This window comes from Ammospiza nelsoni, chromosome 28 (assembly GCF_027579445.1).
Source record: "Ammospiza nelsoni isolate bAmmNel1 chromosome 28, bAmmNel1.pri, whole genome shotgun sequence".
NCBI lineage: Eukaryota > Metazoa > Chordata > Aves > Passeriformes > Passerellidae > Ammospiza > Ammospiza nelsoni.
This window is the reverse complement of record NC_080660.1, coordinates 3,690,346-3,751,293: the sequence shown is the minus strand read 5'-3', so window position 1 is coordinate 3,751,293 and position 60,948 is coordinate 3,690,346. Positions and strand designations below refer to the sequence as shown.

Here is a 60,948-nt window from a genome sequence, read left to right as displayed (position 1 = left end):
AACAAGAGAATCCAGAGCCTCCTGAAGGCCACTTTGGCCCTCAGAGCAAGGAAGGTCCAGGCCATGCTGAGGGAAATATCTGGGGTTTGTTCCTTGTTGTGGCTTTCCCTGGAAATCGTTCCTTGTGTGACCATTTGGACTCTGAACCTTGTTGCTGTTGCTGTTGGTTTTATTCTCTCTTGTTTCTGTTTCATGAAATTGTTCTTCTCTCAGCCCTTTGGGATCCTTGTGCTTCCACAAGGAGGGAGAGGAACAGTTTTGGTGACAGCACACAGATGAGTGGGTGCCCATGGGTGGGGACCCCCAGTGCCCCCCGTTACCCCCAGTGTCACAGCACATTCCCGTAGATGTCACGGGGTTCCTGCAGTCGCCCCTGGGGTCCCCGCAGCTCTGCGTAGGTCACCTGGGGATCCTGGAGGGTGGTGGCACGGGGGGACGCTGCGAGAGACACGGGCTGTGGGATTCGGGTGGGGTGACACTCGTGGGTGACGTGTCCCTCTGTGTGTGTCCCCCCTGTACTCACCCCCTGCCCTCTTGGTGACCACGACGTGGGTGTACAGCACCTCCCCCTCCTCTGGGGGGGCCAGGGGATCCGGGGGGGCCCTGAGGGAATAAATGGAATGTGGGGGAGGGAATGACAGTCTTGGGGATTGGGGTAAAATGGAAGACTGTGGTTTGAGCTTCCCACTCACCTTTCTTGGTTCTTCCTGGCAGCTTCAAAGGAAGGAGTGGACAGGTGACTGTGGGGTCTCAGGACCCTGAACCCTCTCAGGATTCCTGAACTCCCATGGGACTCGCAATCATCCCCAAAGCCCCCCAGAAATTATAAACCTCTCCAAACCCCCCAACCAAGTCAGCCTCAAGAACACAAGGCTGTTCAGGGACAGGAAAACCCATCACCCTCAGGGCCCCTGAAAGAACCCCAACATCCATGCAGGACTCTCCAGCACCGAACCATACTCTACAGGATGCCCAGACAAGGTCACAATTTTTAGGCTGTGCGTGCTTCCCTATCGCTCCCCAACTCTGGGGGCCTCTACTGCTCCCTGGGACCCCCTGTCCCCCCATTGTCACCCACCCACACGGTGCCTCCGGTGCCAGGTCACAATGACAGCCACGAGCAGGAGCAGGAACAAAAGGGCCCCGCCGACCCCTGCAGCCACTGCAAGAAACAGAGGGGGTCACATCAGGATCACCCATCACCCCAGGGGTCCTGGACTCCCTGGTGACCCTGTGTGAACCCACCTGTGACCCAGGGTGAGCCAGGTGTCACCTCCAGGGCCAGCTCAGGGCTGAAGGCCTGGAACACGCGGTGCCCGTCCTGTCCCAGCTGGTTGGTGGCCACACACTGGTAGGTGCCTGAATGTCCCACATCGATTTCCCTGAGCTCCAGGAGGGGACCCCAGGCCACATCCTGCCCGTTGTGCAGCCAGGTGAAGGTGACAGGGGCTGAGCCCACCTGCACTGAGCAGTGCAGGGTCACATTGTCACCTGCATGTATCTGGTGTGACAGGTGACCAGGGGTGATGGTGGCATTGGCCACGGGCACTGCAGGGACAAAGACAGGGCTAAGGCCACAGGGAGGGTCTGGCACCTGGTATGGGGGGATACAGACAAGGGGATGGGGGATGTTGGGGATGGGGTCACATCAGGGAGGGGTGAAGGACAGGAGAGAGGTGGGAGGAGCCAAGAAAGGTGTCAGGGAGACCTGGAGGTCTCCAACCAAGGCACTCGGGGCGTCTCCGGGGGCTCCCTGTGCCCATCCCCACACTCACTGTGCACCGTGATGTGGATCCAGGCACTGCTCTTTCGCACAGCCCCACCCTCGGAGCGCACCTGGCAGCTGAAATTCCCCGAGTGGGAGCCCCCCACGGTGGGCACCAGCAGCTGTGGGGACCCCTGAGGGCCCCCCACCACCTGCCCGTCTTTGTAGAACACGTGCAGGAGGGGGGCTCGGGGCCACAGGGGGCTGGGGGTGCTGAGGCAGCTGAGAGTCAGGGGGGACCCCACGATGGGCTCGAGGGGACCCTCCAGCACAGGCACTGAGAAGAGCTCTGGATGGGAGAGGGAAGGTGAGGACTGTGACTCTGAGTGTGCTGGGAAGTGGCTTTTTGGGTGTCAGGATATTGGAGTTCCAGCCATGGGGATTCTCACCATGCACTGTCACTGTCACTGGTGCTGACTGTGCCCACGATGACATTTCGGAATCCACCAAGCCCCTGCAGCTGTAGTTTCCACTGTGGTGCAGCTGCAGAGGGGACAACAACAGCTCGGTCCCACTACGGGACCCCTCCACCTCCTTGTCTCCATGGAAGAATCGCACCTTGGTGACAGGATAGTCCCGCCAGCGCTGGCAGCGCAGTGTCACCGTGTCCCCCTCCAGCAGTTCCCGTGCTGACACCTGCAACTCTAACCGGGCTGCAGGACAGGGGGGTCCTGTCACAACAGGGTCCCGTTTGCATGGGGATCACCCTATTGGGTCACACCCAGTGTACAAGGGGTCCCCAATTCCAACACGGGTTTCCCCACACTGAGATGCTCTGGGATGCTCACCTTGCACTGTCACTGTCACCTTCAGTGACTCCTGCAGCCCCCAGAATCCCACCCAGCCCCTGCAGCTGTACTTGCCGCTTTGGCTCAGCTGCAGGGGGGACAGGGACAGCTTTATACTATCACGGAGTCCCCCCAGTTTCTTCCCTTTGCGGTAGAAGGACACCGAGGTGACCGTGTTGTTCCACCGGCCCCGGCAGCGCAGTGTCAGTGTGTCCCCCTCCAGCAGCACCCACGCCGGCACCTGCAGCACCAGCCAGTCTGGGGGACAGAGGGGTCCTGTCACACCCAATGGATCCAGGATCCCCCCATTATGTCACACCCAGAGCACCAGGCGTCCCCGTTTCCAACATGGGGGTCCCTCTACACTGGGATGCTCTGGGATTTCCCAAGAGCAGAGGACGGGCTCTGGTCACACAGCAGGTGACCCATGGAGCAGAGACCACTCAGAGCCCTCAGACAGCCCGTGGGTGCCAGGCTGGAGACACCCAAATCCCCCTCACCGTCTGAGACTCTCACGGGAGAACTGAGCCCGGTGCCGGGTCTTTCACACGTGTAGGTGCCAATCTCAGTGACAGTGAAGTGATCACGCCTTTCCTGCCCCCACCGCTGCCCATCCTTGTACCAGATGGTGGCACCAGCAGTCCCTGAGCCCTGGCAGGTCAGTGTCACCCGGTCCCACAGCACCGCTGGGCTCCAGGGGGGCTCCACCAGGAGCTGGGTGGTCTGGGCACCTGTGGGTGACAGGGGACACCAGCCTGCCAGGGCCACCAGGTAGCTGGGGACAGCGGGGTGGGGCCATGGCATCCCCCGAGGACTCACCAGCGAGGCCGAGGGTCTGGGCTGGAAGGGAGAAGGGACAGGGCTGGGTGGGGGTGGCACTGCAGGGACAGAGGCACAGAGGCATGGGGTTTAGGGGCTGTTGCCAAACAGTCTGTGTGGGGGCACTGGCATGGCACAGATGTCTCAAGGACAGGGACACAGCAGTCAAGCCATGCTCATGCATGGGGCGCCATTCTGGCACAGGTTACCCCTGCCAGCCCCATCCCCACATCCCCATGGCCCTGTGCCCATCGTCGCATTCCAATGGCACCTGGACTCATGGCCCAAGCACATGGTACCGGTCCTGTTGTCCCTGTCCCAACATCTTTGTGTCCCTGTCCCCACAGCTGCTCAAGCTCCAAGGTTCCTTCTGCCACATCCTTGTCCCCACATTCCATCCCCCTGTCCCCACATCTGAGTTCTTTGTTCCTGTTCTGTGTTCCTGTCCCCAAAGCCACCCCACAACTCTGGTCACACTGGGCTCTGCGCTCTGCTGGCATTGGGGACGTCAGGGGACCTCACAGCCCCCTGTGCCCCCTCCCCATCCCCAGGGTGTCAGGCCCATGCCTGGGGCACTCACCCCACAGGAGCAGCACCACCTTCCCGGCCATCCCGGTGTCCCCAGCCATGTGCACTGGCTGTCACTCGCTGCTGTGGCCACCGCTCCCCTGGCTGGCGGCTCTTCGGATGAAGGGGAAGGAAGCGAGGTCATGTCCGTCCCCATGTGTAGGTGGCCCTTGGTGGGGGCAGGGTGGCCACAAGCTGGGGACAGGATGGGGACAAGGCTGGGTGGGGCAAGGTGCGATATGGGTTCCCAGGAGTGGGGGGCTTGGTGGGTTTGAGGACGTGGGGATGGGTGTCCTGGGGAATGGAGGTCCTGAGGAGGGGGAATCACTGGGGATGGGGGGGCCAAGGGAATGGGTTGCCCAGGGCTGGGGGGACTCAGGGATGGGAGTCCTGGGGGAACGTGAGCTCCAGGGGTTTGGGGCCATGAGACGGGGACGCTGGGGAATGGAAGTCCCGTGGGAATGGGCGTCCTGGGAGAATCAAGGTCCTGGAGGACAGAGGATTTCGGGGAATGGAAAGAAGTGGAGATGGTTCCTTGGAAATGGGGTGCTGGGCCATGGAGATCCTGGGGAATATCAGTACTGGGATGGGGGTCCCAGTCAAGGTGGGACTTAAGGAATGGGGCGCCCATGGTTGGTTTCTAGGACAATGGGGGCTGCCAGGGATGAGCAGTTTCTGGATGGCCACAGGGGTCTCAGCTCCTTCCCTGAATCCCTCAGATTTTGGGGTGACCGAGGGCCCAGCACTGCCCCTCCTGGGGTACTCCTTTTCTGGGCAGGCATCACATGGGGGTCTTAGGTACCTCTGCTTCTGCGCCCTCCCCTGCCTTTGAATTTTCCTCTCTTTATTTCTCTTTTTTCCTTTTTTTCTTCACTTTTGTGCCATGTCCCCTCAGCCCAGGTTCCTGGCTCAGCAATCCCGGGGAGCACCTGAGCAAGGAAGGGGTTGGGGGCACCCAGGGGAGAGCGAAAATGCGGAGCAGTGGCTTCAGGGAGGGAGGGGGAGATTTTGGGGATGGAGGTGTTGGGCTGTGTCCTCTCTACACTTTCTTTTTCCTGGACAAGAAGGAAGAGGCCATTTGTGCTAAGAGTCAGATGGGAAAAGGGGGAATTTCTGTCCTGGGGGGCACATCCAGGAGGGTCCTGTCCTGGGGAGATCCTGTCCCAGGGGGTGACACATCCTGGCATGGGGGGGTCCTGTCCCAGGTGGTGGCAGTTCCAGAAATGTCCCTGCACATTCCTGGCCGGGTGCCTGTCCCAGGGGTGGCACATCCTGGGAACCCCTGCAAGGGTGGGGCCCAGCCATGGCCCAGCCCCACTGCACAGGGATGGCCATTGCCCAGCCCTGCTCTGCCCAGCCCCAGGTGGCAGCCAGCACCTGAGGGTCCCCCCTGCCCCCTTGGCTTTGATTCTGGCAGCTTTAGAGCTGCTGCAGAGGTGAGAATTCTGCGTGGGCGGAAAGGGCCTGCCTGCGGTTTCCTCTGCCCTTACAGCAGCACAAAAACCCAAAAGGAGCCCAATTGTTGTTGTCTTTGCAGTAGTTATGGGACTCTCTCAGTCCCTTGGGCAAAGGCATGAAATGATCAATTGTTGCATTTCCAGACTGGTTGCGTCACAGCTGCCCCTGCAGAGGGCGGTTTCCAGCCAGCCCTGCTCTGAAAACCATCAAAAACCCTCACAGAGCCACTGCTTGGGCTCTCTTTGTGGTTTGTGCTTCTTGCAGGGCTGAGCAAACCACAGGCAGGCCTTTTCTGCCAACACAGAATTCTCAGCTCTGCTGCAGCTCTAAAGCTGCCAGAATCAAAGCCAAGGGGGCAGGGGGGACCCTCAGGTGCTGGCTGCCCCCTGGGGCTGGCCAAAGCAGGGCTGGGCAATGGCCATCCCTGTGCAGTGGGGCTGGGCCATGGCTGGGCCCCACCCTTGGATGGCCACTGGCTTCAAGGAGCAGGAGTTTGGGAGCTCCTTCCTGCCCGGGGCTCCATTCCCCAGCTGCTCTTGCCGGCTCAGATCCAGCAGGGGACGAGCAAGGATGGAGAAGTCTGGACCCCTCAGAAGCTGCCAAGCTCCAGGACAGGAACCTCTTCCCCAGCATGTGTCCCCCCTGGGACAGGATCCCCCCGGGACAGGAGCCCCCTGGATGTGCTCCCTAAGGACAGAACCCTCCCCCCCCATGTGAGAAAGGTGTCAAATGGCCTTTTCCTTCTTCTGCGGGAGACAGAAAGTGAAAGTGTTGGGGGGTGAAAGCTGCACTCCCCCACCCCCCACAGCCTCCCCAGCCCTCCCTGCAGACCCCTCACCCCTGCTTCCCCCACTCTGGGCTTCCCCCAGCCTGGGCTTCCCCCAGCCTGTTCCCTGCTCCAGGTGCCCCCAAGGACCATCAAGGCACGAACTGGGGGGCTGTGAAATTGAGGGGTAAAATGATGGAAATGGAATAAAGAGAGGGAAAAATCACTGGAGGCAGGGGGACACAGACCCAGAGCAGCTCAGAATCTCTCTGGGGTGACCCCCTGGACACCGGCACCGAGTGGTGGTGGTTCTGGCTCTGGGTCACCCCAAAATCTGAAGCACCCAGGGAAGGAGCTGCAACCCATGGGCTCACCCAGCCACTGCCCATCCCTGGCAACAACATTCCCCCAGGGATGGAAACATGGGACCTCCATTCCTTATGTCCCACTCTCTCTGCAGCCCCCATCCTGGTACTGACATTCCCCAGGATCTCCATGGCCCAGTACCCCATTCCCAAGGAACCCCTTCCCGTTCATTCCATCCCCTGAAATCTTCCTAGAACCCTCCATTCTCCCATCCCATGAACTCAAATCCTTGGAGCCCACATTCCCCTGGGACTCCCATCCCTCAGTCCCTCCAGATATGGAGACGCTCATTCCAATGGCACCCCCATTGCCGGATATTCCCCCTCCTCAGGACCCCATTTACCAGTGACCCCATTCCTGCCTCCCCCAAAACCACCAAGTTCCCCACTCCTGGGAACCCCACGTCCCATTTTGTCCCACCCACCCGTGTCCCCAGCCTCTCCCCAGCCTGCCCCCACCAAGGGCCACCAACGCATGAGGGTGAGACGTGACCTCGCTTCCTTCCCCTTCATCCGAAGAGCCGCCAGCCAGGGGAGCGGTGGCCACAGCAGCGAGTGACAGCCAGTGCACATGGCTGGGGACACCGGGATGGCCGGGAAGGTGGCGCTGCTCCTGTGGGGTGAGTGCCCCAGGCACGGGCATGAAACCCCAGGGATGGGGAGGGGAGGGGGCACAGGGGGGCTGTGGGGTCTCCTGACGTCCTCAATGCCAGCAGAGCCAGTCCATGTTACCCACAGTGGACCTGGGTAGGGCTGGGGATGTAGGGTGGCTTTGGAGACAGGAGGAGGGGCAGGAATTTGGGGATGGGGATGTGGGGACAGGAATGTGGGGACTGGTACCTTTGGGCTCAGGGAGCTCTGGGGATAGGGACAAGGGAACTGGGATGCAGGGACAAGAACTGTGAGGATATGGCCATGGGGATGGGATCACGTGGAGGGGATCATGAGCTGGTGGAGGTCCCCTGGGTCAGCATGGGCTGTGTCTTTGGTGTCATTGTGCCCGGGGTGTCCACAGTGTCCCCATGTTCTGCCTCAGCCCAGGGTGGCCTCCATGTCCCTGTTCCCAAGGTGTCTGTGCCACAGGGATGTGGTACACGGGTGGCTGTGACAAAGACATATCCCCTTGCCTGTCCTTACATTTGGGACCACCCACACACTTTCCCACAAGAGCATCTCTCCCCATGAGGACAGTTTGGGGACAGCCACCACACCCTGTACCCCATGTGCCTCTGTCCCAATGGTGACACCCCCACTAAGCCCTGTCCCTTCTCCCTTCCAGCCCAGACCCTCGGCCTCACTGGTGAGTCCTCGGGGGATGCCATGGCCCCATCCCGCTGTCCCCAGCCCCACACTGGCCCTGGCAGGCTGGTGTCCCCTGTCACCCACAGGTGCCCAGACCACCCAGCTCCTGGTGCAGCCCCCCTGGAGGCCAGCGGTGCTGTGGGACCGGGTGACACTGACCTGCCAGGGCTCGGGGACTGCCGGTGCCACCACCTGGTACAAGGTCGGGCAGCGTTGGTGGCAGGAGGGACACAACCGCCTCATTGTCACCGAGAGTGGCACCTACACGTGACAGACTCGGCACTGGGCGCAGCCCCACCTTGACAGTCTTAGATGGTGAGGGGAGACCTTGAATGATCATGGGGGCCCCAGAGCAGTCAGGGTGGGCTCCAGTCCGTGGATGGCCTCACACCCCTCGTGTGACAAGAGCCTGTGCCCTGCACACAGGGACATCCCAGTGCACCCCGGAGCACCCCAGAGCACCCGCATGTCCCCATGCTATGGGCACCCACCCCAGAACAGTCTCATCAGTGAGATGTGACCTTCCTGTCCCACAGGCCAGCTGGTGCTGCAGGTGCCAGCGTGGGCACTGCTGGAGGGGGACACCTTGACACTGCGCTGCCGGTGCCGGCAGGAAAACCATCTCACCAGGGTGCAATTTTACCGTGAGGAGAACGATGTCAGGGGGTCCCTCAGGAGGACTGCGCTGTTCCTGTCCCCCTGCAGCTGCACCACCTCACCTGCAGCGGCCACTACCGATGTGAGGGCTTGGTGGGGTCCTGGCAGTCACGGTCAGCACCAGTGACAGTGCATGGTGAGCACCCACACGGCTGGAACTCCAATATCTTGACAACCCCAAAGCCACTTCCCAGTGCACTCAGACTCTCCTCTCCTTCCCAAAGCTCTTTTCTCTGCCGGTGCTGGAGGGTCCCTGTGAGCTCACTGAGGGGTCCCCCCTGACTCTCAGGTGCCTCAGCACCCCCAGCCCCTGCGGCCCCGAGCCCCCCTCCTGCACGTGTTCTACCGGGATGGGCAGGTGGTGGGGGGCCCCCAGGGGTCCCCGCAGCTGCTGCTGCCCACTGTGGGGGTCTCCCACTCAGGGAATTATGGCTGTGAGGTGCACTCCCAGGGGGGTTCCATGCAGAAGAGCAGCAACTGCCTCCTTGTCATGGTGTGCAGTGAGTGTGGGGATTGGCACGGGGAGCCCCCACAGATGCCTCCGGTCCCCCACACTGCCTGGCACTCCCCAGACTTTCCTGACGCCTGCTCTGGGGTACCCAACCTTTTCCAGATCCCCCCCAGGCTCCCCCCATCCTCTCTCGGGTGTCTCCCCGGGACCCCCAGCCCGTACATGGGTACCCTCATCCTTCCCTGGTGCATTTTCTGTGTCCTGCCATCGCTGCCCCGGGTTGCTCCTTAGGTTCCCCCATTCCTGGCTTGTGTTTCCCTCCATCCTTCATTGGGTCCCCTCCCCCATCCCTGGGTACCTCCACCCCTCTCTCAGGTCTCTGCACATTGCCCAAGTCTCACCATCCCCTCCCATGGTCCCCGTACCCTTCCTGGTGTTGCCCACCTCCCTCTCCAGTTGTTCCCTCCCTGACCCCCTTATCATCTCTCGGGGTTCCTAAGTCCCCCTCCCCAATCTCTGCACCCCCTCTCCCTCACTGGAATTCCCCTGCCCCTCCTTGACACCCCCCCCGGGTTCCTCACTGTCCCCTGCTGTCCCACTCTCCCGCGGGGGTCCCGCCCTCGGGGGTGTCCCTGTCAGTGCAGCCCCCCGGGGGACAGGTGGCACTCGGGGACCGCCTGGTGCTGAACTGCACAGTGCCTGTGGGGACAGGTCCCCTGTCCTTCTCCTGGCACCGGGAGGGCTCGGGGGCACTGCTAGGCACCAGCTCCCGCCTGGAGCTGCGCCACGTTGGGGACAATGACAGCGGCCAGTACCGGTGCCGGGTCAGTGTTGGGAACGGCGTGGCCGAGAGTGACCCCCTGAATGTCACCGTCCTGGGTGAGCAGGACCCTCGGGCTGGGGATGACCCCACCCACGGCTCCCCCATCCCACCTCGCCTGGTGCCAGCCCTATCTGTGTCCCCACAGTGCCCGTGGCCAATGCCACCATCAGCCATCATCCCCTGTCAGACCAGGTGCGTGCAGGTGACAACGTGACCCTGTGCTGCTCAGTGCAGGTGGGCTCAACCCCTGTCACCTTCACCTGGCTGCACAACAGGCAGGAGGTGGCCCGGAGTCCCCTCCTGGAGCTCGGGGACATCAATGTGGAACATTCGGGCACCTACCAGTGCATGGCCACCAACCAGCTGGGACAGGACGGGCACCGCGTGTTCCAGGCACTCAGCCCTGAGCTGGCCCTGGAGGTGACACCTGGCTCGTCCTGGGAGGAATCAGGAATTACAGGTGGGGTCACACAGGGTCACCAGGGGTTCAGGACCCCCAGGGTTTAGGTGACTCCGATGTGTCCCCTCTGTCCCCAGCAGTTGCTGTGAATGTCGGCAGGACCCTCCTGTTCCTCCACCTGCTCATGGCTGTCATCGGGGGCTGTCACTGGTGGCACAACAGGGGTGGGTGACAATGGGGGGGGATGGGGGTCCTGGAGTGAGGGGGAGACCCCAGAGTGGGGTCAGAGATCAGCTCCCAGGGCCCCTGAGCTGGGGGACACTGAGCCTGCAGTGACCTCAGCTGGAGGTCCTGAGGGATTTGGGGGGAATTTGGAGGGTCTTGGTTGGGCTCCAGGGCCTTCCCTGAGTGGGCTTTAAGGAACATTAGCATGGCACAGGGAGATCCTGGAGGGTTTGTGGAGGTCCTGGAGGGATGTGCAGGAATGTTGGGGGATCTTTCTGGGGATGTGGGGGAGTTTGGGGGTGCCCCTCCCTGCCAGACTTGGGGTTCTGGGGACTCAGAGGGTTGGGGGCACCAGGGGAGTTGGGGGCACTGTGGTGGTGCAGAAGTTCTGGGGGGGTTCAGGGGTGCTCAGAGTGTCTGGGGGGAATCAGGGGTCCATTGGGATTCGGGGATGCAGTGGGGATTTAGGGGTCCAGTCGGTGGTTGGAGCTGCCAAGGTCCCAGGAAGGTTCAGGGGTCCTGGGGTCCCCATGGTCACCCCTTCCCCTTTCCCTTCCAGCTGCCAGGAAGCTCCAGGACAGGTGAGTGGAGAGCTCAGGCTGGGACTCCCCTTTCCCCCTCCCCCGACACCACCCAGACCCCCCTTATCCCCACAGGAACCCCCCATAGAGGAGGGGGCTGTGCTCAACACCCACATCATGGGCACTGAGTGGGCAGAGGGTGAGTACAGGGGGGGACAGGGACACATCACCAACATGTGTTACCCCCACCCAGGTCCCCACAACCGGTGTCACTCTCAGGGTACCAATGGGTGTCCCCCAGCCCTGCCCCACCTCGAGATCCACAAGTGACCAACACAGAGCTGTCGGGACCCCACGGGGGACAGCGGGACCCCCGTGACTACGATGATGTGCTGTGACTCTGGGGTGCATGGGGGTACTCGGGGGCATTGATTCCCCTCAGGGGTCTCTTCTTCTGCTTCACAGCACCCCACAGGGCTCCTCATTCCCCCTACCAGTGCTGGAGGAGAACACGACATTTTTCCCTCTTATTGTACTCAAAATTCATTTTTTTGGTCAAACTGCGTGAGAAACAAGGCTCACTATTTAAAATTTGTAAATGTTTAATAAGGGATAAAAGGAACAGTAAACAGCCTGCTGGGTGCTTGGAAACTGCCAGAGGACCATGGATAACTATAGCAATTCTCTTTACATAGCTTTGCAATGTATTGGTGAAATACATACTCAGGAGGATTACACAAATTCAAATTCCTTCCAGTTCAAATGTTCTGTGAATTCTTTTGCTTGGTTTGACCCTTGATTCATTTTCATAAAGTACATGTCATCCTGCAGATTAAATTTATATATTTTATGTCTTCACAAGGCCCCCCTGTTCTGTGGTTTGACAGTTCTTGATAACTGAACGGTCAGTGGTAAATTCCTCTTTACATTCTCTCTTTTGATGTTTATTTACCTGCTACTTTTCAACGTGTTCCTATCATACAGATGAGATACTCCACCAGTACATTAAATCACCATTAGCTATTTCACAAAATTATTTTACTTATTCTCATCATTGTCACTTAGTTACGCAAATAAAGGCTTTAGCTACTTCTGCAACAGTTAATGTTGTAATACACAGCTCATTGTCTCTATCTTGATCTTTTGGGAGAGCCTAAATTATGATATGTTTATCACACTAAAAAATATGTTCTACACAGGGATTACAGTAAAAAGGCAAACAAACTGTAGTGTATCAAAAGCAGTTAAGAACTGATTACAAACTATATTACATTAAAATATTTTGGAAAAACCAATATAATAGTGAAAGCCAATGACTACAAAGTTATTCATAATAGGGGGAAGGAGTATTGAAGGGTTTATTTGACCTATCCTTATCTTGCTCTGATTCTGTCAGCAATAAATTCAATTCATATCTCTAAATCATAAGCAGTTTTAACTGTGACAGGATCTGATGAGTGATCTCTCCTGGTCCTTGTTTCAACCCAGGAACCCTTTGCTCAATTTTCTCTCCCCACCCAGGTGTGGAGGGCAGTGAGAGAGTGGCTGTGGTGGGTGCAGGGCATGCGGCCCCTGTCCATGCATGGCAAGGCAGGGAGGAGGAGGAGGGTCCAGGTCAGGTTGTTGAGCAGATTGATGTGGCATTTGCAGTAGTTCTGGGGCTCTCTCAGTCCCTTGGGCACAGGCACAAAATGATCAATTGCTGCATTTCCAGACTGGTTCCCTTTCAGCTGCCCCTGCAGGGGGAGTTTCCAGCCAGCCCGGCTCTGAAAACCATCAAAGGCCCTCACAGAGCCACTGCTTGGGCTCCCTTTGGGTTTTGTGCTTCTTGCAGGGCTGTGCGAACCACAGGCAGGCCTTTTCCCCCCACAGAATTCTCACCTCTGCAGCAGCTCTAAAGCTGCAGAATCACAGCCAAGGGGGCAGGGGGGACCCTCAGGTGCTGGCTGCCCCCTGGGGCTGGGCAGAGCAGGGCTGGGCAATGGCCATCCCTGTGCAGTGGGGCTGGGCCATGGCTGGGCCCCAGCCTTGCATTGACAGGGGTCCCCAGGATGTGCCACCCCTGGGACAGGCACTCAGCCAGGAATGTGCAGGGACATTTCTAGAAGTGCCACCCATGGGGACAGGACACCCCATGCCAGGATGTGTCACCCCTGGGTCAGGATCCTCCCAGGAAAGGAGCCCCTGGATGTGCTACCCTAGGACAGAACCCCCCACTTTCACATCTGAAATTGAGCACCAACGGCCTCTTCTTTCTTGGCCAGGAAAAGGAAAGTGAAAGTGTTGAGGAGGCATTGCCCAACACCTCCATCACCCACAGCCTCCCCACCCATCCCTGCATTCCCCACTCCCCATTTTACGTCCCCCCTGGTCCCTCCAACCCCTTCCCTGCTCAGGTGCTCCCTCAGATTGCTAAGTCAGGAATGGGGGTGAGGAGACATGGTACAAAAGTGAGGAAAATAAGCAACAAAGAGAAATAAAGAGAGGAAAAATTCAAGGATGGGGGAGGGCACAGAGGTAGAGCTATCCAGGACCCCCATGTGTTTCTGACCAGGGAATGAGCACCCCAGGCTGGCTTTGCTAGGCTGTTGGTCACCCAAAATCTGAAGTACCCAGGGAAGGAGCTGAGATCCCTGTGTCCATTGCACCACTGCCCATCCCTGGTACCCCCATTCACCTGGGAACCCAACCATGGGACCCCCATGGCCTTGGTCTCTCCTCCCTGGGGACCCCCATCCCAGGACTGCCCTTGCCCAGCACCACCATTGCCTTGATCCCATCCCATGGGCTGCTTCTTCCCCTAGAACCCCTGTTCCTGAGGGTCCCCATTTTCCCCCAGCACCCCCAACCCTGCAACGCACATGCCATTACCCCAAATCCCTGGGGACCATGTTCTTACAGCACCCCCATCCCTGAATCCCCCCAGGCATGGAGACCCCAATTCCCCTGGACCCCCATTCTCCTGGACACCCATCCTTGGTTCCCCACATCCCCTGAGCCCCCCACTCCTGGAAGCACCATCCCCCACCATGGCCCCATCCTGTCCTCATCCTGCCCACAGCCTGTGCCCGGCTTGTGGCCACCCTGCCCCCACCAAGGGCCACCTACACGTGGGGACAGACGTGACCTCGCTTCCTTCCCCTTCATCCGAAGAGCCGCCAGCCAGGGGAGCGGTGGCCACAGCAGCGAGTGACAGCCAGTGCACATGGGTGGGGACACCGGGATGGCCGGGAAGGAGCGCTGCTCCTGTGGGGTGAGTGCCCTGGGCACGGGCCTGACACCCCAGGGATGGGGAGGGGAGGGGGCACAGGGGGTCTGTAAGGTCCCCTGAGGTCCCCAATGCCAGCAGAGCCAGTCCATGTTACCCACAGTGGACCTTGGTGGGACTGGGGATGTAGGATGGCTTTGGGGACAGGAAGAGGGGGCAGGAATTTGGGGATGGGGATGTGAGGACAGGAATGTGGGGACTGGCACCTTTGGGCACAGGTAGCTCTGGACATAGGGACAAGGGAATTCGGGGATGCAGGGACAGAAGGGGACAAGAACAGTGAGGATGTGGCCATGGGGATGAGATCATGGGGATGGGATCATGAGCTGGTGGGGGTGACCTGGGCCAGCATGGGCTGTGTCTGTGGTGTCCTCATGCCCGGGGTGTTCTCAGTGTCCCCATGTTCTGCCTCAGCCCAGGGTGGCCTCCATGTCCCTGTTCCCAAGGTGTCTGTGCCACATGGATGTGGTGCACGGGTGGCTGTGACACAGACATGTCCCCCTGCCTGTCCAGACTTTTGGAGACCACCCACACACTTTCCCACAAGAGCATCTGTCCCCATGAGGACAGTTTGGGGACAGCCACCACACCCTGTACCCCATGTGCCTCTGTCCCCATGGTGACACCCCCACTGAGCCCTGTCCCTTCTCCCTTCCAGCCCAGACCCTCGGCCTCGCTGGTGAGTCCTTGGGGGATGCCATGGCCCCACCCTGCTGTGCCCAGCTCCATCGTCGCCCGGGCAGGCTGGTGTCCCCTGTCACCCGTAGGTGTCCAGACCACCCAGCTCGTGGTGGAGCCCCCCTGGAGGCCAGCAGTGCTGTGGGACCGGGTGACACTGACCTGCCAGGGCTCGGGGACTGCTGGTGCCACCACCTGGTACAAGGACAGGCAGCGCTGGTGGCAGGAGGGACAGGACCGCCTCACTGTCGCCGAGAGTGGCACCTACTGGTGTGACAGACCCGGCACTGGGCGCAGCCCCACCTTGACAGTCTTAGATGGTGAGGGGAGACCTTGAATGATCATGGGGGCCCCAGAGCGGTCAGGGTTGGCTCCACTCCGTAGGTGGCCTCACACCCCTCGTGTGACAAGAGCCTGTGCCCTGCACACAGGGACATCCCAGTGCATCCCAGAGCACCCCAGTGCACCCACATATCCCCGGTGCTATGGGCACCCACCTCAGACCAGTCTCATCAGTGAGATGTGACCTTCCTGTCCCACAGACCCACTGGTGCTGCAGGTGCCAGCGCGGGCACTGCTGGAGGGGGACACCTTGACACTGCGCTGCCGGTGCCGGCAGGAAAACCATCTCACCAGGGTGCGATTTTACCGGAAGGAGAAGGATCTCGGGAGTTCCCTCAGGAGGACCAAGGTGTCCCTTTCACCTCTGCAGCTGCACCACAGCGGCTGCTACCAATGTGATGGCGTGGTAGGGTCTTGGCAGTCACGGTCAGCACCAGTGACAGTGCATGGTGAGCACCCACACGGCTGGAACCCCAATATCTTGAAAACCCCAAAGCCACTTCCCAGTGCACTCAGACTCACATTCCTCACCTCTCCTCTCCTGCCCTGAGCTCTTCTCGGTTGCTTGAGGTCCCCGTGAGCTCACTGAGGGCTCGCCCCTGACTCTCAGGTGCCTCAGCAGCCCCAGTCCCCTGCGGCCCCGAGCCCCCCTCCTGCACGTGTTCTACCGGGATGGGCAGGTGGTGGGGGTCCACAGGGGTCCCTGCAGCTGCTGGTGCCCTCCGTGGGGGTCTCCCCCTCGGGGAATTATGGCTGTGAGGTGCACTCCCAGAAGGGGTCAGTGCAGAAGAGCAGCAACCGGCTCCTCATCATGGTGAGCAGTGAGTGTGGGGATGGGCACGGAGAACCCCACAGATGCCTTGGGTCCCCCACAGTGCCTGGCATCTCCCAGCCCTCCCTGACGCCTGCTCTGGGGCACCCAACCTTTTCCAGATCCCTCTCTGCCCCCCCCATCCTTTCTTGGGTGTCTCCCTGGGACCCTTAGCCCGTACATGGGTACCCTCATCCTTCCCTGGTGCATTTTCTGTGTTTGCCATCGCTGCCCCGGGTTGCTCCTTAGGTTCCCCCATTCCTGGCTTGTGTTTCCCTCCATCCTTCGTTGGGTCCCCTTCCTCATCCCCGGGTCCTTCCACCCCTCTCTCAGGTCTCTGCACATTGCCCAAGTCTCACCATCCCCTCCCATGGTCCCCGTACCCTTCCTGGTGTTGCCCACCTCCCTCTCCAGGTGTTCCCTCCCTGACCCCCTTATCATCTCTCGGGGTTCCTTTCTATGCACCCCCTCCCCCTCACTGGAATTCCCCTGCCCCTCCTTGACACCCCCCCGGGTCCCTCACTGTCCCCTGGTGTCCCACTCTCCTGCAGGGGTCCCGCCCTCGGGGGTGTCCCTGTCAGCGCAGCCCCCTGGGGGACAGGTGGCACTTGGGGACCACCTGGTGCTGAGCTGTGCGGTGGCCGTGGGGACAGGTCCTCTGACCTTCTCCTGGCACCGGGAGGGCTCAGGGGCACTGCTGGGAACCGGCCCCCGCCTGGAGCTGCACCACGTTGGGGACAATGACAGCGGCCGGTACAGGTGCCGGGTCAGTGATGGGAACAGCGTGGCCGAGAGTGACACCCTGAATGTCACCGTCCTGGGTGAGTGGGACCCTCGGGCTGGGGGTGACCCCACCCACAGCAACCCCATTCCACCTCACCAGGTGCCAGCACCGTCTCTTTCCCCGCAGTGCCCGCGGCCAATGCCACCATCAGCCCCGGTCCCCTGTCACACCAGATGCGTGCGGGTGACAATATGACCCTGCGCTGCTCAGTGCAGGTGGGCTTAGCCCCTGTCACCTTCACCTGGCTGCACAATGGGCAGGAGGTGGCCCGGGGTCCCCTCCTGGAGCTCAGGGACAACGATGTGGGACGTTCGGGCACATACCAGTGCGTGGCCACCAACCAGCTGGGACAGGACGGGCACCGCGTGTTCCGGGCCCTCAGTCCAGAGTTGGCCCTGGAGGTGACGTCTGGCTCCCCCTGGGTCACAGGTGGGGTCACACAGGGTCACCGGGGTGTTCTGGACCCCCATGTTTCAGGGTCACTTCAGTGTGTCCCCCTCTGTCCCCAGTAGTGCCTGTGAATGTCGGGAGGACCCTCCTGTTCCTGCTCCTGCTCCTGGTTGTCATCGGGGGCTGTCACTGGTGGCACCGCCGGGGTGGGTGACAATGGGGGACGAGGGTCCTGGATTGAGGGGAATCCCCCAGAGTGGGGACAGAGATCAGCAGCACCCAGGGCCCCTGAGCTGGGGGACACTGAGCCTGCAGTGACCTCGGCTGGGGGTCCTGGGGGATTTGGGGGGAACTTGGCGGGTCTTTGTTGGGTTCCAGGGCCATCCCCAGATGGACTTTGAGGAACATAGAAACATTGTGGTGCATTGGGAGATCCTGGACTGTTTGGGGAGGTGCTGGAGGGCTGTGCACGGTTGTTGGAGGATCTTTTTGGGTCCTGGTGGTGTTTTGGGGGTCCTCCTCCCTGCCAGGCTTGGGGTACTCGGGACACAGAGGGTTGTGGGCAACAGGGGTACTGGGGGCACTGCAGTGATGCAGAAGTTCTGGGAGATTCAGAAGTGATCAGCGTGTTCAGGGGGAATCGGGGGTCCATTGGGAATTGGGGCTGCAGTGGGGATTTGGGGGTCCCGTGGGTGGTTGGAGCTGCTGAGGTCCCAGGAAGGTTCAGGGATCTTGGGCTCCCCCTGGTCACCTCCTGCCCTTTCCCTTGCAGCCACCAGGAAGCTCCAGGACAGGTGAGTGGGGGGCTCGGGCTGGGACTCCGCCTTTCCCCCTCCCCATCCCCCTTAGACCACCCCCCCCGGGGGAGGGGGCTGTGAACCGAGTGGGCAGAGGATGGGTACAGGGGGGGACAGGGACATGTCACCTACGAGTGTCACTCCCACCCAAGTCTGCACCGGTGTCACTCTCAGGGTCCCCACGGGTGTCCCCCAGCCCTGCCCCACCTCAGGATCCACAAGTGACCAACACGGAGCTGTCGGGACCCCACGAGGGACAACGGGACCCCGGGACTACGATGATGTGCTGTGACACTGAGGGCACTGGGGGGCACTGGGGGCATCGATTCCCCTCAGGGGTCTCTTCTTCCTCTTCACAGCACCCCACAGGGCTCCTCATTTACCCTTCCAGTGCTGAGGGAGCACACAACGTTTTTCCCTCCCATTGTACCCAAATACAATTTTTTGGTCAAACTGTGTGAGAAACAAGGCTCACTCTTTCAAATTTCTAAATGTTTAATAAGGGATAAAAGGGACAGTAAACAGCCTGCTGGGTGCTCGGCAAATGCCAGAGGCACCCGGTTAACTACAACAATTCTCCTTACATACCTTTTTATTGTATTGGTGAAATACATACTCAGGAGGGTTATACATATTCAAACATTCCTTCCAGTTCACATGTTCCAGGAATCCTTTTACTTGGTTTGACCCTTGATTCATTTTCATAAAGTACATGCCATAGTGCAGATTAAAGTTACAGATTTTATGTCCTCACAAGGTCCCCCTGTTCTGTGGTTTGATAGTTCTTGATAATGGAAGAGTCAGGGGTAAATTCCTCTTTGCACTCTCTATTTTGATGTTTTTCCACTTGCTACTGTTAAATGTGTTCTTCTCATAAAGATGAGATACTCCACCAGTACATTAAATCAACATTAGCTATTTCACAAAATTATCTGAGTTATTCTTATCATTGTCACTTAGTTACACAAATAAAGGCATTAGCTACTTCTGCAACAGTTAATGTTATATTACACAGCACATTGTCTCTATCTTGATCTTTTATCACACTAAAATATATGTTCTACACAGGGATTAGGGTAAAAGGGCAGACAAATTGTGGTGTTATCAAAAGCAGTTAAAAAGTGATTACAAACTGTATTGTACCAAAACCTTTTGAAAAAAAAACAATATAATAGAGAAAGCCAATGACTACATAGTTATTCTTAAGAGGGGGAAGGTGTATTGAAGGGTTTATTTGTCTTATCCTCATCCTGCTCTGATATTGTCAGCAATAAATTCAATTCATATCTCTAAATGATAAGCAGTTTTACCCATGACAGGATTTGATGAGTGATCTCTCCTGGTCCTTGTCTCAACCCAGGAACCCTTTGCTCAATTTTCTCTCCCCATCCAGGTGCGGAGGGCAGTGAGAGAGCAGCTGTGGTGGGTGCGGGGCATGCGGCCACTGTCCATCCACAGCAAGGCAGGGAGGAGGAGGAGGGTCCAGGTCAGGTTGTTGAGCAGATTGATGTGGCATTTGCAGTAGTTCTGGGGCTCTCCCAGTCCCTAGGGCAAAGGCACAAAATGATCAATTGCTGCATTTCCAGACTGGTTCCCCCACAGCTGTCCCTACAGGGGGAGTTTCCAGCCAGCCCTGCTCTGAAAACCATCAAAGGCCCTCACAGAGCCACTGCTTGGGCTCCCTTTGGGTTTTGTGCTTCTTACAGAGTTGAGCAAACCACAGGCAGGCCTTTTTCCACCCACAGAATTCTCACCTCTGCAGCCCCTCTAAAGCTGCCAGAATCAAAGCCAAGGGGGCACGGGGGACCCTCAGGTGCTGGCTGCCACCTGGGGCTGGCCAGAGCAGGGCTGGGCAATGGCCATCCCTGTGCAGTGGGGCTGGGCCATGGCTGGGCCCCACCCTTGCATTGACAGGGGTCCCCAGGATGTGCCACCCCTGGGACAGGCACCCGGCCAGGAATGTGCAGGGACATTTCTGGGACTGACACCCCTGGGGCAGGACACCCCCCATGCCAGGATGTGTCACCCACTGGGACAGGATCCTCCTAGGACAAGACCCTCCTGGATGTGCCCCCCCAGGACAGAACCCCATCCCTTTCCCATCTGACTCTCAGCACGAACGGCCGCTTCCTTCTTTTCCAAGGAAAAGAAAGTGAAACTGTTGAGAGGGCACAGCCCAACACCTGCATCACTCACAGCCTCCCCATCCTTCCTGGCATGCCCTAAACCAAATTTTTCCCCTCCCCTATCTCCCCCCAACCAACTCCCTGCTCAGGTGCTCCCTGGGATTGCTGAGCCAGGAACTGGGGATGATGGCCCCTGCCACAAAGGTGAGGCAAATAAGGAAATAAGAGAAATAAAGAGAGGAAAAATTCAAGGGCGGGGGAGGGCACAGAGGCAGAGCTATCCAGGACCCCCCATGTGATGGCTGCACAGGAAACAAGCACCCCAGGTTGGCTTTGCTAGGCTGTGGGTCACCCCAAAATCTGAGGCACCCTGGAAACGAGCTGTGACCCCTGTGCCCATCCAGCTACTGTCCATCCCTGAAACCCCCATTCCCCTGGCAACCCAACCATGGGACCCCCATTGCCTTGGTTTCTCTCCTCCCTGGGGACCCCCATCCCATAACTGCCATTGCCCAGCACCACCATTGCCTTGATCCCATCCCATGGGCTGCTTCTTCCCCCAGAACCCCTATTCCCAAGGGTCCCCTTTTTCCCCCTGCACCCCCAACCCTGACACCCACATGCCATGACCCCAAATCCCTGAGGACCATGTTCCCACAACACGCCCATCCCTGAATCCCTGCAGGCATGGAGAACACAATTCCCCTGGACCCCCATTCTGCTGGACATCCATCCTTGGTTCCCCACATCCCCTGAGCCCCCCACTCCTGGCAACACCATCCCCCACCATGGCCCCAGACTGTGCAGCCTTGTCCCCAGCCTGTGCCCAGCTTGTGGCCACTCTACCCCCACCAAGGGCCACCTACACGTGGGGACGGACGTGACCTCGCTTCCCTCCCCTTCATCCGAAGAGCTGCCAGCCAGGGCGCTGCTCCTGTGGGGTGAGTGCCCCGGACACGGGCCTGACACCCCTGGGATGGGGAGGGGAGGAGGCACAGAGGGGCTGTGGGGTCCCCTGAGGTCCCCAATGCCAGCATTGCCTGTACATGTTACCCACAGTGGACCTTGGTGGGACTGGGGATGTAGGGTGGCTTTGGGGACAGGAAGAGGGAGAAGGAATTTGGGGATGGGGGGACAGGACTGTGGGGACTGGCACCTTTGGGCTCAGGTAGCTCTGGGCATAGGGACAAGGGAACTGGGATTCAGGGAAAGAAGGGGACAAGAACAGTGAGGATGTGGCCATGGCGATGGGATCATGGGGATGGGATCATGAGCTGGCGGGGGTGACCTGGGCCAGCATGGGCTGTGTCTAAGGTGTCCTCATGCCCAGGGTGTCCAAACTGTCCCCATGTTCTGCCTCAGCCCAGGGTGTCCTCAGTGTCCATGGTCCCAAGGTGTCTGTGCCACAGGGAGTGGTGCACAGGTGGCTGTGACAGAGACATGTCCCCCTGCCTCTCCAAATCTTTTGGGGACCACTCTGACACACTTTCCTACAAGAACTGCTGTCCCCAGAGGGACAGTTTGGGGACAGCCCCCACACCCCTTGCTCCTGTGCTGTTTTTCCTGCAGTGCCACCCCCACTGAGCCCTGTCCCTTCTCCCTTCCAGCCCAGACCCTCAGCCTTGCTGGTGAGTCCTCGGGGGATGCCATGGCCCCACCCCGCTGTCCCCAGCCCCACGCCAGCCCTGGCAGTCTGGTGTCCCCTGACACCCTCAGGTGCCCAGACCACCCAGCTCCTGGTGGAGCCCCCCTGGAGGCCGGCAGTGTGGTGGGACCGGGTGACACTGACCTGCCAGGGCTTTTGGACCGCCAGTGCCACCACCTGGTACAAGGACGGATGGCGCTGGGGGCAGGAGGGACCTGACTGCCTCACTGTCACCGAGAGTGGCACCTACACCTGTGACAGACCTGGCACCGGGTGTAGCCCTGCTGTGAGAGTCTTAGATGGTGATGGGGGCGTCAGGTGTCCCCAGGCTGGCGCCTGCAGGGACCCCAAGGGCTCTGGGTGGGCTCCGCTCCATGGGTCACCTCCTGTGTGGCCAGAGCCTGTCCCCTGCTCTGGGGACATCCCAGAGCATCCCACTGTGGGGGAACCCTGTTGGAATTGAGGACCCCTGGTGCACCCAATGGGGGGATCCCAGTGCCATCAGGTACGACAGGACCCTTTGTCCCCTGGAGGGGCTGGTGCTGCAGGTGCCAGCACGGACGGTGGTGGAGGGGGACACGGTGACACTGCACTGCCGGAGCTGGCAGAACAACACGGTCACCTTTGTGTCATTTTACCATGAGGGGAAGAAACTGGAGGAGCTCCATGATGGCACCGAGCTGTCCCTGTCCCCTCTGCAGCAGCACCACAGCAGCAACTACCACTGTGAGGGCTGGGTGAGCAAAGTGGTGTCAAAGTGGAGGGTGTTGAAGACGATGACAGTGACAGTACACAGTGAGTGCAATGATGGGGACAGGGAAGCCCAACATCCTTCAAGGGTTTCCTATCACTGCCTGAATCCTTCATCCCTCCCTTTACTCCTCCCCGGGTCATACAAAATTTCCCAAGTCCCTCTTGGTTTCCCCCATGACTGCCCAGTTCCCCCTCCTGATCCCTCATCCCTCTCTTTGTCCTCCCCATCCCTCCCTGGATTCCCCACCCTTTCCAAGGTCTCTGCTCCACCCTCTGGTCTCCCTTCTTTCCATGGGTCCTCCAGCCTATCTATAAACCCCAAATCATTCCCTGAGTCTCCTCAGTCTCTCTTGTGGTTCCCCATCCCTGCCTGCTTCTCTGCACCTTTCCATGGGGTCTCACCATTGTCCCTGGGTCCCAACCTGCCTCCCAGGGTCCCCTTCTGCTCACTGGGACCCTGTCTGTGCCCCTCCAATCCCTTCCTTTCCCTCCCATGTCCCCCATCCTTCCTGGGTCCCCAATCCCTTCTGGGTCCACCCACAGGGGTCCCACTCTCAGGGGTGTCCCTGTCTGTGCAGCCCCCCGGGGGACAGGTGGCACTCGGGGACAGCCTCCTGCTGAGCTGTGAGGTGGCCATGAGGACAGGTCCTGTGTCCTTCTCCTGGCACCGGGAGGGCTCAGGGGCACTGCTGGGCACTGGCTCCCACCTGAAGCTGGGACACATTGGGGACAATGACAGCGGCCAGTGCTGGTGCCGGGTCAGTGACAGGGACAGCGTGGCCGAGAGTGACCCCCTGAATGTCACTGTCCTCGGTGAGCGGGACCCTCGGGCTGGGGGTGACCCTACTCACGGCACCCCCATCCCACTTCGCCAGGTGCCAACGCCCAGTCTGTGTCCCCACATTGCCCGTGGCCAATGCCATCCTCACCCTAAGTCCCCTGACACACCAGGTGTGTTCAGGTGACAACATGACCCTGTGCTGCTCAGTGCAGGTGGGCTCAGCCCCTGTCACCTTCACCTGGCTGCATCACGGGCAGGAGGTGGCCCGGGGTCCCCTCCTGGAGCTCAGGGACATCGATGTGGGACATTCGGGCACCTACCAGTGCGTGGCCACTGTCGCAGACATTTCTCCACAGAAATCCTTTTCTTTCATATTTCTGTGTCTTCGGGAGCCAGAGGCCCCCGAAGAGAAGGTAAACAATTATTATCAGCTGCTGTGGAATGCAATAGGATTCACCTTGATTGGCTCATTTTCTATGTTTATAATTAAGGGCCAATCATCAGTGCAAGCCAGGGGACTGAGTCCCTGGACACAACTTTGTTGTGGATTCTTTTCTATCTATTCTTAGCTTAGCTAGCAGCTCTGCAAACCTCTCTCTATATTCTTTTTAGTATAATTATAATGTATTATATCATATATTAATAAATTCAGCCTTCTGATCAAGATACAAGATTCACCGTCTCTCTCTCACCAGCAGCGACCCACTCAGGCCGCTGTAATATCTGGTGACCCCTCGTGTCAGAGCAAAAATTAATCTGATAAGACCAGAGGAGCAAAATTGCTGCACTGGGTAAAAATCCTGTATGTGTAGCATTTGAGGGTTGCTTTGAAGTGACCTCAGAAATGGATTCAAGCCAGGAGCTAAAGAACCGAAGATCCTGATTTGGACAGAGTTCACAGCCAAGGCTGACCACAAAGAGAATCTTTCTTCTGGAAAACCATCAGGAAAGATGATGGAAAAGAGCAGCAGACCTGTGGAGCTGGCCAGAGCAAGCTGGACTCTTTCAGAAGGTACTGTTCACTTTTCTATCCCTGATGAACCAGCCCTTCGTAGCTTGTGGCTGTTTGTATGGCAGACCCATGCCTTGCCAGAAGAGATTCAATTCTCCCCTTCAGAGGAGAAAATAATAGCCCTCTGGAAACATTGGTGCAGAGAAGATGGTTGCTTTTTGTCAAAAACAGATATCTATGAATTCTTTCGATGGGCAAAGCTTTTTGGGTTCTTTGCTGATGTCTTATATGCTTTAGATGTTTTTGTCTGGGAGTGCATGGACTCCATTATCCAGCGCGTCTTCAGTAAGGGACGCGTGTTGCCTTCTATCTACCCAGCATTTATAAAGCTTTTCCCAGTCCTGAAGCGCAGAGCAGCTTGTTTTCAATGGATATCTAACTGTTATGGCCAAGCTCCGTTTCCACCGCCCTTGGCAGAAGATCCGGTGGGGGACGACTTTGGGTTTTTTTCCCCCCCCTGCTTCGCGGCGGGGGGGCGCGAAGAAGTTTTTTTTACTCTTGCTCCGGAGCATGCTCAGATGGAGCCTCCTCCTTCCCCCCCTTCTCTCTCTCCGGGGGGATGGGAGCGGCCGCTCAAGCCAGCGCCGGCCTCTCAGACTCCGCCTTCAGAAACGGGGGCGGCATCAGTCTCCGAGGTTTCCTCCACGGCCCTGCTAGAGCCGTCACTCCAGGAGATCCCGTCTCCGCCTCTCCAGGAGGTCCCGCCCGCGGTTGCACCGGCCTCCCTGCCCCCGCCAGAGCCTGCGTCGGAGAAGGCCGAAGAGACAGCACTTCCGCCGATTGACCTGTTGCTAAGCAACGGCGACGCTTCGCCGCTCCTCCCAGCTCCGCTGGTGCCCGTGCCGTGCCCGCCGCCGTTTTCAGAGCCCAAGGACGCAGCACCAGCGTGTTCCCGCGTGTCCCCACCGCCTCCACAGCAGACCCCAGAGTCAGCAGCAGAAAACGGAGTTGAGCCCGCGGGACCCTCGGAGCAGCCCGCGGCGGATCCCACGCTCAGCGCAGTTCCCCCCCCGGTTCCGGCTCCCTCCCCGATGCTTCCACCGGACGTCCCAGCAGTCGCTCCGGCGGGGGGTCTCTCCTTCCGTGGAGCTGGGGCTGCCCGCCAGCTCACTGTTGTGGCAGTCCGGCTGCCGGCTTTCAAGCTCGGCGGTTTGGGGGGTGGTTTTTCGGGGATTGTCCCATGGAGGCCGCCGCCTCTCTTGTGCCCTAGCGGCGAGGGGGAGGGGGCTCCCGAAAGTTTTGCCTTTGGTCCCCTGCCCAGTGGGGGTGGTGCCGTGATGCTGTGGGAAACAAACATTCCCAGACCCGAGATGAAGATTCTCGGGGCAGCTTCTATTTCCCTGCTGCTGGCATGCCTCAGTGGTTTAGGGGAAAGGAAGCGTCTCACTGCCCGTGCTGCCATTTTGCTGGCAGAAAGGTTCAGGCCTGCAGCAGGAATGCAGAGCCTTCCTTATGGGTTTGGCCTGGGATGCTGGGCTCAGGAAATTCCTGGGCCGGGCCCACTGCGAGGCCTCTTGATGTTTTTGGGGATTCTGGTTTGTCCTACCGGTCCGGGTCCCCCTGTGTGAGCCAGTTTTGGGGTTCCTGGTCCAGTATGGGCCAGGGCCCCCAGGGCGTTTCCTTCTCTGGCATTGCTCTGCCCGGTTGCTGCTCTTTTGCTTTTCGATAAAAAAAAAAAAAAAAAAAAAAAAAAAAAAAAAAAAAAAAAAAATTTAAAAATTAAATAAAAAAGATTGAAAATAGGCGGGCAGCAGCTCTGAAGTGCTGAAGCACTGAAGGGCCAGAAAAGGACATTTTAAAAATTGTTCAAATTGTTTAAATTGTTTAAAATTGTGTTATGCTGTTTCAGGACCAAAAAGGACTCTCAGATGTCCAAAAGAAACAACTTCAGCTGATGGACTGTTCCTGAAACTCAGCTGCATGGACTTGAATTCTCTTTGCATTGTTTCTTGCAATTTTCTTATACTGTAGGATTGTTTTAGTGAATTATTAGTATTCTATATTTTATAGGTGAAGGAATTTCCTGTTCATTCCACATCAGCATTTTTCTTTTATTTTTATACAATTTAGAAAGGTGAGATGTCGCAGACATTTCTCCACAGAAATCCTTTTCTTTCATATTTCTGTGTCTTCGGGAGCCAGAGGCCCCCGAAGAGAAGGTAAACAATTATTATCAGCTGCTGTGGAATGCAATAGGATTCACCTTGATTGGCTCATTTTCTATGTTTATAATTAAGGGCCAATCATCAGTGCAAGCCAGGGGACTGAGTCCCTGGACACAACTTTGTTGTGGATTCTTTTCTATCTATTCTTAGCTTAGCTAGCAGCTCTGCAAACCTCTCTCTATATTCTTTTTAGTATAATTATAATGTATTATATCATATATTAATAAATTCAGCCTTCTGATCAAGATACAAGATTCACCGTCTCTCTCTCACCAGCAGCGACCCACTCAGGCCGCTGTAATAGGCCACCAACCAGCTGGGACAGGACAGGCACCGCGTGTTCCAGGCACTCAGCCCTGAGCTGGCCCTGGGTCACAGGTAGGGTCACACAGGGTTGCTGGGGGGGTTCTGGGCCCCTGTATTTCAGGGTGACCCCAATGTGTCCCCTCTGTCACCAGCAATGGCTGTGAATGTTGGGAGGACCCTCCTGTTCCTGTTCCTGCTCCTGGCTGTCATCGGGGGCTGTCACTTGTGGTACCACCAGGGTGGGTGACAATGGAGTAAGATGAGGTCCTACAGGAACTGGGGGGAAGCCCCACACACTGGGGGGGCTGTTGGGGCATCACTCAAAGCCCCTGACCTAGAGGAAGTTGAGCCCCCAGTGACCTTTGCTTAAGGTGCTCACAGCTTTGGGGGCCTTTTGGAAGGTCCTGGGCCAGGAAGGGCCTTGAGGAATATTGGGGTGTCACTAGGATCTCCTGGGGGCTTTTAGGCAGGTGTTGGAGAGTTGTGCAGGGATGTTGAGAGCTCTTCAGGGATTCTTGAGCAGTTTGGAGGCTTCCCTGCATTCCATTCTTGGGGTTCCTTGAGGCTTGAGGGGTGCTCAGGGGTTCAGGGTTCCTGGGGAGGGGGTTGGAGTACCTCGGTGGCTCAGGTGTCCTGGGGCTCCTCAGGGGTGCTTTGGGGTGCCAAGACCTGGCAGTCCAGTAGAAATCAGTGTCTGGTGGAGGCTCAGGGCTCCAGTGGGCATTTAAAGGTCCCCGGTGGGGTTGGGGCCCAGGGGACACCCCATGATCACCCCATCCACATTTTCTTGCAGCTTTCAGGAAATCCCAGGACAGGTGAGTGGGGAGTTCCAGCCATGACTCTGCCTGATCCCCTCCCCAGACACCCCTCAGACCCCCCTATCCCCATAGGGCCCACCAGAACCCCCTTATCCCCTGCAGGTGGGGGAGGGGCTGGACATGAGGGGGCAGGGGGTGAGTATGGGGGATGGGTGGGGACATGGACATGTCACCCATGGGTGTCACCCCAAGCCAGGTGTCTCTTACTGTCCCCCACCAAGGACCCCAAGGTGACCAACGCAGAGCTGCCAGGACCACATGGGCGACTGCAGGACACCAGTGACACCCATGGGAACGTGCTGTGACACTGGGGGACACTGGGAGTCCCTGTCCCATGGCTCCCATGGTGGCCCATCCTGCCTGGGGTGATGACCATGAGTCAGGGGGGGCTGCACAGGGCACCCAGTGCTCCCCTTTCCTCCTCCCAGTGCTCCCAGTACACCCATGGCTCCCAGGCTCCTCCCAGTGCCAGGGGACACAGGACCCATTTCCTTTGTATTTGGTCCAAAATGCAGCTGTTTGGTTAAACTGGCAGAGATGGTGTTTGTTCAGCTTTGTGGGGCTTTAGGAATGGGATTCTCCAGTTCTGCGCTGCCACTAAAACCAAGGGCTGCTGCCCCTTTCCCTCCCCATGGAGGCACAAAGATCCCAAAGGGCTGAGAGAAGAACAATTTCCTGAAACAGCAACCAGAGAACAAAACCAACAGCAACAAGGTTCAGAGTCCAAAGGGTCACACAAGGAGTGATTTCCTGGCAAAGCCCCCAATGAGTTCCTGCTGGGGCTGGGCCTAGGAGGGGGCTCTGCTGGCTCGGCTCCGCGCCCTGCGCTCCACCTGGGCAAAATATTTGTCAGGAATTCCGGAGGCTCTGCAGAGGAAAGAATCCATCAGGCTGTAGTATATGGTAAAGATAATTCATGCTATTAATGTATAAAATATTGTAAAATCCAAGCTATGTCTTTTGACCACCCCAGCTGGGAGCAGAGTCTTATTTTCATTCAGTTAGTTCCCGGACTAGGTAAAGAAAATATTGAGTTTGTAAACGTAAAATGGAACCTTCCTGGGCCATGATCACTGACTTCCCTGGAATGTCTGGGCTACTCAAGAGTGATCTGCACCTTGAAGATAGTATCTACTACCAGCACCTCCTTGTTACTTGTGAATGTGGAGTGCTCTGACAACATCTAGACACCTGGAACCAGACTTTTGTCTAACCCTGCACATGTATAGCCCCGATTCTGCATGTGAAGGGACACAAAGGAACATTCGGTCATCTCTGCCTCAGGTGGAATAAACTGTATAAGAGCTCGCTTCGCGCTTCGTGTGAACCGGGGAGACTCTGACACCCAGAGGTCAGATCTGTGTTCACCCAGCACCAAACCCCAGCTTGACACTGCCTTGGCTGTGGTGGATTTTTTTCCCTGATCGAAATTCTGCTTCGCTGACAATTTAATAAATCATTGCTAAATTTTCTTTTCAATTTGGCTCTCGGTTTGATCATTTATAACAAGGCTCCCAATGGATCTGGGACCGTGGCCCCACAGGATGGTCCCGTTTGCTGAGGATGCAGAAGGAGCTGGGTGGTCCAGCTGGGACACCAGGAAGGAGCCCTGAAAGCAGCACTGACCTGAACTCCAGCAGCTTCTGCTGTCTGAAATGAGCGAGGCGCTGACTGCGCTGCCGGACCTCCTGCTGCAGCCGCCGGCCCTCCTCAATGCCGGCCGCCCGCTCCCTCTGCCGCTGCTGCTGCAGCTCCTGGATCTGCCGCCGGAGATCTTCGGCATGGGCACGCTGCCGGAGCTCCCTCTGCTCCTGCTCCAGCTTCTCCCGCTCCAGCTGCTCCTGATGGGCCCTGTGGGAGAGCCGGGCTGGCTCAGGGACCCTGCCACAGCCCCTCACACCTGGCACAGCACCTGGGCTGGCACTGGAGCCCCTAGAGCAACTAGCTGGAACTGGGAGCCCCCTGGCCACCACCTCAGCCATCCCTCAGTCCCATGTGCCTCACCTGAGCACCCTCTGGAATTCCCGGTGGTCCTGCTGCACCTGCATGGCCAGGTACTGCTCCTTCTGGGCCACCTGCTCCAGCTGGTCCTGCTTCAGCTGCTGCTCCAGCTCGGCCTTCTTCCGCGCCTTCTCCAGCTCCCGCCGCCGCCATTCCCAGTCTGCGACCTCTTGGTTCCTCTTGGCTTTCAGAGCATCCTGCCCAAATAGGGGACAGTGCTGAGCTTCCCTCAGGGGCACCTATGGAAGCCCTTGGCCGTGGCTTTGGCTCTGCTCCAGGATGTACCCTGGTTCCAGGGGCTGGTCCTAGAGACCCCCCACATCCAGGGGCGCTGCCCCTTCACCAGTCTGGGGACAGGGGCGGTGGCAGGGGAGCACATCACCTGTTCCTGGGCCACTCACCTGCTCTGCCTGCCAGGCCTGGGCCCGCTCCTGTGTGGCCCTGAGCCGGGCCAGCTCCTTCTCCTTCTCCAGACGCAGTTGTTGCTGCTCCGCCTCCAAGGCAGCCTCACGCTCCTACGGGGGACAGAGCCCCAGGGTGGGACAGAGCCCTGGGATGGGACAGAGCCCCACGGTGTAGGACAGAGACCCAGGGCGGGACAGAGCTCCATGGTGTGGGGCAGAGTCCTGGGGTGGGACAGAGCTCCAAGATGGGACAGAGCCGTGGGATGGGACAGAGCCCCAGGGTGGGACAGAGCCCCAGGGTGTAGGAGAGAGCTCCGGGGTGGGACAGAGCCCTGGGGTGGGACAGAGCCTCAGGATGGGACAGAGCCCCAGGATGGGACAGAGCCCCAGGGTGTAGGACAGAACCCTAGGGTGGGACAGAGCCCCGGGATGGGACAGAGCCCCATGGTGTGGGACAGAGCCCAGGATGGGACAGAGCCCCAGGGTGGGACAGAGCCCAAGGACAGCTCCTGCAGCCCCTGCCCACCCCACCAGGAGCCCACTGCTCTTACAGCCTTCTGCCGCTGCTGCTCCAGCACCCGCTCATCCTCCAACCTCTCCTGCTCCCGCTGTTGATCCTTCAGCCTCTGGCTCTCCATGTTGAAACGTTTAATATCAGCATGGATTTGCTTTAGTCGCTCCTGTTTCTGCTCCCAGGCCTGGAAATGCCATGCAGGGTTGGAGACCACCAAGCTGAGTGCTCCTTCCTCCTCCTCCTCACCCAGGGCAGGGAGGCTTTGGGCCACCTCCCTGGGATTTCACAACATTCCCAAGGGACCAGAGCTCTGATCCTGCTGGCTGCTGTCCCCACTCCCTGAGTGTGGCTGATCCAGCTCTGCCAATCCATTTCCAGCCAGGTGGAAACCTCCCTGCACCCCCTATTCCCTGCTCCCACCTTCTGATCCTCTCTTTTCATCTGCTCCAGTCGCTCCAGCTGCCTCTGGCCCTCCTGGTACAGCTCCTCAGCCCTCAATGCCCGCTCCTCTGCATTCTGCTCCATCTGTTTCACAATGCCCTGCCAGGCTCTGGGAATACAAGAGCAGAAGGGTTTCCTATGGCTTCATCCTGCTCCCCATCATGGGCATGCTGGCATGGACAGGGCTGGTGTGGTTGGAATGGGCCAGATGCCTCCATGGGGAAGAGGGAGCCTCCTGCTCACCTCATCAGCTCCTGCTTCCTCTGGCGCTCCAGCTCCTCCTGGACCTCCATGCCCTTCTCCTGCTCCATTTCCATCATCTTGTCCAGGCGCTTCTCTTCCTCTGCCAGTTCCTTGAGGATCATCTGCTTCTCCAGGACTTGCTTGTCCCGGATCATGTTGCACTTGGCATTGAGGAACAGCTGTGGGGACAAGAGGTGTCTGTGGACACAGGGAGCAGGGAGGGCCAGGGAAGGAGAGGAAGAGCCTGGGAGCACAAGGAGCAGGGGAGACTCAGCAATGCCAGGTGATAGAGGGGAGCTCCGGCCCTACCGCGTTCAGTTCCCGCACATCTTCCTCCTCCTCCAGCTTCATCCTCATCGCTCGCTGCAGCAGCTTCTGCTCCTCCTGCTGCAGCTCCTCCTCCATGTCTCTCCAGCGGTTCCTCTTGTCCTCCAGCTCTGCCTTTCTCTGCTCCTCGATCTGGGCGTTTTTTAGGGCTTCCTATGGGTACAGAGAGCACTGCCCAATCCTGGGCACCTTCCCAAGGGCTCACAGGGGTCACACTTCAGGTGCTGCACTCCCAACACTGAGTGGGAACATGTCAGGCTCCTGGCATATCCACGGGCACCCCTCCCCACACCTCTGGGCAGACACCCCGTGCCCTTGGAAGGCTGGAAGTGCTGGGCACAATTTCAGGGATGCTGCCCAGCTCTCAGAGGAGCCATGAGCCCTGCAGCCTCCCCTGCGCCCCAAAACATTAGGGACAAAAGGGATCCCCTTGTTGAAGTCACCACCCCTAGAGCCTGCCAGTGAGCAGGAAAAGGGAGAAGCAGAAAGGGAAATGCCTACAAAAGCAGCGTCCTGTCTGGCTCTCAGGGTCTTCAGCCTGTCCCAACGCTCCACCTCAGTCAGGGCTCGAGCTGATTCCTTAAGTTTCTCATATTCCTTTTCCCCAATGATGAGACACGGCTGGGGCTTCTCCTGGGGAATGCTGGGGAGCACAGAGAGAGAGCTCAGAGGCACAGAGACCCCAACAGGTCCCTGTGCTCCCTGAGCTGCCCACTCAGCCAACAAACCAGGCCAGATCAATGTGGGAAATGCTGGGGAAGCCGTGGGGACCCGGCTCTCTTGTTTTGGGGCGAGGCAGGAAGGGAAGGTGTGGTGAAAGTGGCACCAGGCTGGGATGCAGGGGGCAGGATCCCCGGGGGTGGTCAGAGCACACTGCCAGTCTCTGCGCCCCAGAGATTTTGAGATGCTGCACTGACACCTGCTGGGCCCCAAAAACCCCTCAGGGCTGGGGCACAGCCTTACATGAGCTCCCGGATCAGGTCCTTGGTGATCACTTGGATGGTCTTGAGCTTGGGCTTGAAGGAGAGCAGCTCTCGAGGATGTTTTGGCACATCCTTAGAGATCACCACAGGGTCGCTGGAGCCCGTCACCTGCAGAATAGAAAAGTTTGAGGGATCCGAACCCCTTCCCTCTCCTGGCGCTCCCCGGACACCGAGGGATCCCAGCGGGAGCTCTGGGCCCTCTGCCGGGATCGGCCGCGGGGTGTCGGGGGCACGTCCGGAGGGGACAGAGGGGCCGGGGGTCAGCGGGAGGAGCTGGACATCCTGCGGGGTGTGGGGGTCTGGGGGAGCCATCGGGACGGACGGACTGAAATCCCGGCGGTGAAAGCTGGAGACGGCGGGCGAGGAGGGACCTCCGGGACGAGCCCCGGGCGCGGAGGGACCGGGATCCTGTGGCGGCAGTCACGGCTGCCATCCCGCTGCCACTGCCGGGGCTGTCGGTGGTATTTTTCCTGTTGTCCTGGAGCCGACCGCCACAATGTGGTGGAACCGACGGCTGGGATGTGTCTGAACCGAGGGTGACAGCGTCTCCAAAGCCACTGTCGCGATGTGTCGGGACGGACTGTTGCCATGGCAACGCCCCAACAGCTCGCAGGGCGTGACGGGCAGGGGTGGGGAATTGGGGGTGGTGCCTCAGGCAGGAGGGGCGGGGCTTACGCTGAAATAGGCGGGGCTTGGCAGAGCTGTGTCCGTCCCCCCCTCCCTGGGGACGTCGGAGCGTCACCGGTGACGGCCCCGCCCCTCCTCATAAGCCCCCCACCCCTTATCTTTGCCCCGCCCTCTCAAGCCCCGCCCCTCAGCTCAGTTCTGCCCCTCCACCCCAGCCCCGCCCCTCTCACTGCCCCGCCCAGTCCCTCCTGACTCCGCCCAAACCACGCCCCCCGTTGTGGCCCCGCCCCTCCACGCGGTCGTGGGGTCTCTGCACCCCCAGTCAGGGGTCTCCCCCTTGTAACCCATCAGGAGCCCCCTGCCCTCCCCCAGCCCCAAATCATGACTATCTAACCCTGGAAAGAAAAGGATCCGTTTATTGGGGCGGTGGGGTGGGCGCAGCGGCACCGCACCCACCCAGCCAAATAATATTAATAAAAATTACTTTGGTCCTGACAAAACTGGGGCCGGGGCACACCCGGCTGGTCCACGGCGGGGGTTAAGGCAGGCAGAGCCCCGGAGGGGCTTAGAGGATCCGGCGGTCCCGAGCGCGGCCGACACGGTCGGACAGGCGGGGCCGCCTCACCCTCCGTCCTTCCGCTGGGCTCCTGCAGGGCGGGCTGGGCGAGACCACCCTGCTGAGCGAGGGGGGCTCACTCAGCTCTGTCTCTACGAGTCGAGTTCGCCCGTGACATCTCGCACCCGCTGCCTTCCGCATGCAACGGGGAGGCAGCAGCGAAACGTCCACTCCGCGCCCAGCCCCGCGGGACCCGCCGCTTCTCCTCCTGGGCTGTGCAGGGTTCCGTTCCTCCCCTCCGCACGGCATTGGGTGCGGCGGGCTCTCCGCCCCCTGCATTCAGCGTCACTTCCCAGCCGAGCGCGCCATTGACGGCGGTGGCGGGGGGGGGCGGTGTGGCGGCTCCGCGAGGCTCCAGAAGGTTCCGCCGCGATGATGGGCCCGCGCCCCGTCTTGGTTCTCAGTAAGTTCCGATCGGTTTGTCGTGCGCAGAGAGCGCTGGTTATTAGTGCACCTCATAGCTAGGGTGGTGAAGGGGTAGTGGAGGTTATTTGATGCTGGGTTTATTAGGATAGTGATTCGTATGATGCCGTAGCCTCCGAGCTTTAGGAGAGGGGCAGCTAGTAGCATGGAGCCGGCAATGGGGGCTTCTCCGTGGGCTTTCGGGAGTCATAGGTGTAAATCGTATAGGGGGCTTTAACTATGAAGGCTAGGAGTAGGGCTGGGCTTGCCACTAGGCTCGATCAAAAGGTTTAATGTGCGATATGAGAGTTTAAATATTGGGAACTGTAATGCACCGATTTGGTTGTGTAGGTAGAGGATGGCAATTAGCAACGGGAGTTAGCTGGCGTGCTTGTAGAATAGAAGGTAAATGCCGCGTTTAGACGCTCTAACAATAGAGCGGGCCCGGCCCGCGCTGCCGGGCGGAGGGCGCGGGGATGGCCGGTCCGGACCCCCGCCCCGCCGTGCCGCCATGTTGCGGCTCCTCATGGCCGGGCTCCCTTTCACGGCCCGTTCCGGCCGGGCCCGCCTGTCCTGCCGGGGATCCAGCTCTTGGGTCTCCGGAGCTGCTGGAGCGGGTCTAGAGGAGGCCACGGAGAGGCTCCAAGGGCTGCAGCTCCTCCGGGAATCGCTGCCGCTCGGCGCGGCCCGAGCTCCCCCTGGCAGCTCCCTGCCCACGGCCGCTGGGATCCTGTGCCGGCAGGAGCAGGATCCCGGAGCCCCGCTGCCCTCGGACATTTTCTGGCAGCGTTCCGTGCTCTCGGCTGTCCTCGCGTCTTTCTCAGCGCGTTGCTTTGTGTTGCCCCGTCTGAACCCCATGTGACCCCCAATTCTTGAGAGCTGCTGGAGCGGGTCTAGAGGAGGCCACAGAGATGCTCCAAGGGCTGCAGCCCCTCCGGGAATCGCTGCCGTCCCCGGCGTGGCCCGAGCTCCCCCTCACTGCTCCCTGCCCACAGCCCAGAGCCCGCTGCCCTCAGACATTTTCTGGCAGCGTTCCGTGCTTCCCGCTGTCCTCACATCTTTCTCAGCACGTTGCTTTATCCTGCCCCGTCTGAGCCCCATGTGAACCCCAGTTCTTGGGGAGTCAGCCCAGAGGAGGCCACAGAGATGATCCAGGGGCTGCAGCCCCTCTGCTCTGGACACCGGCTGGGAGAGCTGGGGGTGTTGAGCCTGCAGAACTAAAAGCTCCAGGGAGACCTCAGAGCCCCTTCCAGGGCGTAAAGCGGCTCCGAGGGGGCTGGAAAGGTACTTGAGGCAAGGGCAGGTAGTGATAGGGTAAGGTGAGACAGTGGGAAGAAATTCTTCCTCCTTGTGACAGTGGTAGGGCCTTGGCACACATTGCTCAGAGAATATGTGGCTTCCCCATGCCTGGAAGTGTCCAAGGCCAGGTTGGACAGAGCTTGGAGCTTTACTCTAGTAGGCGTCCCTGCCCATGAAAGGGTTTTGGAATGAGATAGTCTTTAAGGTCCACTCCAGCCACTCAGACCATTCTGTGATTCTCTCACCATCCACCAACATAAGGTATTCCCAGAGTTTTGGGGTTTTTTTTTCTGTTTGGGTATCTCATTCTCTACTGCATCTACTGTTCTCTGTTAACCCAATAGGCAGCAATAGGCAGACTGTCGTAGCCCACCACTCCTTTTCTGAGCCTGCTTGCCTGAGATGTGGTGCTGCTCTTGCTGCTGTTTCCTTTTGTTCTGTCTTACACCTCCCTGTGCATGTGCATCTGCTCCTGAATAAATCTGGGTGTGCTCGGGCCAGGCTTGCAGTAGCAGAAAAGCCCAAATATGCCCCAGGGCTGAGTTTGTTGATAGCTGCTCTCCAGCTGAGGTTGTGAACTCCAGCTGCTGCTCACCCTCATGTGCCAAAGTAACATTGATGGATTAACTTTAGATCACTCAGTTCTGCTTACTGTACATGAACCTTTCTTGACTGAGCACTATTGTACAACAGCAGCTCCTCAGCTTTGTGAGAGCTGGCAGATCCTAGGGAGTCACTGCAGTTTGATTTTCTGGGGTAATAGGTTCTGTTTTGGGGGTGCAAAGCTTTGTCTCAGGATGCTGACAGGGAGTTCTGTTATAGGGAATGTTAGTTTTCACTGACAGTTTTCTATCAATGTAATTCTCATCGTGACTGCAGTATTTGTATTGTAAACTCTGAATTTCAATCTGGTCACTTCTTGAATGTGTGACTGAGAGGCGACTGCATCCTTGATGTTTTGTACTCGATTAATATTATTTTTTCTGTATTCTTTAGGTCAGAATACAAAACGTGAGTCTGGAAGAAAAGTCCAGACAGGAAACATCACTGCTGCAAAGGTACCAAATTCTCAGTCTGTTCTTGTGTGTATTCATATACTTCAGAGGGAAAACTGAATGTGTAACATATTTTCTCTATTTGATATGAATGTAGAGTAGAAGAAGAAGCAACATAGAAAATCATTTTCTATGTTAGCAGAAGATTTCTGTACTATTACATAAAAATTCTGTATCTAAACCAAAATATCTGCATTGTTCATGTAATGGGTTACCCTATAAATAACCATGGAGGGATTTAGCCAACCAAACCCCTTTTCTCTGCAAAGTCTGAAAGTCTCTCAGTTTTGACATCTGACTGAGAGAATAATTTAGAGTGGTTCCAGTGTCTTGATAATCCCCATATTCTCATTTCCATACAATTCTTAACCTGCATCTCAACAACTCAATCAACTCCACAGCAGAGTTGTTGGATGACTTCAGTTTTGCAGGGGCAGCTGATTTCACTGTGGGGTTTTTTTAGACTTTTTGCTGCCCTCCTGTATTTTACCTCATTTCTTTGATTCCTCCCAGACTATTGCTGACATTATCCGAACATGTTTGGGACCGAGAGCAATGATGAAGGTAAGAACTTGTCCTGCAGCTGATTAGAAGTGACACACACATGGGACAGAGCAGTCAAGTGTTGATTCTCTTGTGGTTACAGATGCTTTTGGACCCCATGGGTGGAATTGTGATGACCAATGATGGCAATGCTATTCTTAGAGAAGTAAGTTTCTCCTAAAGGATTTTCTTGCTTAACCTTAAGTCAGTGTGTGCCTGAATCTTGGGGTGACAATGGAACTGTGTGATCTCCCCACCTCTCCTGAGAGCCAGCAAGTGCTAACCAGCTGCTCCAGGAAAGGTTCTCATTGGGGAGAAATGAAATATCCAGCAAGTATTCTTGCTCTACAGAAATGTAGGTTTGATCCTAGAGTGGGAAATTTTTATGGAGTGTTTACAAGACTGATGCAAATTCTTTGGTAATTTGAGCTATTATGAACTGCATTGAGACTTTTTGAGTAGATGGTGTTCACAATACCACATGAGGAGAGCTAGAAATCATTATTGTGTGTCTGTTCAAAGAACATCCTGAAAACTGAAATGCCTGAAAAACAGTGAAGAGACACAATCCTGTCAAATACAAGGGCTTGGTTTTGGTCTCGAAAAGGAAGAAAAAGCCTTGCTGTTGTTGGACAGAATGCCTTTGATTGTATTAAAGGTGTGGTATTTGTTCCATTGAGTGACATGAGCCATTTCTGCTTTAATATTCTGAGACAAATCCATGCCCATCCTTGCTCCTACCTAGATTCAAGTCCAGCATCCAGCTGCAAAATCAATGATAGAGATCAGCCGCACTCAGGATGAAGAAGTTGGAGATGGGACCACATCTGTCATTATTCTTGGTAAGGAGACAGACTCAAACACTGCATAAAGGCTAAAGTTCACTCTTTTTTGTAAGCAGAGCCCATGATGAGACACATCCTAATTATTTACTAATCTTGAAATGGAGAGGGGTTTTTACTGTGCAAGAGCATGCTAGGTTGATGACACCCTAATGTGATCAGCTCCACACTTTGGAAAGTTGTTCTTTCCTCATGATAACCACAGTTAAGTGTAAAGAAAGGTATAGGTGATGTTAAAGCTCTCTCTGTGGATAGAAGAGATTTTTTTTTTTCTGGTATGTGCTCTCATTTCTTGACTGTTGATTGTCCTACTAACTTGGAGAATTTTGACTTATTTTTATTTTGTTTTTTAGCTGGAGAGATGCTCTCTGTTGCTGAACACTTTCTTGAGCAGCAGATGCACCCAACTGTGATCATCTGGGCTTATCGTAAGGCTCTGGATGACATGATCAGTATTCTGAAGAAAATTGGGTGAGTGTGGGCTGGTGGAAGTTAGAGAGGAGGGATGTGAACTTCCTGTACTGCTTTGAGCTGCTCCTTCAGGCACTTGTGCCAGTCAAACACAACTTAGCAAAACTGAAGAGGGAGTCAGAAGGGTTAGATTGTTGCTTGGAATTAACACTCAAGTTTGCTCTTTGGTTTTTCCTTTATCTCAGCACTCCAGTGGACGTGAACAATAAAGAGATGATGCTTAAAATAATTAAGAGTGCAATAAACACCAAGGCAATAAACCGCTGGTCTGACTTGGCCTGCAGCATTGCTCTTGATGCTGTTAAGACTGTGGAGTTTGAAGAAAATGGCAGAAAAGAAATTGATATTAAAAAATATGCAAAAGTAGAAAAGGTGAGTTTGTCCTGAACTGTTTCTTATCCTCGTGCTCCTTTCTTGTTCTAGACTAGTTTATTGTAGGGTGTGTTGGGAAGAATTTTGTGTTACTTCTCTGCAGTCTGCAGACATAATCCTTGAAGACATTTCAGTCAGTGTTGTCAGCCATGCTCATTTACAATGCCAACAGGGGCTGCTATTTCAACTCTTTTAAAAAGAGTACCTGTCAAAAATAAAATTTCAGTTGGATTTGGAAGATGGAAAATGAAACATGTTGTCAGCAGAATGTTTAAAAATTCTTAAGTTCTTTTGTGGCTTCCCACTTAAAATCTAAATCCGTTTGTGCTTAAAATTAAACTTGTGTAGTGATCTGGATGCACTGGGGTTACTTGGGAGATGTTTTTGTAAACTAAACAGACTCACCAGATTTTCTGCCTTGTGTCTGTCAGATCCCAGGTGGGTTTAGTGAAGACTCGTGTGTTTTGCGTGGAATTATGGTGAATAAAGACGTGACCCATCCCAGAATGCGTCGCCTTATTAAGAATCCGCGCATCGTCCTTCTGGATTGCTCACTGGAGTACAAGAAAGGAGAGAGCCAGGTAAGAGACATCTGCAGGTCTTGATGTAGGATGAGTAAAACAAACAAACGCAGATGGATTTTTAAAACTGCAGGTGGAGAAAGGCTTTCTGTATTCTACCTTTCAGAGGTCTGTTGAATGTGGGGGCTAATTCTGCTGTGGGCTCTAGAAAAATAGAAGTGAGGCTACAGCATTTTGACTCGTTGAAGCAGCTACAGTGATTTATGTATCTAAGTGCTGGTCAAGAGCAAAAGAAATATTTCTGAGCTTGAAATAAGCTTAATGCTCAACTGGCACAGTGTCATAATTTATTTGATCCGTGGTTTTCATCCCTGACTCTTTCCCTGGTTGTACTGGAGGAGTTGAGCTGCTTGAAGCTGGGGAAGGTGTGTCTAAAACTGAAGGTTGGAATGAACACCTCAGCTGTTTACACCTCTTTTGTACAGACTGACATTGAAATTACTCGGGAGGAAGACTTTGCCCGAATCCTGCAGATGGAGGAAGAGTACATTCAGCAGATGTGTGAGGATCTGATAAGAGTCAAGCCAGATCTGGTCATCACAGAAAAAGGAGTTTCTGGTAATGGCACACGTGATCCTTGGTGTTGAATTCATCTCAGTGAGGTTCACTGTGTTAAATGTACTGCTCAGGAACTTAGAAAAAACCCAACCGAAACTAAAAACACAACAAACTAATACAACTCCTCCCAAACCTGGTGTACACCAGCAGACAGAGCATTGAAGTTCATCCTTGATGTTGCTTTTTGAAATTAGGCTCCTACAGTAATATTTTGCTTTTCCAGCATTTGGGAAAGATACCAAAATACAAGTGAAGCTGAGTCTTAACCCCTGGAGAGCTGTGCTACCATTTTGCCTTGCAGCTGGTTTAAAAAGCTACATTTAGGTGCTTTTCTCGTGTATAACCCTTTTTGTTTCAAAGACTGGAATTAAAATAGCTGAGTTGATAACTGAGATGATATTTGACATGATATTGCTGGTTCATTACTGAAATTCCACAAACCTGGTTTCAGACCTGGCCCAGCACTACCTGATGAGAGCCAACATCACCGCCATCCGCAGGGTGCGGAAGACTGACAACAACCGGATTGCCAGGTGGGTGTTGGCTCCTGTCTGGAGCCCATTCCCACTGTGCCTGACACGGAATTGTTGTGCTCTTGCTCTCTCAGCTCTGATTTTGAGTGTCTGGTGCTGTGCTTTGCTGTGCCAGGGCCTGTGGGGCTCGCATCGTCAGTCGCACCGATGAGCTCCGGGAGGAGGATGTGGGAACTGGTGCCAGGCTCTTTGAAGTGAAAAAAATAGGAGATGAGTATTTTGCTTTCATCACTGATTGCAAAGATCCTAAAGCTTGCACCATCATCCTGAGGGGAGCCAGCAAGGAAATCCTAGCGGTGAGTGAGTGAGTGCATGGGCTGCTTCACCTCCTGTGCCAGCCACCTTTGTGGTGAGTCGTGGCCAGCAGACTGTGGGCTGGGCTTTCAGCTGGTGTGGTGCTGCAGGTAATAATGAGAAGGGCAGTGGAGTGAGGAAGGGTCTGGAGCACAAGGAGGAGCTGGGGGGATTCAGCAAGGACCTTACTGCTCCCTGTTTAGTACTACCTCACAGAAGGGTCTAGCCCACTGGGGGTCAGGCTTTTCATCCTAGAAACAGGGCAAGAGGTTTAGATTGGATATTAGGAGAAATTTCCTCATGGAAAGTGTGGTCAGACCCTGGCACAGGATACTCAGGGCAGTAGTGGAGTCACCATCCCTGGATGGATTTAGCAAATGTATGGATGTGGCACCTTGGGACTTGGGTTAGTGGCAGCCTTGGCAGTGCTGGGGGAATGTTTGGACCTGATTATGTTAGGAGAGCTTTCCAGCCTCAAAAATGTTGTGATTGTGTCCCTGTTGCAGGAGGTGGAGCGCAACCTGCAGGACGCCATGCAGGTGTGCCGCAACGTGCTCATGGATCCGCAGCTGGTGCCTGGCGGGGGAGCCACTGAGATGGCCGTGGCCCATGCACTGACAGAGAAGTCCAAGGGCATGACAGGAGTGGAGCAGTGGCCCTACCGTGCAGTGGCCCAGGCCCTGGAGGTCATTCCCCGCACGCTGATCCAGAACTGTGGCGCCAGTACAATCCGTGTTCTGACTTCACTCAGGGTAAGGAATGTGCCACCAGGAGAGACTCAGCCCTTTTCTGCTTCACCAGCTCCACCTGGGATCAGGCACCATTCAGAACAGTGCCCTTGTTGTGCTGTCAGTAACATGTTGTATAAACTCCAAAAGCAAGAATGTTCTCGTGACCTGTTACAGTTTCCTCAGGCCGTAGTTGTGGTGGGGTTCACAGGGGTCCCAAGACCAGGGAAGAGATGAGAATCTTGATTCCATGTTTCAGAAGGCTGATTTATTATTTTATGATATGTATTATATTAAAACTATACTAAAAGAATAGAAGAAAGGATTTCATCAGAAGGCTTGAAAGGAAAAGTAATGGAATGATAATAAAATCCTGTGACTGTGATTGGCCATTAATTAAAAACAACCACATGAGACCAATCACAGATCCACCTGTTGCATTCCACAGCAGCAGATAACCATTGTTTACATTTTGTTTCTAAGGCCTCTCAGCTTCTCAGGAGAAAAAATCTTAAGGAAAGGCTTTTTCATAAAACATGTCTGTGACACGTAGTCAGTTTGAGACTCCAGAGGGAAAATTGCCATCTCACCCACCCTGTCCTTCTGCTTCCAGGCCAAGCACACTCAGGAAGGCAGCCAGACATGGGGGGTGAATGGGGAGACTGGAGCCCTGGTTGACATGAAGGAGCTGGGGATCTGGGAGCCCTTGGCTGTCAAACTTCAGACCTACAAAACAGCTGTGGAGGTAAGGAGAGATGGAAACTTGAGTCTCTGTGGGTATCATCTGGGACAGGAGGGCATCCTTGCCTGCATGCTGAGGTGTTTGGGTAGGCATCACACCCAGTGCAGGGCATGCTGGTGTCTGAACTCATTGCTGGAGGTTGGATAATGAGGGAAGTGGGAGCCCAGACTCAGGCTTTCCCAGGGCTCTTGATCCTGCAGCTGAATTTCATCATAGTACATCCCACCTTTTCCTGTAAACAGTGCAGAGTGCTCTCACTGCTTCCAGTGCCAGACAGAGCTGTGCCTGAGCAATCCTGTGCCAGCAACATGCTGGAATCATCAGTGGTTGTTGGAGCTTTGTCCCTCTGGCTGGCTGGGGCTGCCATGTCTCTGCTGCCCTTCTCACTTTGATCCTGCCCTTACCTTGCTGGTGTTGGATCAAAGGCTGTTCCTCTAGGGATACTGTGTCCCTTCTGTATCAGTCAATAAGAAAAAAGGGTGTCCTTGTTTCCATGGTGGTGGGAGAGCAGTCCCTTGCTGCTCCCACAAGCCTGTGAGACACCTTCCCCTTTCCTGTGCTGAAAGAGCCATTTCAGCCCAGGCTGATGATTGTGTGGTGTGAAAGCTGCGCAGGTTGGGTTTTGTTTTTTGTCATGAGCTCTAAATGAGCTCTGGGTTTGGGGTTTCTCTGCAGACTGCAGTCCTCCTCCTCCGTATTGACGACATCGTTTCGGGGCACAAAAAAAAGGGTGACAACCAAAGCAAGCAGTCTGCAGCACCAGAGACAGCCCAGGAGTGAGAGGTTGAGTCTTCCCAGGGGAGAACCAACTGCCTTGACCTTGGCATGGAGAGGAGCTCAATGCAGTGGCCTCAAGGCTGAGCCTGGAAAAGTTTATTTCAAGTCCAGGAGGGATGGAAAATACCCTGGGCATGGGGAAAAGGCAGTGACAACACTGCACTGCTTGTGGGGTGAGGGTTACTGACTGAGAATTCTCTTCACCTCAAAATAAATACGTTGTTTCAGGCTGTTTCTGTCTTCAATCCTTGTGCTGGGATGGGCTGGGCAGGGGGTCTGTGCCAAGCCCGGGAGGTTCAGCCAGGCCAAGGGCAGGTGCTGCACCTGCATTGGGGCACCCCAAAATACAGGCTGGGGAGGATGGATGGAGAGCAGCCCTGGGAAGGATTGGGGGGATGGGACATTGACAAGAAGCTCAGCACGCAGTGGCACCGGGCACTGAGAGCTCTGAAAGCCAAAACTGTCCTGGGCTCATCTCCAACAGCATGGGCAGCGTGTGAGGGGGAGATTTCTGCCCCTCTGCTCTGTCCCCTCTGGAGACACTGCCTTGTTAGAGCTTCCTCCAGCTCCGGGGTAGGGCCAGAGAATGAGATACTGGGGAGGAACTCCCTGTGAAGATGGTGAGGCACTGACACAGGCTGAGAGAAGCTGGGGCTGCCCCATTTTAAGGCCTGCTTGGGAGAAGACTTAGAGCAACCTGGGCTAGTGGGAGGGGGTTAGAACTGGACAGTCTTTAAGGTCCCTTCCAAACAAAAGCAGTCTGTTATCCTCTTATTCCATTATCACTTTACTCTGATTCTACAAGAGGAAGAGGAAATCCCCCGTTGTGAGCCTGGCTGAAGAGATTTACTCTCACTGCACTCTGCAGATAACCTGGCTTTGAGAGCACAGTGGTGCAAGCAGCGTGTCACAGGGTGATTTTATGATGATGCTTTATTCCCTTATCTCAGCTTTATGCCCAGAAAACCAATGCTGCAGCTTTAAGATGGAGCCAGAGGTGAGGTGGGCAGCCCTGAGCTCCTGGGCAGGCTCTGTTCAAGCTCCTCTCTGGTTTCTCGGGGCGGACCGGGACATTGTTCCTTTTCTTGGATTGGGTTGGTGTTTTCTGCTACTAAAGTGAAGCAAAAGGGTTTTTTCCCTTCCCGTCCCCTGCCTGGAGGCTGTACCGGGAATCCTCTCGGTGCTTTGTTATTTTTCTCTGAGCTATTCCCGCTTGCTTTTTTCTTTTTCGGCCACTCGGGGGAGCCGGCGGGACCGGGACCGCCCCGAACCCGAGGCCTCGAAGGAGCTGAACCGACACAAGAAAGGAAATTAAAATTAAATCTTCAGCCGCTGCAAGAAGACCCTCGCCAGAAATCCAACAGGTTCCAGCTCCTATGAACACTTTTCTGCTCTGTCCTCATAGACAAAAAGGGCAGACACGACCTCTGCCTCCCAGTCACACAGCAAGGTGGGATGTAAGTTTCAAAGTGTTTTTCCCTTTTTTTCCTTGTATTTTTTTTGTTGTAGTTTCTGTTTTTTAATGTTAATAAATACAGGTCTTTTCACTTTCATCCCCTGGTATCCATTTCTCTCACTGGCAGAAGAAAGAGGACTTACTGAAGCCCTCTCTCTTTTGACAAAAACAATCATTTTAAAGCATATTTCTTCTAGAATTTTCTCCAAACCAAGACACAAAGTTTGGGACGGGCTGGGCAAGCCCAGGATGTTCAGTGAGGCCAAGGGCAGGTGCAATGCACACTGTCATGGTGTTCCTTTTATATTATTACAAAATCCTCAAACCCTCCACACACCAAACTGTGTGCAGAACAAAAAAGAACAGCAAGAACACAATCCTCTGCTCAACAAAACACATCATGGGCACCCAGAGAACACCAACAACCTCCCTCAGTGCTCCTTTTGGGCAAAGCAGCAGCTGTGACCTCCTCTGTCAAATCAGGTCTGTGATGTCACCAGAGCCATCTCGGTCCCACAGGGTGGCAGCACCTGCAGGCAACCCTGAGATATGATACTGTTATAGATACATATTATAATATTGGCTTTTTGCAAATATTTTAATGGATTCTATATGTGTAATGTTAAAGTAACTTTGTTATAAAGATGTAGGTTTTATTTCTGTTATTAAGCTTAGACATAATAGTGAAATAGCTGATATAAGGATGCTTGTGTTAAAATGCCTGCTGGGATGGGATAACATCCAATGAACACAGGATGAGGACACCTGTACAGATCAGCCAATTATCAGCACCCACTGTCTGAAGAAAATATGGACCAAGGCCCAAAAAAACTGGAAGTGATAAAGGAGCCAAAACTACAGCCAAGAAACAGGCAAGCTCTAAAAAGGCAGACCCAAGGAGGAGACATGTAAAATAGTCTCTGGAATATGTAAACTAGTTTATGGAGATGCATAAGGGTCTATGAATATGCTGATGTAAGGGAAAATGCATTTAAGGGGTTTCCCCAAAGGTGACAGGGTGCTCTTGGCTCAGTGTCAAGATGCACCCAGCCATAATAACCTTTGCTCCAAGGTCGTTATTTCCTACTGTCCTTTATTAAAAGTTTTAAATTTTCACAGAACAGGGAAGGTGTTTCAGAAAGCTGCAGCAGGCAGAGGAGAGCAGGAGGCTGCACAGGGGACAGAGCCCCACAGACAGGCCCCTCTGGGCACCAACACACTGCACTGCTCGGATTGCTGCAGCTGCACACGAGAGAGGGGCTGGACAAGGCAGTTTGGGACTTCTGCTTGTTCTGTTTGCTTGTTTCTCCATTAGAACACAGAGGACACCTCACAGCTGCTGCTGCAGCCACCGAATCCTTTGCCCAGAGGGCTGAAGCACCAGGCAGGCAGCACCTGGCAGGGGATGGATCCCGACCCAGCTGCTCTTCTTGGGGGTTTGGGGGTGTCCTTTCCCGAGCTCTGGGCTGCTGCTGCTGCTGCTGCTGGCATTGGGCTCTGCTCAGTTCTTTTTGCTCTTGGGGGTGTCATACTTCCTCTTGCTCGAGTACCAGAGCAGCAGAGGGATCCCGATGGAGGGCAGGGTCATCACGCCAAACGCTGCCCAGTCCAGCTAGAGGGAGAAATTAAAGAGAAAAGTCAAAACAAGCCAGGCCAGGGGAGTCTTAGAGCAATGAGGTCAGAGGAGGAGAGGCAGGAGAGACCTCACACTGTCTGCAGCTTCCTCACATGGGGAAGCAGAGGGGCAGGCGCTGACCACTGCCCTCAGTGACCATGACAGGACCCAAGGGAGCGCCCACAGCTGTGTCAGGACAGGCAGCATTAAAGGCTGGATATTCAGAAAAGGCTCTTTCTCCCACAGGATGCTCCCCCAGGCACTGCAAGAGGCTCCCCAGGAAAGTGGCCACAGCACTGAGCTTGACACGAGCCCAAGCAGTTTGGATAGGGCTGACAGGCACATGGTTGGCATTCCTGGGGTTGTCTCTGCAGGGCCAAGAGTTGGACTCCACAATCCTTGTGGGTCCCTTCCAGCCTAGGAGCTTCTAAGATTCTGCTCTCAGATTTTCTGCCTCAAATGCCACAGTGCAGCTCCTTCACACAGGGAGCTGGGATGGAAACTCAGCTGCTGAGTGTGACAGTTCTCTGGAGAACTGACAGGAACCAACTCCAGCTCCCTCTGGAGCTCTCCAGGTGACTGCAGGGCAAGCCACACACCCCATGTGCAAGCAGGAACCACCACACTGGGCTGCAGCTGCCTGCTGCACTTTTCCATTGTCCATGGAAAGGTACTCACAAAGTGAGGGGAGAACCTCCTGTCGAAGTCACGCTGAGCCAGGATTCCTCCCTGCCCAGGAGCACTGGTGAAGCCAACCTGGAAAAGGCAGGGGAAAGACTTTGCCACCTTTCTTCTCACTCCAGAACTGAGTGAGGCTGAGAGCAACACAGACATGCATCACCTCGACCATGCAGCTCTGGGAGCACAGTCAGGTGTGTCTGCAGGTGTCACAAACACGTTTTATGAAAAATCCTTTCCTTAGGATTTTCCTCCTGAGTAGCTGGGAGGCCTCAGGAACAAAATGTAAACAATGATTATCTGCTGCTGTGGAATGCAACAGGTGCATCTGTGATTGGTCTCATGTGGTTGTTTCTAATTAATGGTCAATCACAGCCCAGCTGGCTCAGACTCTCTGTCCAAGACACAAGCCTTTGTTATTCATTCCTTCTTTTTCTATTCTTAGCCAGCTTTCTGATGAAATCCTTCCTTCTATTCTTTTAGTATAGTTATAATATAATATGTATCATAAAATAATAAATCAAGCCTTCTGAAACATGGAGTCAGATGCTCATCTCTTCCCTCATCCCCAGACCCCTGTGAACACCCCCACATGCAGGGATCCCACAAATCAGGCACTTACCACCACCTGGGCACCCTCCTGTGCCAGGTACGTGATGGTGGCAGAGGTGAAGTTGAAGTACCCAGCCTTGAGAGGCCGCAGAACCACGGTGTGGGACACGTTGCTGGCTCTGGGAGTTGGATGTTAAGGAACACTGCTGCATTGCAGGAAGAAAAGGGAGGAGATGGGAAAGAGCAGGCAGGAGCCAGGTGAAAAAGTCAGTGCTGCTGACAGATCTGAGTGCTCGTGGTCACAGACAGCCAGAGCCAGCCAAGCCTGACCCAGCTGCTCCTCCACAGGCACAGGAACCACCCCAGCCCCTGCTCCTGTCTGCAAGGAACTTTGTTTCTACACTGCACCATCCAGAAGAGCAGGGCTTTGGATCTGGCACCCTGTCCAGGCTCTGGAAGGAATTTCAGGGACAGCAGATGAAGACAGGTTGAAGCTGCAGGATGCTCAGGGGCAAGAAAGTTGGAGAAATTTCCAAACATGAAAAGATACGGAGCAATTCTGTCCCACTTGACGTTGAGCATGCCGGAGACAATGCCAAAATCTTCTGGGGGGAAGGAATCATCCGACAGCTCCACGTCTAGGGCAGCACTGAACACAACAAAGAGATGGATGAGACAGGAATCTTAAGCTTTGCCATCTGCCCACAGGCTCTGCAGCAAAGTGCACTCACACTTCCATCTTGACCAAATCAAAGAATTGGTTTTTCAGAGATAAAATGTCACCAGTAGAAGGTGAGGAGGAGAGTTGAGGTATCTTACAGGGAGACTGCAGAGGGAGGAAGGCAAAGCTGAGAGAAACAAACACAAGGACAGGAAAAACACCATTTTTTCCACAATACAATTTGGCAGTTTGCTGAACTTAGATACCATCCCATGGATACACATGCTGGCCTAAATAACAACCAAATCCCACATATAAAATTACAGGATCTCATTAGTGTTGTATCAATTCAACATCACAGCACCATATATTCTTCTGTTAGCAGTACTGCACTCAGTATGCATTATTCTGCCTTTAAAAATAAAATATCTAAAAAAAACCAAAATCTCAAAGCCCATTAATAGTGTCCTGCATTTGTTCAATCAGCTTTTCATTCTGCAAATGACGCTTTTTACCAGCATGGTGGAAGTTCTGTTTTACCTTTGTCAGATCTTTAGTTAATCCTGACAGCAAGAATGAATTTTCAGAAAGCCAGAAAGGGAGCTGCATGCGTGGGGAACAGAGTGTCACAGGACAGGGCTTACCTGGAGCCAACATTGTAGATGTTGTACTGCAAAGTCAAGTCCTTGCCCTCCACTGCATATCTGTTTAACAGGGATTTGGAGGCCAGGAGCCTGGCACCATCCTCACAGTGAGCCACAGACACCAGAGCAAGCAGGGCAAGGAGAGGGAGCTTCATCTAGAAACACAAAGAAATGGAATTGATCATCTGAAATCTCTGAACTTGCCTGTGAGGGTGTAAGAATTGGCACAGCACTGTCCCAAATCTGCAGCCATGGAAGAAAAGCTCGTGATCTTCTCCCCTTTCAAAGCCCTGGCCAGTACAATTCCCTTTTACAGAATTATGGAACATCCTGAGTTGAAAGGGACCCAAAAGCATCATCAAGTCCAAGCCCTGGCCCTGCACACCTCAATAATGGGCAAAGCTTTCACATCACTAAGCCTCTTCTAGAAACTTCCAGAGCAAAAGCTTTGGTAATTAACAACTTCATCAGTTTTAGCAACTGATGGTTAATTGCCCTTGCAAAGCCTGGCCACTTTCAGCGCTGTTTTAGACAACAGAATTAGTCCTTAGAAAGCACATTACTACTACTATTAGTATCATGATTATTACAACATTAAGATGGAAGGAAGGAAGGAGAAAAGAAAGGAAAGAAAGAAAGGAAAGAAAGAAAGGAAAGAAAGAAAGGAAAGAAAGGAAAGAAAGGAAAGAAAGGAAAGAAAGGAAAGAAAGGAAAGAAAGGAAAGAAAGGAAAGAAAGGAAAGAAAGGAAAGAAAGGAAAGAAAGGAAAGAAAGGAAAGAAAGGAAAGAAAGGAAAGAAAGGAAAGAAAGGAAAGAAAGAAAGAAAGAAAGAAAGAAAGAAAGAAAGAAAGAAAGAAAGAAAGAAAGAAAGAAAGAAAGAAAGAAAGAAAAGAAAAGAAAGAAAAGAAAGAAAAGAAAGAATTCCAACATTATTATTCCCCATTTCCAGCCACTGAGAACCACCAACTCCCTCCAGTGGCTTTTATGATCCTCTGCACAAGTCCCTGCTTCAGGCCACGTGTTCTGACTGATCCAAACCCAGCGCTGAGAGGACCAGGGGACAACAGGAACGCCACAGATGTGACCAGTGAGGACACCTGATGGTGTTAAATGCAAAACCTGCTTCAATGTCAGGGCCTCTGCCCTCCACAGTCACAGGGAGGTGGTTGGGGTTGGACAGGGCAGTAAAGAAAATGCAATTGTACCCCCCTGTCATGGGCAAGGACAGCTTCCACTAGCCCAAGGCTGCTCCAAGCCCCATCCAACCTGGCCTTCCAGGGATGGGGCAGCCTCAGCTTCTCTGGACAACCCGTGCCAGGGCCTCACCTCCCTCACAGGCACCAATTTCTTCCCAATATCCCATCTAACCCTGCCCTCTGGCAGCGGGAAGCCTTGTTTTGTCACTCCAGGCCCTTGTCAGAGTCCCTCCCCAGCTCTCTTGGAGCCTCTTTAGGCCCTGGAAGGGGCTCTGAGGTCTCCCTGGAGCTTTTACTTCTCTAAGCTGAGCACCCCCATTCTCCCAGCCTGTGCCGAGAGCAGAGGAGCTCCAGAGCCCTCAGATCATCTCTGTGGCCTCCCCTGGGCTCACTGCAGCAGCTCCTTGTCCTCCCTGTGCTGGGGAGCCCAGAGCTGGAGGCAGCTCTGCAGGGCAGGGTCTCAGCAGAGCAGAGGGGCAGAATCCCCCCCTCACACGCTGCCCACGCTGTTGGGGATGTGCCCAGACCAGCGTTGGCATTCTGGGCTCCCAATGCACGTTGCCACAGCGTGCTGAGCTTCTTGTCAGTGTGCCATGCCCCCACATCCTTCCCAGGGCTGCTCTCCATCCATTCTCCCCCAGCCTGTGTTTGTGTTTTGGGGTGCCCCAGTGGAGGTGCAGCACCTGCCCTTGGCCTCGCTGAACCTCCCGGGCTTGGAAGCCCCTTCCTTCCCCCCAGCCGTGCCCTGCTGCAGCCCAGGCTGCTCCTGCCCCCTCACGAAACCTCCCAACAGGGAACCGCCCGCTTTAACCACGCTGCCCGCGGAAATCCCGGCCCTGACGCTCCAGCCGGTCCTTCCTGGCCCCTCAGAGCCGATCCTCTCCTACAGACCCGTCCCGAGAGGCGAGGACGCGCACTCCAGCGGCCCCGAGCCTCCCGTCCCTCACCGTCCTTCCCGCCCCTCACCGTCTCTGCCGCCGCCAACGCCGCAAAGACGAGTCAGCGCCACCGAGGCGGAAGTGACGCACACGAACCACGCCTCAGGAAAACCCTATGCCCCCTGGGAAATGGAGTCCTGTGGGCGCCCAGGGGCTCCGCGCCTGCGCAGAGCGCGTTTCCTGCGCTGCCCATTGCCCACGGGGGCGGAAGCAGGGGCGGGCGCTGCTCTTAGTTATAGATGGGACTTTTAGTTGTACTGGGGACTTCATTTGTAGTTGGTGCTTTTAGTTATCGTTGAGACTTTTAGTTATAGTCGATGCTTTTAGTTATAGTTGGTGCTTTTAGTTATAGTTGGGACTTTTATTGTTGGGACTTATAGTTGGTGCTTTTAGTTATAGTTGAGACTTTTAGTTGTAGTTGGTGCTTTTAGTTATAGTTGGGACTTTTAATTATAATTGGTGCTTTTAGTTATTGTTGAGACTTTTAGTTGTAGTTGGTGCTTTTAGTTATAGTTGGGACTTTTAATTATAATTGGTGCTTTTAGTTATTGTTGAGACTTTTAGTTGTAGTTGGTGCTTTTAGTTATAGTTGGGACTTTTAGTTATTGTTGGGATTTTTAGTTTTAGTTGGTGCTTTTAGTTATAGTTGGGACTTTTAGTTATAATTGGGACTTTTAGTTGTAGTTGGGACTTTTAGTTACTGCTGCCCCATCCAGACTAGATCCTGTAATTAGAGCATGAGCCATCCCCATCTCCTGCAGGAAACGAAAACCTTCTGTGAAATACAAAGCTGTGTTTGGTGTCAGGTACAAACAGGCGACTTGTGTATTTGTGATTGCAATATGTGTGGAGACCGACAATGGGACAGTTGCGAATTCTAATAATAACTGAGGAAAGTAAAGCATGGAAAAAGGCCTCTGAACCTATCTTTTGTTTGCAATTAACCTTGGTTGATTTGGGAGCATTGGAATTAAAGTGTTAAAGATGTTGCTCTTTGCTTGTAGTTAATCCTTACAGAGTTCTGCAATAATAACCTTTTGAAGAACAATTTTAGAATATTGCTTGTATCCTTGAAACTATAGCTTTAGAATACAGATAAAGGAAATATGCTTATCTCACACCTTAATAAAGCAGAGAAAAACAGCTTGAGAAAGGAAGATGAACATCACCTCAAGGGTTTATGGTTTTGACCAAGGGAAGCTGGACATCACTGTTATGAGATTTATAGTCCTTGCAATTAAAAGGGGGACATGCATCTGGGGAGCTGGACCCCACCAGAGGGGATACATCCTGAGAAAAATTAAATCACAATGGTGTATAGAATTGCGATGTAAAAATCAGGAATAGAAACTGCTGATGAGTAAAAAAATTGGAATAGAAATTGCTGAGGAAGCTCATGAGTACCCCTATAAATACCTGTAAGCCTCAACTATCGGTGTGCAGAGGGAAAACTTCCCCCACTGTACCCAGCACTGGATTGCTCATACTTTACCATATTAATTAATAAATTGATTGCTGCTTGAACATTGGCCTAGTCAAGCTTCTTACTGATAACACTTCTGCCTGGAACGTAAGTTTCTGAGGATGGCAGTAATTCACCAATTCCTCAGCTCATGGCGCCGCGCTGGGCCGGGCTCTCGTAGGAAGGCTCTGCAGAAGAGCAGCAGGTGTGTCTCGGCACCACAAGGAGCTCTGGCCACGCCAGCAGCCTGCCCAGGTGCACGGGGGATGTGTAAAGCACTGGGGAAGGAGAGAAGGAGAAGGAGCAGGGCTAAATTCCCCAAGAATCATGTGCACAGAACCCCAGGGCCTCCCTTCCTGCACTCAGGGCTCCCTGCTTGACTCACGCCCCAGAGAGTCAAACAAGAGGTGTCCCGACCTCCCTGGTGCAAAGCCAGCAGCACAAGAAACCTTCTGGTGTTTCCAGCCCTGCAGGAAGCCCCCAGAGCTCCCCTGTGCCTGTGTCTATCAGGCAGAGTACCTCTGGTGGGAGAAAGGCCTCAGGACCCTGCTCTGGACAGATTTTGCTCCTCACACACACGTGGAGCAGCAGCTGGGTCTGTTTGTTGTGTTCAGTGCTGCCCTGGACGTGGAGCTGTCGGATGATTCCTTCCCCCCAGAAGATTTTGGCATTGTCTCTGGCATGCTCAACGTCAAGTGGGACAGGCTTGCTCCATATCTTTTCATGTTTTGAAATTTCTCCCAACTCTCTTTCTTGCTTCTGCAGCTTTAACCTGTCTTCATTTGCTGTCCCTGAAATTCCTTCCAGAGCCTGGACAGGGTGCCAGATCCAAAGCCCTGCTCTTCTGGATGGTGCAGTGTAGAAACAAAGTTCCTTGCAGACAGGAGCAGGTGCTGGGGTGGTTCCTGTGCCTGTGGAGGAGCAGCTGGGTCAGCCTTGGCTGGCTCTGGCTGTCTATGACCACGAGCACTCAGATCTGTCAGCAGCACTGACTTTTTCACCTGGCTCCTGGTTGCTCTTTCCCATCTCCTCCCTTTTCTTCCTGAAATGCAGCAGTGTTCCTTAACATCCAACTCCCAGAGCCAGCAACGTGTCCCACACCGTGGTTCTGCGGCCTCTCAAGGCTGGGTACTTCAACTTCACCTCTGCCACCATCACGTACCTGGCACAGGAGGGTGCCCAGGTGGTGGTAAGTGCCTGATTTGTGGGATCCCTGCATGTGAGGATGTTCACAGGGGTCTGGGGATGAGGGAAGAGATGAGCATCTGACTCCATGTTTCAGAAGGCTTGATTTATTATTTTATTATATATATTATATTATAACTATACTAAAAGAATAGAAGGAAGGATTTCATCAGAAGGCTGGCTAAGAATAGAAAAAGAAGGAATGAATAACAAAGGCTTGTGTCTTGGACAGAGAGTCTGAGCCAGCTGGGCTGTGATTGACCATTAATTAGAAACAACCACATGAGACCAATCACAGATGCACCTGTTGCATTCCACAGCAGCAGATAATCATTGTTTACATTTTGTTCCTGAGGTCTCCCAGCTTCTCAGGAGGAAAAATCCTAAGGAAAGGATTTTTCATAAAACGTGTTTGTGACACCTGCAGACACACCTGACTGTGCTCCCAGAGCTGCATGGTCGAGGTGATGCATGTCTGTGTTGCTCTCAGCCTCACTCAGTTCTGGAGTGAGCAGGAAAGGTGGCAAAGTCTTTCCCCTGCCTTTTCCAGGTTGGCTTCACCAGTGCTCCTGGGCTGGGAGGAATCCTGGCTCAGCGTGACTTCGACAGGAGGTTCTCCCCTCACTTTGTGAGTACCTTTCAATTGACAGTGGAAAAGTGCAGCAGGCAGCTGCAGCCCAGTGTGGTGGTTCCTGCTTGCACATGGGGTGTGTGGCTTGCCCTGCAGTCACCTGGAGAGCTCCAGAGGGAGCTGGAGTTGGTTCCTGTCAGTTCTCCAGAGAACTGTCACACTCAGCAGCTGAGTTTCCATCCCAGCTCCCTGTGTGAAGGAGCTGCACTGTGGCATTTGAGGCAGAAAATCTGAGAGCAGAACCTTAGAATCTTCTAGGCTGGAAGGGACCCACAAGGATTGTGGAGTCCAACTCCTGGCCCTGCAGAGACAACCCCAGGAATGCCAACCATGTGCCTGTCAGCCCTATCCAAACTCCTTGGGCTCGTGTCAAGCTCAGTGCTGTGACCACTTTCCTGGGGAGCCTCTTGCAGTGCCTGGGAGAGCATCCTGTGGGAGAAAGAGCCTTTTCTGAATATCCAGCCTTTAATGCTGCCTGTCCTGACACAGCTGCGGGTGCTCCCTTGGGTCCTGTCATGGTCACTGAGGGCAGTGGTCAGCGCCTGCCCCTCTGCTTCCCCATGTGAGGAAGCTGCAGAGAGTGTGAGGTGTCTCCTGCCTCTCCTCCTCTGACCTCATTGCTCTAAGATTCCCCGGCCTGGATTGTTTTGACTTTTCCCTTAACAATTTCTCCCTCTAGCTGGACTGGGCAGCGTTTGGCGTGATGACCCTGCCCTCCATCGGGATCCCCCTGCTGCTCTGGTACTCGAGCAAGAGGAAGTATGACACCCCCAAGAGCAAAAAGAACTGAGCAGAGCCCAATGCCAGCAGCAGCAGCAGCAGCAGCCCAGAGCTCAGGAAAGGACACCCCCAAACCCCCAAGAAGAGCAGCTGGGTCGGGATCCATCCCCTGCCAGGTGCTGCCTACCTGGTGCTTCAGCCCTCTGGGCAAAGGATTCGGTGGCTGCAGCAGCAGCTGTGAGGTGTCCTCTGTGTTCTAATGGAGAAACAAGCAAAAAGAACAAGTAGAAGTCCAAACTGCCTTGTCCAGCCCCTCTCTCGTGTGCAGCTGCAGCAATCCGAGCAGTGCAGTGTGTTGGTGCCCAGAGGGGCCTGTCTGTGGGGCTCTGCCCCCTGTGCTCTCTCCAGCACCCATTTGCCTGCTGCAGTTTTCTGCAGGGGGTCATATCTCAGTGTCCCCTCCAGGTGCTGCCTGCCCTGTGGGACAGAGATGGCTCTGGTGACGCCACAAACCTGATTTGATAGAGGATGTCACAGCTGCTGCTTTGTCCTGTCGATGCTGTTCTCTGAGCCACCAGCCTGCCCAGGTCCATGGTGGGCTTGTAAAGCCATGAGGGTGGGGTGCTGGGAGGAGGATCAGGGATAAATTCCCCAAGAATCAGGTGCACAGGCTGGGAAACTCTCCCTGCACTGGGGATGCTCTGCTTACCTACACCCACCCACAGCCCCCTCCCCACGACAGGCTGCAGCTTTCTGCTGACACTGGATCAGGACATGACCTGACCTCCCTGGTGCAAAGGCAGTAACAAAACAACCCTGCTGGCATTTCCAGCACTGCAGGAAGCTTTCCCTGTGCCCTTGTTCCTCAGGCAGCTCCCTCTGGTGGGAAAAGGGCTGTTCTGTTCACATTTTCCCCTTGCACACACCCAGATGAGCGGCCCATGGGCACCAGTGCAGGGCCCTCTCACTGCTGTGTGTGCTGGGAAAACCCTTTCACTGGAGATCCCAGCCTGTGCCAGCACCTCTTCCTACATCCACTTTCTTCTTTCCCTGCTGCTTCAGGCAGAAGTTCTCCAAGCTGCAGACAATGAAATGCAGGACAGAAGTCCAATCCCTGTTGGCCATTGAGGCCACTCTCTACCCTCTCACCCCACCTGTCTATGTGGATTGCTGCAGCCAGGGCAGCTCCTGGCAGTCTTGAAGCACTGATGCCACACCTGTCCTGCCTCTTAGAACCTCAGGCCCTTTTCTGTGGAGCAAGAGCATTTTTGGGAACTGTTTCATTCCCCCCAGTGAGCCCCTGTCTCGGTGCTGCTGGTCAGTATGTGATGGCTTTCAGGCCAGAAGAGATCCCACAGCTCCATTGCCACCCACACAACTGTGTTCTGGAAGACTCTGCCTTGGGTTAAGGAGGGGGGCAGCCACACAGAAGGGGTTCCAAGAGGGTTCTGTGGTTGCTGGCTGGGTCTGAGAGCAAAGAAAGATAGGATTTTTGGTATGGGGGTTATGGGGACAAGATGGAGGAATCTGGGCGTGTCCAGCCTTTCTTCTTCTTCTTTTTCTCCATTTTCTGCAGTGATGTTGGCACTTTGAGATTGGTTTAGAGTAGAAGTGCACTGTCTAACATAGGTGATAGGTATTGGGAATTAAATGTAAATTTGTTATATTTAGAATATAAGTTCACTGTCTAACATAGGTGATGGGTATTGGGAATTAAGTGTAAATATGTTATACCCTTAGTTTGTAGCATAAAAGGACAACACAGAGAGTGCCTGTGGCTGCCCTCCTGAGCAGATCTCGGCTGGGCAGAAAGAAAATTTTATAGATAAGAATTAATAAACAACCTCAAGACAGAAAAGTGAAGATTCCAGACTCGTTCTTCATTTGCACGGGCTGAAGCAGAGACATCCTGCACATCTCAGGGCAGCAATTATCAACACAACCTGAGACTCCTGTGTGTAGTTTTGACTTTGGTGGGAGACCCCAGTGAGACCCCAGTGCAGCCCATCTTCCAAACGTGGCTGGGATTGATTCTGCATTAATGGTCTCATATCCAGTGTGTGTGTCCCAGCAGCATCTCTCTTGGCCAAGTGCAGATGTCCCTCCTAACTGTGTAACACAAAAACCCTTAATCAGGATAAAACTGTGTATTTTGGGGGAGAAAATTTATTGGTAGTAGTTTACAGCTGTGCAAGTTCATTTAATGCAAAAGGACAATCAAAACTTCTGTCATAGGAGCATTTTTACTGGGTGTGTATAACCACACACACCTCTCTCCTCAGGATAAAGTGAATTACTGAGATTTGTTCCTCATTTTACTCTTTAAAGTTTTACACTTCAGTTTCAGTTTTACTGTCCAAGCAAGAGTGGTGTGCAGCAGCAGTGCAAGGACTGGAGCTGCTGGGGGTGGGGATACCTCCCCTTGTTCTTGCAGGGGAGGAGTTTCTTAATTTTGAATGGCATTGTTAAAAATAACGATCTGCTGGTCAGAGCTGTTTCCCTTGTTTTGTGTCTCTTTGGGAGGTTGGGGTGAGATTATGTCTGTTGGGACATCTGAATGTCAGAGTGGGAGGTGGGCAATGAAAGAGCAGGGGTGAGGAGGATGAGGGGATGTCCACCCCCAAAAGGTGCCTGTGGTGGTTTAAACAACAAATGAGGAGCTCAGCTCCAAACAAGCCACTGTCCTTCCCCTCCTGCTGTCAAGGGAGGGACAGTAAATCAGAGATGATGACTTAAAAATAACAATTTATTAAAGAATAAAATCATAAAGCAATGGAATGAGACATACACGATGGAAAGAAATTTGTACAGAAATAAAGGAAAATGTTTTAAGCGGCAAAAATCAAGGTGTTTAATAGTTCCCTTGTAACAAAGAGAAAATGGCTGCTGCTTTCCTTAGCAGCTCTGGTGGCCCAGGAGGACAGAGACAGGGTGGTGGTGAGGCTCTCTTGGCTCTTCCTCCCTGAAATTAAAAAACTGTGGTGTCAGGGGCTTGTGGAGTAATTCTGATGGTGGATGGGAGGTGCTGGCATTGCCTGGTGAGCTCCAGAGCTGCAGCATCAGTTTCCCTGCTCCCTCTCAGTGACAGCAGCAGAGTTTTGGCACTTCCCTGCCTCTTCCTGCCCTTTCTGCAGCAGCTGGGCTCTCCCTCAGCTGGGCTGGACTCAGCTGGGTTTGGGCTCTTCTGCTCTTGGGGCAGGAAGGAATTCCCAGTGGGGGAAGCCAGGAACTGAAAAATGCACCCCTGGCCCCACAGGAAGATCTTTCTGTCCTTGCTCCTCTTCTCTGGGAGTAATTCTTGGATGTAATGAATTTTGGAGGCAGTATCAAAATTTCAGGGGTGGTTACCTCACAGAGAATGAATCTGGCTTTTGTCTGCGAGCGATCCTTGGGTGTATGGAATTTTGGAGGTGGAACCCAATTTTGGCTATGGGCTCCTGAATGATAATGACAGCATAGGAAGTTTTCCTGTGATAAGTGGAAGTTTCAGACAAGCCCTGACTTAGCCTCAGACTTTGGTTTAAACAGTTTAAATTTAAGGGATCACTCTGGACTGCAAATTCTAACAACGGCAAATCAGATCTATTTATAAAAATTAGTTATTTATCACACAGACAAGAGACAACAGATGAAAGATCCTAATCAGAATTACTTACTACACAGTAGAAAACTAAAGACCTACTAGTAGATTATAGCATAATATAAAACAGTGCACTATATCAAGGTAACTGTATTAAAGCTAGCAGAAGAAATAGTATTGATTAGGAGGCAAATGTAACTTACCACCAAAATGGCAATAATGCACAGAGATTCCTTCACTTAACCCCTGGGGAGTAACTGTGAAGCAGGTGTCTGTACTCACAAGAGAAACTCCACACATTTCCATGGAAATGCATAGAAGATTTGTGAAAGTTTGGTATGGCCTTTAGAGTTTGTAAAGTGAGGTGTCTGTCAGTCAAAAATCTGACTTACATTGCCAGATCTAACTTCAACAGTAAGATATTTATTGGCATTTGGGGGATGCCAGAGCATTGTACCAGAATAACTCCCTACAAAACAGCTTTTGACAGTCCTGTTTGAGTTATCTGACTGTTAACAAACAATAAAATGGTTTTTAGCCCTTGTGGGAGGGTCAGATGCCCTGCTATGGAAGGAAATGATGTCGGCCTGAAGTTTCATGTTGTCCTAGGTTGCAAGGCAATGTGTATTCTATTTGCCACCTATTAGTGGTGGGGCAGTTATATTCTGTTCATTGGGCAGGTTTCTTTATCTCTTCCACAAACCAATCCTCCCTACAGGGACACATCTGCTGTTAAAGGGCCAGTGAGTGTCACTGCATGGCTGATAAAAATTACAGCACCCCATGGGGAGATGCTCTGCCCAGAGGGAGGAGCCAAGCATTCCCAACTGGATATAACCTGAGATTTTGGGTCACCAGCACAGCCTTTCCACTGGATTCCCAGAGGAGGAGCTGCCTTTTCCACTGGGTCTTTAGAGGAAGACTGCACCTTTCTACAGGATCCCTGCTCCAGCAGAGCCAGCCCTGACACTGCAGGAGGGCTGCAGCCACAATTCCAATGGGACTGCTGCCAACACCCTGACCCACAGGGTGTCAGGTTGGCTTCTGACTCTGTCAGTGTTGGTTTGGTTTACTGCATTGGTTTTTTTTATTTATTTTCTTCCTTAATAAAGAACTTGTCTTGGTTTGGAAAGACGGGAGTCTGCTAAGGAAGGCAGGAGCCTCCCCTGAAATGGAGAATGTAAACCCTCCCCACCTCTTCCAATTGCTATAAATTTTAAATTAAGGGGCTCTCAGGCAAAAATATGGGAGCAGGAAATAACAGTTCTTTAATAGGGAAAGGAAAAAAATAAGGGATAAAATAAACAATGCAGTACACTAGAACAACACTGACAGAGTCAGAACCCAACCTGACACCCTGTGGGGTATTGGTAGCAGTCCCATTGGAAATGTGGCTGCAGCCCTCCTGAAGTGTCAGGTGTGGCTCTGTTGGAGCAAGGGGGTCCTGTAGAGAAGGATGTATTCTTCCTCTGAAGATCCAGTGGAAGGAGAGGCAGCTGCTGTTCCTCTGGGGAATCCTGTGGAGAAAGCCGTGTTGGTGTCTCAAAACCTCTGAATTATATCTGGGTAGCAATGCTTGGCTCCTCCCTCTGGGCTCACATCTCCCAATGGGATGTTATAGTTCTTATCAGCCATGCAGTGACATTCAATAGTCTGTTATCAGCAATGTCCCCTCCCGAGGGAGGTGTGAATGTGGTCACTCAAACACAGAGATAAGGCAAACTGCCCACTTGACAAAGATAATCTGCCATACAGTTGGTAATTGAAAACATCTTGCATTGCAATCTGGAACAGAACTGTTATTCCCTGCTCCCATATCTTTGCCTGAGAGCCTCCCTTAATTCCAATTTTATAACAATTCGGAGGGAGGGGATTCACAGTTTCCAGTTCAGGGAAGGCTCCTGCCTTCCTCAAGAGACACCTGTCTGTTCAAACCAAGACACAGGTGTAGATGAGAAGCAGCCCAGGGGAGGCCAAGGCCAGCCAGACCCATCTGTCCTGGCAGCTTTCACCTGGGAGCACTTCTTGCATGTGTTGCATTTTGGAGGTGGAACCAAAATTTCAGCCATGATCTCCTGGACAAGAATGGCAGTTCTTTTCCACAGGAAGTGAAGCACACAGCCCCAGTGTTGCAGGGGCAGATGAGAGGAAGCCCAGAAGAGATTACTGCCAGGCAGGCCAGTCTGTCCTGGCAGCTTTTGTCTGGGAGCAATCCTTGGGTGTACTTCTCGCTTGCTTTGCCTTGTGAACCCAACCCCTGACTTGCTTTGCTTACCTTGCACACCCATCCCCTCTGTCCTGACCTGTCTACTGCTTTCATTCCTGGCCTTCTCCTGCAAGGCTTGCCCCTCCTTGGATTTCCCTTCCCATGCCTACCCCAACCTTGCCTTTCTTTGTGGACCCCTCTGTGTTCTTCCCTTGCCCTTCCTCCACTCCACTGCCTTGTACTGCCTTGCTCACCCCTCTCCCAGGCTTGACAAGAAAAGGGCTCTTGCAGGTTTTACTCCTGTCCCTGTTCCACATTGGTTGTTTTTCTGGGGGGAGTTCTGTAAATCCAGAAGGTGCTTTGCTGTTTGTTTTTCATTTCTTCTCCTTCTCCACCGCATTGTCAGAAGAAATGGACTTCTCCTCCATCCTGTCTTTGTCCCCTGGGCTATGTGATCTTCTACAGAGGCTGCCATGCTGGGTGAGGAGG

General features: G+C 54.4%; 6 protein-coding genes and 1 pseudogene across 8 annotated transcripts; 4 read left to right on the top strand and 3 right to left on the bottom strand.

Annotated features, from left to right (window-relative positions):
* Positions 1-328: 328 nt before the first annotated feature.
* Positions 329-3,556, bottom strand: LOC132084824 (Fc receptor-like protein 4). The gene is made up of 11 exons (XM_059490077.1): positions 3,482-3,556; positions 3,373-3,393; positions 3,054-3,267; positions 2,155-2,418; positions 1,776-1,952; positions 1,460-1,548; positions 1,246-1,414; positions 1,079-1,162; positions 693-714; positions 524-603; positions 329-438 (listed from the first exon to the last, which is right to left on the bottom strand). Exons 1-11 carry the CDS (start codon positions 3,554-3,556, stop codon positions 329-331), a joined length of 1,305 nt encoding a protein of 434 aa, XP_059346060.1.
* A 3,561-nt stretch (positions 3,557-7,117) lies between these two features.
* LOC132084822 (Fc receptor-like protein 2) lies at positions 7,118-12,444 on the top strand (annotated as a pseudogene).
* A 1,821-nt stretch (positions 12,445-14,265) lies between these two features.
* Positions 14,266-27,707, top strand: LOC132084821 (uncharacterized). Its single transcript, XM_059490076.1, is given in 19 exon segments — positions 14,266-14,287; positions 14,834-14,854; positions 14,943-15,173; positions 15,396-15,644; positions 16,558-16,827; positions 16,917-17,219; positions 17,300-17,386; positions 17,953-17,974; positions 18,152-18,246; positions 18,249-18,403; positions 19,371-19,463; positions 20,253-20,307; positions 21,711-21,731; positions 21,820-22,108; positions 22,245-22,485; positions 23,080-23,314; positions 26,918-27,004; positions 27,559-27,580; positions 27,686-27,707. Coding segments are annotated over 19 exon segments (2,520 nt in total).
* Positions 27,708-28,257: 550 nt separating this feature from the next.
* LOC132085093 (cilia- and flagella-associated protein 45-like) lies at positions 28,258-33,016 on the bottom strand. Its single transcript, XM_059490462.1, has 11 exons — positions 32,819-33,016; positions 32,477-32,604; positions 32,015-32,156; positions 31,496-31,666; positions 31,187-31,365; positions 30,923-31,052; positions 30,540-30,686; positions 29,986-30,099; positions 29,588-29,781; positions 29,210-29,434; positions 28,258-28,450 (listed from the first exon to the last, which is right to left on the bottom strand). Exons 1-11 carry the CDS (start codon positions 32,927-32,929, stop codon positions 28,372-28,374), a joined length of 1,620 nt encoding a protein of 539 aa, XP_059346445.1. The 5' UTR covers positions 32,930-33,016; the 3' UTR covers positions 28,258-28,371.
* Positions 33,017-33,982: 966 nt separating this feature from the next.
* Positions 33,983-43,168, top strand: CCT3 (chaperonin containing TCP1 subunit 3). Its single transcript, XM_059490176.1, has 14 exons — positions 33,983-34,142; positions 36,437-36,498; positions 37,009-37,059; positions 37,142-37,204; positions 37,784-37,880; positions 38,234-38,351; positions 38,537-38,723; positions 39,155-39,304; positions 39,730-39,862; positions 40,314-40,395; positions 40,511-40,691; positions 41,196-41,441; positions 42,031-42,162; positions 42,835-43,168. Exons 1-14 carry the CDS (start codon positions 34,112-34,114, stop codon positions 42,937-42,939), a joined length of 1,638 nt encoding a protein of 545 aa, XP_059346159.1. The 5' UTR covers positions 33,983-34,111; the 3' UTR covers positions 42,940-43,168.
* Positions 43,169-45,468: 2,300 nt separating this feature from the next.
* On the bottom strand, positions 45,469-50,775 carry LOC132084902 (translocon-associated protein subunit beta). 3 transcript variants are annotated; one of them, XM_059490178.1, is made up of 6 exons: positions 50,704-50,775; positions 48,543-48,697; positions 47,788-47,886; positions 47,308-47,416; positions 46,686-46,763; positions 45,469-46,004 (listed from the first exon to the last, which is right to left on the bottom strand). In XM_059490178.1, the coding sequence occupies exons 2-6, from the start codon at positions 48,695-48,697 to the stop codon at positions 45,894-45,896; spliced, it is 552 nt and encodes a 183-aa protein (XP_059346161.1). In that variant the 5' UTR covers positions 50,704-50,775; the 3' UTR covers positions 45,469-45,893. The 3 variants fall into 3 exon arrangements, with proteins under 3 accessions (XP_059346161.1, XP_059346160.1, XP_059346162.1); XM_059490177.1 differs by lacking the exon at positions 50,704-50,775 and adding an exon at positions 50,685-50,699; XM_059490179.1 differs by lacking the exon at positions 50,704-50,775 and adding an exon at positions 50,629-50,648.
* Positions 49,642-55,026, top strand: LOC132084820 (translocon-associated protein subunit beta-like). The gene is made up of 6 exons (XM_059490075.1): positions 49,642-49,670; positions 50,531-50,756; positions 52,648-52,862; positions 53,218-53,326; positions 53,873-53,950; positions 54,633-55,026. Exons 1-6 carry the CDS (start codon positions 49,642-49,644, stop codon positions 54,741-54,743), a joined length of 768 nt encoding a protein of 255 aa, XP_059346058.1. The 3' UTR covers positions 54,744-55,026.
* Positions 55,027-60,948: the final 5,922 nt, after the last annotated feature.

What these genes read in the sequence shown, in the direction of transcription:
- LOC132084824 (XM_059490077.1), bottom strand. Translation starts at nt 3,556, where the DNA reads ATGCATGAGCATGGCTTGACTGCTGTGTCCCTGTCCTTGAGACATCTG. An exon ending in CCCTGCACTGCTCAGTGCAG is followed by an intron (nt 1,415 to 1,459) that starts GTGGGCTCAGCC and finishes CACAACGGGCAG; the next exon opens with GATGTGGCCTGGGGTCCCCT. An exon ending in GCCAGGAAGAACCAAGAAAG is followed by an intron (nt 604 to 692) that starts GTGAGTGGGAAG and finishes TTATTCCCTCAG; the next exon opens with GGCCCCCCCGGATCCCCTGG.
- LOC132085093 (XM_059490462.1), bottom strand. Translation starts at nt 32,929, where the DNA reads ATGGCAGCCGTGACTGCCGCCACAGGATCCCGGTCCCTCCGCGCCCGG. An exon ending in AGGCCTGGCAGGCAGAGCAG is followed by an intron (nt 29,782 to 29,985) that starts GTGAGTGGCCCA and finishes CTATTTGGGCAG; the next exon opens with GATGCTCTGAAAGCCAAGAG. An exon ending in CAGAAGCTGCTGGAGTTCAG is followed by an intron (nt 28,451 to 29,209) that starts GTCAGTGCTGCT and finishes TTTCCTCTGCAG; the next exon opens with AGCCTCCGGAATTCCTGACA.
- CCT3 (XM_059490176.1), top strand. Translation starts at nt 34,112, where the DNA reads ATGATGGGCCCGCGCCCCGTCTTGGTTCTCA. An exon ending in GACCGAGAGCAATGATGAAG is followed by an intron (nt 37,060 to 37,141) that starts GTAAGAACTTGT and finishes TTGTGGTTACAG; the next exon opens with ATGCTTTTGGACCCCATGGG. An exon ending in GTGTTCTGACTTCACTCAGG is followed by an intron (nt 41,442 to 42,030) that starts GTAAGGAATGTG and finishes TTCTGCTTCCAG; the next exon opens with GCCAAGCACACTCAGGAAGG.
- LOC132084902 (XM_059490178.1), bottom strand. Translation starts at nt 48,697, where the DNA reads ATGAAGCTCCCTCTCCTTGCCCTGCTTGCTCTGGTGTCTGTGGCTCAC. An exon ending in AGGAGGGTGCCCAGGTGGTG is followed by an intron (nt 46,764 to 47,307) that starts GTAAGTGCCTGA and finishes TGCCTTTTCCAG; the next exon opens with GTTGGCTTCACCAGTGCTCC. An exon ending in GGAGGTTCTCCCCTCACTTT is followed by an intron (nt 46,005 to 46,685) that starts GTGAGTACCTTT and finishes TTCTCCCTCTAG; the next exon opens with CTGGACTGGGCAGCGTTTGG.
- LOC132084820 (XM_059490075.1), top strand. Translation starts at nt 49,642, where the DNA reads ATGGTGTTAAATGCAAAACCTGCTTCAAT. An exon ending in AATGCAAAACCTGCTTCAAT is followed by an intron (nt 49,671 to 50,530) that starts GTCAGGGCCTCT and finishes ACCTCCCAACAG; the next exon opens with GGAACCGCCCGCTTTAACCA. An exon ending in TCAGCGCCACCGAGGCGGAA is followed by an intron (nt 50,757 to 52,647) that starts GTGACGCACACG and finishes TGTGTCTATCAG; the next exon opens with GCAGAGTACCTCTGGTGGGA.